Source organism: Xyrauchen texanus, chromosome 26 (assembly GCF_025860055.1).
Source record: "Xyrauchen texanus isolate HMW12.3.18 chromosome 26, RBS_HiC_50CHRs, whole genome shotgun sequence".
NCBI lineage: Eukaryota > Metazoa > Chordata > Actinopteri > Cypriniformes > Catostomidae > Xyrauchen > Xyrauchen texanus.
The window spans coordinates 35,323,417-35,384,364 of record NC_068301.1 but is presented as its reverse complement, the minus strand read 5'-3'; the positions used below and the strand labels follow the sequence as shown (position 1 = coordinate 35,384,364).

General features: G+C 38.2%; 4 protein-coding genes across 5 annotated transcripts; all 4 read left to right on the top strand.

Moving 5' to 3' along the window:
• Nucleotides 1-480: 480 nt before the first annotated feature.
• On the top strand, nucleotides 481-4,317 carry LOC127619962 (membrane progestin receptor alpha-B-like). Its single transcript, XM_052093005.1, has 2 exons — nucleotides 481-585; nucleotides 1,205-4,317. Exon 2 carries the CDS (start codon nucleotides 1,438-1,440, stop codon nucleotides 2,518-2,520), a length of 1,083 nt encoding a protein of 360 aa, XP_051948965.1. The 5' UTR covers nucleotides 481-585; nucleotides 1,205-1,437; the 3' UTR covers nucleotides 2,521-4,317.
• A 5,495-nt stretch (nucleotides 4,318-9,812) lies between these two features.
• sh3bgrl3 (SH3 domain binding glutamate-rich protein like 3) lies at nucleotides 9,813-21,315 on the top strand. The gene is made up of 3 exons (XM_052093016.1): nucleotides 9,813-9,940; nucleotides 18,604-18,771; nucleotides 19,298-21,315. The coding sequence occupies exons 1-3, from the start codon at nucleotides 9,896-9,898 to the stop codon at nucleotides 19,361-19,363; spliced, it is 279 nt and encodes a 92-aa protein (XP_051948976.1). The 5' UTR covers nucleotides 9,813-9,895; the 3' UTR covers nucleotides 19,364-21,315.
• A 2,873-nt stretch (nucleotides 21,316-24,188) lies between these two features.
• On the top strand, nucleotides 24,189-27,780 carry trnau1apa (tRNA selenocysteine 1 associated protein 1a). Its single transcript, XM_052093012.1, has 9 exons — nucleotides 24,189-24,315; nucleotides 24,456-24,553; nucleotides 24,918-25,017; nucleotides 25,143-25,195; nucleotides 26,515-26,646; nucleotides 26,731-26,850; nucleotides 27,093-27,270; nucleotides 27,383-27,416; nucleotides 27,578-27,780. The coding sequence occupies exons 1-9, from the start codon at nucleotides 24,292-24,294 to the stop codon at nucleotides 27,754-27,756; spliced, it is 918 nt and encodes a 305-aa protein (XP_051948972.1). The 5' UTR covers nucleotides 24,189-24,291; the 3' UTR covers nucleotides 27,757-27,780.
• Nucleotides 27,781-30,083: 2,303 nt separating this feature from the next.
• On the top strand, nucleotides 30,084-42,961 carry LOC127619969 (syntaxin-12-like). 2 transcript variants are annotated; one of them, XM_052093014.1, is made up of 10 exons: nucleotides 30,084-30,130; nucleotides 32,207-32,399; nucleotides 32,806-32,875; nucleotides 32,948-33,047; nucleotides 33,555-33,692; nucleotides 35,470-35,513; nucleotides 35,617-35,722; nucleotides 37,573-37,645; nucleotides 37,978-38,060; nucleotides 41,942-42,961. In XM_052093014.1, exons 2-10 carry the CDS (start codon nucleotides 32,306-32,308, stop codon nucleotides 42,032-42,034), a joined length of 801 nt encoding a protein of 266 aa, XP_051948974.1. In that variant the 5' UTR covers nucleotides 30,084-30,130; nucleotides 32,207-32,305; the 3' UTR covers nucleotides 42,035-42,961. The 2 variants fall into 2 exon arrangements, with proteins under 2 accessions (XP_051948974.1, XP_051948973.1); XM_052093013.1 differs by having other exon boundaries at nucleotides 30,094-30,232.
• Nucleotides 42,962-60,948: the final 17,987 nt, after the last annotated feature.

Below are 60,948 nucleotides of genomic sequence, written 5' to 3'. Positions count from 1 at the left end.
CGGGACGGTTGGCAACCCTGATGTGGACCAACAGAGCTGAGATATTCTTCTAAAAACCTTCGTTTGTGTTCAGCAGAAGAAAGAAAGTCTAACACATCTGGGATGGCATGAGGGTGAGTAAAATGATGAGAGAATGTTCATTTTTGGGTGAAAACTAAGTCTTCCAAATGTATACACACACACATTAAACAGACAGCTGGGTGAGGTGGGTGTGCTATCAGGGTAAGCTCTCAGATATGTACATTTCAATAAAAATAAATAGGTAGATAAAAAAGTATGACATCAAAACAAAACATATTTATGTAGCAGGCAGCGTACAAAAACGCACTTTATACTTTATACATCCTATGTAAATTAAAATGTTGTATATAAATGTATGGTCGAAACAAACGTATCAGCTTTGATTACCAAAGCATCTCGAGCCGTTGGCGCGCAATGAAGCCGACCCAAAAGGCGTGACCGAACAGACATGACTCAATCGAGAAACTCATAGGAGGAAGAAGACATTTCCCAGTCTCTTTGCATATTTAGCCGATATCCATTCGGATATTTGCAGTGCCAGATTTGCAGAAGACAATAAAAGAGGTAACGGGCCTCGCCTCTTTATACTGCTTTATGTGGCTTTTGTCATAAAGTGTTATAAGGTACTAGTCTCGATGTGTAATTATTCGCACAGTTATGAATGATTATAATCCCGCATTTACCGAACTGTGTGACTTTAGCTTCATGATATCATTTAGAACACAACAAGGGACGATTTTGCACGATTGTGAAAGTAATTGTTCGACGTCTTATTCATGCATGAATAAACTGCCGGAATCTTTCATTTTGGTGTCGTCATTCTGTTTTTCAGAACATATCATGCTTTTAAGCAGAAATGTAATATGTTTGTCTATATTGTGTAGAGATACTATTATTCAGTGACTATTTTTGTTGACCACCTGTTGCAACTATTGGAAATTGAAATGGTCAAGGAAATGAAGAAAACAGTCCTGTGTCAAGTGTTCTTCTTTCAGAGATTATTTCCTCATCTAAATTTTGACATGTTCCAAGTACAGTACAGTATGTGACCGGTTTTCTTTTACAGTTGACCGGTGTGCTACCAATTTGAAAACCCTAATTTTAGTTTTAGCACACATTTTATATATTAATTATCAAAAATAATAATATAATTAATATATATTTCATGTGTTTTTCTCTGTAGAATTCCCTGGATACATCAGTGTGTCTTCAGTTCTGACCTGGAATACCTGTAGCTGTCACTTCTTTAGGATATACTGTATATTCCAGAGAGGCAGAGAGAAGTCAGGAAAACATGTACAAGATGTTTCATTAGATGCCTTTTATAAGTGTTAAACTGTCTGGCTCTGTCTTATTTCCCGCTAATTCGATTGAAGTGCTCCAGTTAAGTGCTTAGACGGTGCTCCAGATATCACCATGGCAACAATTGTTATGGAGAAGATCGGCCGACTCTTCTTTAACCTGCAGCAGGTGAGGCGAGTTCCCCAAATGCTCACCGACACTTTGCCTTCAATGCCTGGCACCCTGCGTGACACTGAGGTGCCCTGTTTTTTCCGTGAGCGATACATCCACTCTGGCTATCGGCCACTCCACCAGAACTGGCGCTACTACTTCCTGTCTCTCTTACGCCGCCACAACGAGACCATAAATGTTTGGACGCACCTTGTCGGGGCGTTAGTGATGCTCATAATGACAGCCCAACTTAATGAGACTGTAGATTTCATCAATGACCCTCATTCCTGGGCTCTACTCATTCTTCTCTTGTCATCAACAGGCTACTTGACCTTCAGTGCCATGGCCCATTTGTTGGCGGCAAAATCTGAGCTCTGCCATTATTCCTTCTTCTACCTGGATTATGTAGGTGTGGCGATGTATCAGTATGGGAGTGCAGTGGCACACTACTACTATGCCATTGAAGAAAGCTGGCATGCATGTGTCCGGGGCTTTTTCATGCCTATTGCTGGTCTGCTATGTTGCCTTTCCTGCTTCGGCTGCTGTTATGGGAAGTATCGGAATTACAGTCTACCTCCTTGGGTTCGTAAAGTAGGTCAAGTTTTGCCTTCAGCTCTAGCTTATGGTTGGGACACAAGCCCTGTGTTTCATCGTTTGGGCCTCTGGTTTCTATCTTGGGCGAAGGGCGATTCCAGAGACATTCCTGCACTGACCTTTCACTTTGGCCAGGTGGCGTTCTTTCTTTCCAGTGTGTTTTTCTTCACCCAGCCTTTTCCAGAACGCTGGTTGCCCGGTCACTGTGACTTCCTGGGTCAGGGTCATCAATTATTCCACGTGCTGCTGGTTTTGTGTACACTGTGCCAGATCCATGCTTCAACTTTAGACTACCTGAACCGACGCCACCTCTACGTTCTACTCCATTCTGGTGGCGAGGCATTGTTCTTTGTTGTTCTGTATATTGTAACAGTGGTCACATGTGCTCTAATAGCCTTATATATGCTTGGGAAAGTAAAAAGATTGCTCGGCTGCCGGGAAAAAATTAAGTAAAAAGTAGGAGGATGTTTCTTCAACTTGGCAATTTCATGTCCTAGGGGTTAATTTTTATTAAAACAAACAGATTAAATTTTTTTCTTTTAGTTATATTGTAAGGTCTCATTAAAACTGAATTAGAAACTTTTTACTATTTCTTCAACATTTATTTTGGTACTTTTCAAATGCCTTTTATGTAGGCCTATAGTTTTGACTGTTTTAGCCTTGACTCAGACTTTCAATGATCCCATTTACAAGAACAGCAATACGCTGATTACTCAGACAAACTGCGAAGAGGCATGTGCACAACATGTGCGCACATTGGATCAACTGGTAAGAACGCCAGTAAAGGTGTTTACATGCAACGCAGAATCGGTGTAATAGACAATAATCTGCCTGTCTATCGGTTTATTCTAATGTCATTTATGAATTTACAGCAATAAAGGAAAGCCGTTTATGGTATTTACATGACCACATGTTGTCAGCTTAATCAGTGTCAGCAAGGCCGTGTTTGATGTGAAATATGAGACATGTGAAAATAATTACAATCATTTTGTGCAAATATCATCTACCAAAAAAAGAAATTTGAATGTAGAAAATTTTTTCAATGAGACTTTACTTTCTAGAAATCCAAAGGAATGTGCCTAAAGTTGAAGAAACACCCAGGAATATTTTGACAGATGCTTGAAGCAACAGTTCACACTTTCCAATGCAACTCTCAAATAGTTTTTGGGGAACTATTCCTTTTAGTGTTAAATGGTAAATTCACCCTAAAATTAACATTTTGTCATCATTTACTTTTGATCATGTCGTTCCAAACTATTTTTTCATGGAAGGCAATAGTTACCACACAATGAAGTGTCTGTTAGTGTGTTTCATTCTGCTATACATTTCCCTTTGTGTTTAGAAGAAAGTAAAATCATTTTGCAGGGAAGAAAAACAGTCATATGCTTTTGGAACGATGTGAGAATGAGAAAAATAATGACAGCATTTTCATTTTTGGGTGAACTATCCCTTTAAGAACTTATCTTTTAACAATGGGCCAAGCCACACATATTTAAATATGTGAAAATTCTCAGTGCTTAAACTTATTGTGATAGTACTCTTGAATGTATTCATGAATTTATTAAGTGCCTTTCTGAGAGTCTAGTATTTATCACACACCAGCCAGAAAGTTGACCTTATGAAGCCAGCATACAAAATTAGTACAGTACTTTATATTGAAAATGTCATTTTTATGGCTCAAATAAAACCTTATGTACTTGTCCATGGACAAATCAGAATAGGACATTAATCTGGGATCTATTGAATGTATCACTTTATGTCATTATCATTAAATACTTAACATTTAACAATAAGCCAGTATAAACAGGTAATTAATGTTGATAATCGTGATCTTATTTTTCAAATGTATTCAGTACTTTTGTGAATAAGACTCTGGTATTTAAAAAGTGAGATACTGTATTTCTGTCAGCAAGCAGTGTTGGGGAACTCCTGTTGTACTTGCTGAAATTTTAGAAGTCTTATCACAATTTAGACTATTCTGTATTTCTTATACTGCGTACTCAAAAGGTACTAATGCAAGAACACCCCCTGTTGTGCTTTTGGAATAGTTTACTTTAGAATGAAAGCAGCATAAATGACTTTTTAACTGCACATATTTTTTAGAGGATAACAAACATTTGCACTTATTGAGCTTTATTGGTAGTTTGCATTTATTAGCCATAGTCTGATTTTCACTGTACTTGCTGGTCTTTGATTTTATTGCACTGTATTTTATTCAAGTACTATGTATGCCAATTAAAAAGGATATTAAAAGCACTGATTGGATATCTTGTGATCTAGGCAAGACATAATTTTGCACCTGTGATATGGTTGTTTTGCATGTTTAATTAAATTTTACGTAAATATCTCTTAACTCTTGGCAGTCGGATGAAATAATGAGTCAAGAAAGAGATAGGTATGTTTGTAAGGAATATTAGCATACTACTTTCTGAATACAGTACAGTTTATACTGTATGTATATATATACACTCACCTAAAGGATTATTAGGAACACCTGTTCAATTTCTCATTAATGCAGTTATCTAATCAACCAATCACATGGCAGTTGCTTCAATGCATTTAGGCGGTGTGGTCCTGGTCAAGACAATCTCCTGAACTCCAAACTGAATGTCAGAATGGGAAAGAAAGGTGATTTAAGCAATTTTGAGCGTGGCATGGTTGTTGGTGCCAGGCGGGCGGTCTGAGTATTTCACAATCTGCTCAGTTACTGGGATTTTCACGCACAACCATTTCTAGGGTTTACAAAGAATGGTGTGAAAAGGGAAAAACATCCAGTATGCGGCAGTCCTGTGGGTGAAAATGCCTTGTTGATGCTAGAGGTCAGAGGAGAATGGGCCGACTGATTCAAGCTGATAGAAGAGCAACTTTGCCTGAAATAATCACTCGTTACAACCGAGGTATGCAGCAAAGCATTTGTGAAGCCACAACACGCACAACCTTGAGGCGGATGGGCTACAACAGCAGAAGACCCCACCGGGTACCACTCATCTCCACTACAAATAGGAAAAAGAGGCTACAATTTGCAAGAGCTCACCAAAATTGGACAGTTGAAGACTGGAAAAATGTTGCCTGGTTTGATGAGTCTCGATTTCTGTTGAGACATTCAGATGGTAGAGTCAGAATTTGGCGTAAACAGAATGAGAACATGGATCCATCATGCCTTGTTACCACTGTGCAGGCTGGTGGTGGTGGTGTAATGGTGTGGGGGATGTTTTCTTGGCACACTTTAGGCCCCTTAGTGCCAATTGGGCATCGTTTAAATGCCACGGCCTACCTGAGCATTGTTTCTGACCATGTCCATCCCTTTATGGCCACCATGTACCCATCCTCTGATGGCTACTTCCAGCAGGATAATGCACCATGTCACAAAGCTTGAATCATTTCAAATTGGTTTCTTGAACATGACAATGTGTTCTCTGTACAAAAATGGCCCCCACAGTCACCAGATCTCAACCCAATAGAGCATCTTTGGGATGTGGTGGAACGGGAGCTTCATGCCCTGGATGTGCATCCCACAAATCTCCATCAACTGCAAGATGCTATCCTATCAATATGGGCCAACATTTCTAAAGAATGCTTTCAGCACCTTCTTGAATCAATGCCACGTAGAATTAAGGCAGTTCTGAAGGCGAAAGGGGGTCAAACACAGTATTAGTATGGTGTTCCTAATAATACTTTAGGTGAGTATATATATATATATATATTTAAATATGTGAAAAATTAACCCCTTAAATTTTATGGATTCCAAAGAGATGTGCTATACAATTTTACAATAAACATTTTTGCATTTAAAACGTGGAAGTACCCTTAAGCTGCGTTCACACTGCCAGCGACATCACGCGAGATAGCGACACCATCCCATTCATTTTCAATGAGAGCTGGCGACACGAGCTGTCGCGACCGTTAGCGACCAGATGTGGGCGTGTCCAGCGACAAGACAAAGTTGAGACAAGTTTAACTTCATTCAAATGAAGAGCGAGTTACGGAAGCGACAGCCAATACGAGAGAAGACGGTAGAGCTCACGTGATCCTTCTCTCTCTCTCTCAGCTCCTGCAGTAATGGAAAGATCAGAGGACCCACCCTCTGCAGCAGCTCATCAAACTGGGTCCTGTCAAGCCTGAAGTACTGCTGGAACCGGACTTCATCCAGCTGCAGCTCCTGCACCAGCCGGTGATACTCATGATGCTGACTCTGAGATTGAATGGTTTTGTGGACCCAGACAGACCAGAGTTTGCATTTTCGCAGTAAATGCTGTCGCCTGGTCCTCAGCCACTCCTCCGCCCTCTGGCGGACGACAGCCACTCCTTCCCGGGCTGACGGCAGCAAGTGAGGATTCCATATCAGCGCATCCCTCCTCCTTACCGGGTTTCGGCACCAATGTAATGGGTTCAGGATGGGCACCATCATGGCCCGGCAACGCCCTCCTCCTCGTAACAGTTATATATCATCACCTCATCACAATATCATCTCAGCTTCTAGTCCACTCAGAGGCCGAGATATTCAATGAAACAGTGAGGGTGGTGCTTGAACTGAAAATTAGACTGAATGTCTATGGACGAGCACATCTGTGAGGGCAAAAAATATGTTAGAGCGCCACCTACATTTCAGATATGTATATTGTCATGGAATGTGATAGAGAAAAAACATTTCTAGTTCTTTCTGCCACCCATTGGAATAAAATGAAACATTTCAAAGTGAGATAGAGTGTACAGAACCAGAATTACATGTTTACAAATTTAAGAATTTTATTTTATTTTTTGAAAAAACTTTCTGTTAATCAAAGGATTATAAACACATGCAATATTATTAATGAATAGTCTTTTTTTATTAGATTTTTTTTTTCTGAAAAATAAGACTAATTTTTTTGCAATTAGTCCACAGTATGTGTGAATGGTGAGCTTTTAAATTTGAGTGTGAAAAATTGCTGGCGGCAGCCCAAAAATGCTCAAGAGTTTGCATTGTGCAACAATAAACATACCACAAGATTTCAGTTAGTTAGTTCAGGAAGTGGCATCTGGGAACCATCTTGCAAATAAAAATGTAATTTTGCATTTTAAATCAAGTTTTGTGTAAAGAAACAGTCATGAGAGTTTAGTGAAATAATAATGCTGATTTTACTTCCATCATTCATCACAAAAGGTCAAGTCGATTGAATTACAGGCACATAATGCAAATTAATAGCACATTTTGGCAAATGTAGGCCATTCAGGAAAATGTGCATACTGTGCACAGTACATATTGTAGAAATAGTATGAATATGTAGTATGGTATTCCGAACCAGCCTACACACATTTCTATACAGATTATGTAAGTGATATCTTCACAACCTGTTTGTTGTGCCAAACTGTGTTTTGGGAACTGACTGACTAATACATTCTTCTATTAAAGAAACACTGACTTGTTTTTAGATGGTCCTGTGGTTTGATTAAACTCAAAGTGATGCTGAACTGCCCTCTTGTGTTGTGTTTGGAAGGTTCAGCCTATGCAAATAAGAAATGTTTTATTATGTCAGGGCTTATGGCAAGATCATATAACTGACAATTTTGTAATACACAAATGTGAAGTGTTGTAATTATGTTTGGGGAAAAAAGGCATATTTAATAAAATGTGAACATCCCACGTGGCAGGTTTAACAGGAAACACACCGTTGACAGTGCAGAGGAGTGCTTGGATTGCACCGACTTCTTCACTGACAAAACATTGATAAAGCTTATGTGAATGAATGTCACCTTTTATAATTGGCTCATTATACAATTGTGGTGGTATTACCATCGAAATTTTTTAACTTTACATTTTTAAATAACTGCTGTATTAATTTATCTTTCATGATACAAACAGTAATTATTTAGTGTTTTAACCTACTAAATGAGATAAAAGATACATTTATTTGAAAAAAGAAAATTACTTTTGTTTTAAAACGTTGTTTTTTTTTAATCTTATACTCACTCTTTGTCTTTAGTGTCATGAGGTGTCACACCACTGAGGAATTTCATGAAAGCATGACATACACATAAAACACATTTTTTTAAACACAATTATTAAAAACCTTGTGACAGGTTGGAGAGCGGGCCGGGTCGCCCGGTCCCTTATCAGGCTAATTAAGCCTCTGAGAGGGATAAAGACCGACTGCAGACAGTGGTGCGTGCGCGCGCGCGCGCGAGAGAGAGAGATTGTTTCCGGGCAGCTGTCCGTCATGTGTGTTTGTGTCTTTTTGTTTGAGTTTTTCATTAAACTATTATTTATATTGTCAAGCCGGTTCTCGCCTCCTCATTTCCCTTATACTCCTTTACAAACCTATAATAAATGGCATAACTGGTTCACACCACAATTCAAAATTACACTTAAAAGACTCAGATGTTTTGCATGGATTTTTACTAAACAGGATGTTAAATGAATTGTCTGTTCACTTATTTTCCTTGTCAATTGAATGTTAAATGTTGTAGTTTAGAAGTAAGGGAACACCAGCAGCTCAACAACACCTGAAACACAATCTAATCTGAGACTGAATCTCAGTGGGATTTACTGTGTAGTATCAACTAAAGACTAAGTTAAATAGTGCTCTTTGTGAACTCAGGTCTCAGTATTAACTCACTCTGCCATTAAATGTTGAGGGAAATATAAAACATTATTTTACAGATTATTTACTAAGTCTCCAAAAATAAAAGTTATAATAAAAATAATATTCAAATGTAAATATTCATATGCTCAGTCAGGATTTTGGTTTGAGTTTCTCCTTATTGTTCAATACATTTTACAAAACAAGAAAGGGAAAAACGGTGTCATCGTCTTAACTTTACCATTTTATGTCATGGAAATGTTGGTGTAGTAAGGGATCGTTTATACTAAAAGGAAAATTCTGTCATCATCTAGGCCTCCTCACCCTCATTCCAAACCTTATTAACCAGACTTATTTTGTTCGTTGGAACACAAAAGGAGATGTTAGGCACTCTCATTCACTTTAATTGAAATGTAACAAAAGATGCAATGAAAGTGAATGGTGATATTTGACTAATATTGGACTTAAAAATGTATCTGTTTCTCTACCACACCTATCATATCACTTCAGAAGACGTGGTTTAAACCACTGGAGTCTAATGGGTTAATTTATGCTGCCTGTATGTGCTTTTTGAAGCATCAAGATGTTGGCACCCATTCACTTGCATTGTACTGACCTACAGAGCTGAACTATTCTTCTAAAAATCTTTGTATTCAGCAGAAGAAAGAAAGTTATATATATCTTAGATGGCATGAAGTTGAGTAAATGATGAGAGGATTTTCATTTTGGGGTGAGCAATCCCTTTAAGTCCAAGGAAACATTAATGTATTCATTTACAACTTTTTTGAAAATAATTATTTAAGATGTTAAGATGTGTTCACTCACAATGTAGCCTATTTTACATGTAAGGAAACATTTCTTTTTTTTACTTGATGATTATGACTTGTTACAATCATAAAATAAAATGTTTATTAAAAATGGTAGAAAGGTTTCACAAAAACATGTTAAACTAAAACGAATACAAATATTAGTACTTTCAATGGATTTTCTCTTTTTTTTATTATTATTACTGGCCCAAATACATTTTCTTTGTTCTTATATTTTGTCATTTTTATATTCATTTCTCGCAATAAAACATAAATAATGGTATATGCTGTGTTGTGCATTTAACACCTTTGAAACGAGCATCAGTATAGCAGTTCTTTATGTAAAATAAGGCGCTGTCTCTTTAAATGAGTGAATTGCGGATTCACTGTAGCAGAACAGAGATCTGCACGAGAGAACAGCCAACTGATCGCCTCCGGACACATACAAAGACATTAGACAACACTATGGGCATCAAACTGTATTACACCACCGTCACCGCATCAAGAGAGGTAAGAAAAACCAGTGAGCTGGGCGACTAACATTTTAATGCATTGTATGTTGAATAAACAAAATACTTGTGAAATGAAGCATTAGGCTCAAGACACACCCAACTGCTGTTAACATCACATCTAGACTGATTTAAACGCTTCCGCGGAATTATAACCCTCATAAATGCATTATTAAGACATGCAAAGTGTAGTAATTGATTGCAAAATGCAAATACATTGTTTATTTGTGTCGATGTTTAAAGTGATGAGGAAACTCGCAATGCACTGAGAGCGGAAGTAATATTGTCTGTCTCTGGCATCTCGCTTCATTCCTCTTCAGATGAATGCAATAACGCTCTCATTTCCTAATGGTGCTTGAAAGACCGACCTTTATGAACGGTTTGTTTTGGCACGAGCGCTCATTAGATCTGGCGCGCGAATAAAAACAGCCACCACTAAACCACGTACACGTCATGATAGCGAATGAGATTGGCAAACAATGTCCACTTGAAGGATACACTACAGTTGTATTGCCATTCGGAGTCTGTGTGCACTGTGTCAACATCAGTTAAGAATACAGATAATGCGTTTTAGTGTCAGTATTTCTTTAGTCCTGGGCCTACAAGCAAGGCATGCAATGACTGCCAGTTTTAAATGCTGAATGACATATTGCAGATATTGAATGGGTTGTTGGAAACATGTTTAATTTATGAGTCTTTGATTTCCTTAAGCTTTTATTGTTATTTTAATGTAGAGGTAATGTTTATCTGCTGACATTAGGCATGGTTTCTGCAGATATGGCTCCCAACTTCCTGAAGACAACCTTGTCAGATAGTGTTTCATTCTTAATCATCAACTCTGCATCTTATACTGAGACAACTGGCTTCTAAAGGAATAGTTAACACAAAAATGAAAATTCTGTCATTATTTACTCCTGTGTGCTGTTATTTGATGGAACACATCCCTGTGGGGACCCGGGGTAGAATAGGTTCCTAGCACCCCCTTGCTGATCGTAAGAGGCGACAAATGGGGCAACTTGTACGCCTTGAGTTGCGACTCGTGTCAGTGGAGGAAGAGATCCTGGTGCTTGAGGATTGTGGCCTGCTGCGGCCGCCATATATCCAACACATCACTTTGGCTCCTACTTCATTCAGACGAGGGGTTGGAATGGCCCATTCCAATCAATCGGCTTGTCAGGATTTGCCCTGGACTTGGTTCAGAATTACAACCAACTATTTAGTTTTCACCTCTTCCAGAAGGCACTGGCGTAGGGTCAATTGAGTAGTATAAATCTTGTATTTATATGCTCAAGTATATCATATCTGTATCCTTGGTGTACATCCGGTGGGATCCCACGGCACTTTACATCCGCTTGTAGGACTCCGAGGTGGGTGAGGAGCAGAGATGATGAATCTGTTCTTTCTAAACATGGCAAATAAACAAAACTCCAAAAAATGGATACTGGATCAAGACTTGGAAGTCAAACTAACCACTAACATTTTTTCTTCAAAAGAAGGAAATTGGCAAAGATTTATTTTACTTGAGTCTCTATCAATTGACAGCCCTCTCACTAAACTGTCTCCTTTTGCTATTCAGAAAGGAATCACAGGAATAGCAGGAACAGTCAAGGATATTAAAAAGCTGCGATCGGGACAAATTTTGGTGGAGTGCGCTCGGAAAGCAAACTCCGAGAACTTATTATGAGCAACAAATCTGTCCGGAGTCACTATGAGAGCATTCTGTCACCCTTCTCAGAATAACAGCAAAGGAGTGATCCGCAAGACATGGATGAAGCTGACATAACCTCAGAACTGAATCATCTAGGTGTGATTGATGTCAAAAGAATAAGTATCAAAAAAGATGGACAAGTAATTCCAACAGGAACATACATTCTGACCTTTAACAGACCTCTCCCGCCAGAGAGAATTCAAATAGGATACCTAAGTGTCACTGTAGATATCTACATACCAAACCCGTTGAGATGTTTTAAATGTCAGAAATTTGGTCATGGTTCTGCTGGATGCAAAAATAAGGCTGTTTGCCACAATTGTGGTAAGGATGACCATGAAACAAACTGTACTAATTCTGCTAAATGTAAAAACTGTCTTGGTGACCATGCAGCCTCATCAAAGAAATGCCCTGCTTGGATTAAAGAGAAGGAAATACAAAAAATTAAACACACAAAGAAGGTGAGAAGCCCGAAAACTTGTTGAAGGTCTCCCTGCCTTCACGCTGAATAGATCCTACTCTGCTGTGGTCAAACCAAATATTCGAGAAATTAGTACTCAGACGGAACTGACTTGGATTTCTACAGACAAACCTCAAGTTATTAGTAATATTAAGAATTCATCTTCACAAAAAAGCAAGAACGTATGTATCCAAACCAACCCGACTCAAGATACCCAGTTGGAACAAAGAGAACCCAGAGAGAAAAGGAAACCTCAAAATACATTAACTCGACTACCAAACCAAGATAAAAACAGAACTTCAAAACATGACAACCCAAAAGATGTCGAAATGTCAGAACCTACGACTAGTCGAAGTCGTAGTCTTTCCCCTAAGTGTAAGAATAAAGGATTTGTACCTATCCTTCCCACTTGAAGATGAGTAATCTTTTAATCCAGTGGAATTGTCGGGGTCTAAAAGCTAATTTTGCAGAGCTGCAACGCTTAACTTCTGTTTTGAGCCCCTTGCCTATTGTATTCAAGAGACTCACTTATCTCCAAATGATCCCCTGACTGTTAAAAATTTTAGACTGTTTAATGTCTATGGACCAAATGCACAAAGACCTTCTGGTGGATCAGCTGTCTTGGTTAAAAAGGATATTATTCACAGTCACATTGTACTGGATACCCAAATACAGGCAGTAGCAGTACGTATCACCTTTCATAGAGTCATTACATTATGCTCTATCTACATACCTCCCAGCGAAGTTATTACACTGAAAGAATTGGACAAACTCAGTAGCACAATTGCCGACTCCATTTATACTTATGGGTGATTTTAATAGCCATAATCCTTTATGGGGAGAAGATCGATGTGATGCTAAAGGAAAGAGAATGGAGGATTTTATACATAAAAATGACTTGTGTTTCCTAAATGATGGAACCAAAACCTACCTTCATCCAGGTCATGGCACATATTCTGCAATTTATTTGACTATATGCAGTGCTGAAATCTTTTTAGATTGTACATGGCGGGTCTGGGACGATTTATGTGGGAGTGACCACTTTCCACTTATTACCTCATTCCCTCAACTTAAAAAAGCAAATTGGCCTTCTTTCGAAATTATGTGTTATGAAAAATTTATTTCAGCAACTCAAGACAATCAGAACTCTATAGAAATTTTTACTGAACAGTTAATTGATATTGCAAATGAAACAATTCCTAAGACATCCTCTAAATCGCGACTGTAAAGCTAACCCCTGGTTTAACGAAGCAGTGTAAAAAGCTATCGGGGCACGGAAAAGGCGGAAAGACTTTTTAATAAACAGCCTCCAACGGCTAATTTTATATCTTTTAAAATTTGTAGAGCTCAAGCTCGCAGAATTATAAATGAAGCAAAAAAGCAAAGCTGGAGACAATTTGTATCAAGTTTAACATGCTATACTCCCATGAAGAGGATCTGGAACATGATTCGCAAAATGAAGAACATTGGAAATGGATTTAATATCCAACATATTAAAAAACTAGATATTCTCCAGACAAAGGAAATGGATATAGCAAACACATTAGCAGAATCTTTTGAAAAGAATTCGTCAATAGAAAACTGCCTCCCTGAGTTCCAGTTAATTCGAATACAGCAGGAAAGGGAAAAATTGAACTTCTGTTCTGATAACGAAGAAGTATATAATCAACCTTTCAAGATGGATGAATTAATACACTCTTTAAAATGTTCCCATGACACTGCTGTAGGGCCAGACCAAATTCATTATCAATTCTTAAAGCACTTACCCCAAAGCATATTATCTCTTCTTTTAGATAATTTTAACTCTGTCTGGTCTTCTGGACAAATACCACCCTCCTGGAAAGAAGCAACCGTAATTCCTATACCTAAACCAGGAAAAGACCATTCAGATCCAAATAACTACCGACCAATCGCTCTTACCAGTTGCCTCTGTAAAACGATGGAGAGAATGGTAAATAATCGGCTTGTTTGGACTCTGGAGTCGAAGAAACAAATAAGTGACTATCAATGTGGCTTTAGACGTGGAAAGTGCACCTTGGATCAATTAATCCGACTGGAAACTTATATTAGAGATGGTTTCATTAGAAAAGAACATGTTGTTGCCGTCTTTTTTGACTTGGAAAAAGCATATGATACAACATGGAGATATGGGATTTTGAAAGATCTTTACCACATGGGTTTTAGAGGACGATTACCCATCTTTATTTCCAATTTTTTGACCAGCAGATATTTTAAAGTCCAAGTAGGAAACACCTTGTCGGATATTCACAAACAAGAAATTGGAGTTCCTCAGGGAAGCATTCTTTCTGTCACTCTCTTCAGTATTAAAATAAACAGCATTGAGAGTATCATTGGATGTAATATATTCTGCAGCTTATATGTGGACGATCTCTGCATCTGCTATAGAGGGAAGAACATGAGTACAATTGAAAGACAACTGCAGTTATGCATTCACAAAATATATCAGTGGTCAGTTGAAAAAAGATTCAAATTCTCTAAATCTAAAACAGTCTGTACCCACTTCTGTATCCAACGATCCCTTCATCTTGACCCTGAACTCTTCATTAATAGAGAACCGATTAATGTTGTTAAAGAAATTAAGTTCTTAGGACTCCTTCTTGACAACAAAATGACTTTCATTCCTCATTTGAAAGCACTTAAAAACAGGTGTCTTAAAGCCATGAATATAATGAAAGTACTGGCAAAAACAAAATGGGGAGCAGATTACATGGTTCTTTTGAGACTCTATAGAACACTAATTCGTTCCCGGCTGGACTATGGAAGCATAATTTATGACTCTGCCAGAGAATCATATAAGCGGATGTTGGACTCAGTACATCATCAGGGCTTATGACTCGCCTTGGTAGCATTTAGAACTTCGCCGATGCAAAGCTTGTACATCGAAGCCAATGAACCTTCACTTCAAAACAGACGATTGAAGCTTTCACTCCAATATGCTATCAAAATAAAGGCAAATAAAACCAACCCCGCTTATTCTTCAATCTTCAACCCACAATTTACTCCTTTGTATGAGAGCAAACCTAAAAGTATCAGATCCTTTGGTATTCAGTATTAAACCTCATTTGGAGAACTTGAATATAAATTTGAACATTCTAACCCAAATACAATTCAATTCTATATCTCCCTGGAAACTAAAGAAGCCTAATATCAATTTGGACTTGACTCATCAGAAGAAAGGGGTGACCCATCCAAATGTATATAGACAGCAATATTTGGAAATAAGAAACCAATTCCCCTCCCATGTACCTATATTCACAGATGGCTCGAAGATGAAAAACAGTGTAACGGCAGCAATGGTGACTGGAAATCAACGCTATGGAATTCGTATTCCAAAACAGTGCTCAATTTTCTCTGCTGAGGCACGTGCTTTACTTTTAGCTTTGGAGCACATTGAAAATTCTCTGCAAAAATTTTTTATAATTTTTACTGACTCTAAATCCTGCCTTCAAGCAATGGACACTTTCAAAATTGACCATCCTTTAGTGGACTCCATCTTAACCACAGTGGATAATCTACTAAATCAGTTCTTCAGCATTATTTTTTGCTGGGTTCCAGGACATGTTGGCCTTTCAGGAAATGAACAAGCTGATGCAGCTGCTAAGGAAGCTCTTAATCAGGAAGTTAATGAATGTCAAATCCCTCCCTCAGATATCAGACCGATTATTAACCGATATATTTTAAATAAGTGGCAAGAAGAGTGGAATATGTGCAAGAACAACAAGTTGTATGTAATTCATCCGGAAATTTCAAACAGACTTTTTATCAATTTTAAAACAAGATTTGATCAAGTGGTCTACACCAGATGTCGTATAGGTCACGCAAATCTGACCCATGCCTTTTGCTTAAAGGTGAAGACCCAACCCTATGTATGTTTTGTAATATTCCCTTATCTGTCAAACATATTTTACTAGATTGTCCTGGTCTTAACACAAGTAGAATGCTCTTTTATGAAGTTACCTCGTTAAAGGACTTATTTAATGAGATTGTGCCTGAAAAGGTTTTGGATTTCCTATCATATATTAATCTTAAAAAAAATATTGTATAGCTATTTATATTTGTTTTGTTTTTATTGTATTTATATGATATTTGTTTTTTGTAATTGAATTCTTGCCATGAAAATAGCTTTGATCGCTGACATGGCATTAAATAAAACATACTACTACTGATGGAACACAAAATTCCAAATTTTTACACAACTCTTTGTAAATGCAGACAGTTTGTTTTCTGTGGAGCTCCAATAAGGACAAAAAGTATGACCATAAAAGTAGTCCATATAGAGTTAACTTGCTACACATTCACCGACCAATAGTGTTTGGTGTCAGTGAACTATGTTCGGTTTCAAAAAGTCTTGTTTCTCACACAAAGCTATCATATGGTTTCAGAAGACTTGGAATAAAGTGCACAAGTTATTTGAACTACTAGGGCCGTATTATTGGTTCCTTTTTAGTACCCTAAAGATTCTTTGAAATTTCTGCTTTGTGGTCTATGAATAAAACAACAGTTGGGTTCTAATCAACATGTGGGTGAGTAACCCTAAATGATGACAATTTAAATTTTTTTAGGTTAGCTATTCATGTTAAAGTGCACCTTTTAAAGTGAGCCACATTCAGGCAATATTTGACTTGATACGGTTCAAAAGACCAGATGAGAAGGAGTGGCTGTGTTATGTTTGAACTGTACAGTACATACATGACTGAAGCAAATTAACTTCCCCATAATGTTTTTTTCATGATCATGTGACTTTTGCGGAAGTAGTAAATGTTTAGTCACACATAACCTTTGTAATAATCACTATTAAAAGTATTACAGATCAGTGGAGAGCTTTGTAAAACTTTGATGGTTGGTTTGGGTTTTGCTGCTGTTTTGTTTTTTTTAGCTTAAAAGCAGCAATGGCCAAGGAAAAAGACAGAGGGCACGTCCACACTAATAGATTTTTGTTTGAAACTGCAATCATTTAGCTATGTTCTGGCCTTCTGTCCACGTGTTTTTGTCCAGCTAAATCTGAGTTTTTCAAAAACGCTACCACTAGTAGATAAATAAAAAAAAATGTCTTTGTGATGTCGTATGGACAAGGACAATGGAGATTGATGCCTTCAACCCAAAACGATCAAGATGGCAGGCCATTTTGTAGCAGGGTTGTTGTGCCTGCCATCCATTTTGATAGCATTGTTAAAGATAAATGCTCCCTCGCAGTAATTTTAGCGTTCCCTCACGGTAAGTTTAGCGCTCCCTCACGGTAAGTTTAGCGCTCCCTCACGGTAAGTTTAGCACTCCCTCACAGTAAGTTTAGCGTTCCCTCGCAATACATTTGCCACGATTTTACTACAGTAACCATATTTTAATATGATATTTGTAGTAATATTATAATACAGAAAAATTCAAACTATGGTAATTCTAATATTTTTTTGGTTATTATGGGTTTAACTACAAATACAATGGTAATTAAGATAAAAAAATAATAAAAATACACATATTAAAATTGTGTAAAACAATTAAGAGAATGTTTAAACATGAAAGAATGGGTTGATAGGAACAATGTATTATGTACATTATATATGTTTAAATGTAAATTTACATTTACTAAAGACATATATTTGTGTAAATGTATATGTGTCATGTAGAAATTAAGCAGTTAAAACAAACACAAAATGTTGTTACGTTTGATTCAAATAATTTATTTTAAGTTACATTTATAAATGTATAGCCATTTTGCCCTTAGTTTTTTCTATGAGTTGTGAATAGGACTGTAAATGGAAATATTTAAAGAGAGAATATAAAACTATGGAGGTAAAAAGGATCAGCATGGTAAGGTTCAGCCTGTTCCTTTTTGTACAATTAAAAAAAGGTGATGCTGGATTAATTGAACTGTTATAAACTGTATAAATGCTGAAAAAAGTCAATGAAAATAAGATAATATACGGTATACTTTAATAAAAGCATGGTTTCCACCAAAAAACAAAACAGGTTAGTCTACAAGAGTCATGTTACTGCAATAAACAAATGATTTCCGCAAAATTATTATTATATTTTTTGGTATTTGTACTGTTAAACCATATTAAACAAAACATTATGGTTTTTATCATCATAGTTTTATTTAATTTTTTTATATTACTACAGATTTACTATGAATATCAAGGTTCAAATATGGTTACTATAGAAAAGCCATTGTAAATTTTATTGCGATGGAATGCAAAACTATTGCAAGGGCACTTTCAGAGAAAAACTTGGAATAGCTATCTGGCAGCAGAACACAAGGACAATTGCATTTCAGACTGTACATAGAAATGAGGCAGGGCCACGGTCCTTACTTTTTTTTTCCTCATATGCAGTAAGGGTATTGAAGTGTTTTCAGACGTTTCGGTGTTGACAGTCAACATTTGGAAAACTTTTGAAAATGGCAGTGTGGACAAAAACAGATTTATCCAGACTAATTTAGATGGAGTCTTTACCTTTGACTTTATAACTTGTTTCTCAGGTGAAGTCTCAGCAGGCGGAGGTGATGCGGATTCTGGACAGTAAGACCATTAAGTATGAGTTGATTGACATCTCGGTGGGCGGGGAAGTCCGGGATGAGATGAGGAGTAAATCTGGCAACCCCACAGCAATCCCACCTCAGATATTCAATGAAGATCAGTACTGTGGGGTAATAAAGACGATTCTTCAGTGCATGTTGTTCCAGTGTGTTGGGGTGGGACTATCTGTTTGACCAGCCAATGGATAGCGGTACAGTTTTTTCAAAACCAGTTTAAAAACTGTTATTATTTATGAAATGTTTAGCCGAAAACATTCCTACTCCCTGAAAGATATCCCTGAAATAAGTGTTCTGAGATATCTCACTTGTCAACCTGGCAGCACTAGACTATGTAAACAGTAAACGCGGACACATTTGATCAGCCAATCAGAAGACTTTGATATGCCTGCCAATCATTTTGCACATCTTCATAGTGTAGTAGTAGTTGAAGCAGAACATTCAGGTTAATGTCATGGACCAGCTCACGGCAGGTCCATCTTTAATGGTGTATAAAATATTGTTAAAAATGTATTCGTCTATGGAAAAAAAAGATTGGGATTTTTTCTTCCGAAACCAGACAGTTGCGCTCTGTTGTTAGATGCATCGATATTCTTATTGGAACTAATACTGATTGTGGGTTTGTTTCTCTTTCTTTCAGAACTATGATTTGTTTTCAGAGGCAGTGGAGGCAGACACAGTGGATCAGTTTCTGAAGATTGCTTGAAAGCTAAACCTGGTAGCATCCAACCACCTCTTCCCTTACCGGTCCATTTCCACATTCCCAAAGGGAGGCTGGCCCATACCTGTCTCTGCTCCGCTGGCAGTGCCTGCCTTCCCATGTCGCCATGCCAAATGCCAAAAACAATCAACAGAAAAGAACACACTCACTCTATACCACCCACATTCATACGTGGTCAATCAGATTTTCTTTTGTGCTTTTGCTTTATTTCTCTCATGCTTTCTTTTATCTTGTGTCCTCTCTGGTTCTTGCGCTTCTGACACATAAATGCCACTAATTTGTCTTAATCTTGTTTGGATCAGAGTGATTGGATGGTTAGTAATTAGGTCAACTAAATCTGGGGCCACAACCCTTGTTTATTCCAGATTGAACTAATCCACAGTTCAAGAATCACAAGAATAATTTTGTGTCCAGGACCAAAGAGTTTAAATTGAATCAGTTTGCCAACATGTATGGATATGCTAATAGCCTTTTTATTTCCATGATTCCATCTAGTACTGAAATAATTTGGGCTGAGATTTATTGTATGTTGGTACTAAAAACATTGGCCTTTAATTTCCAACATGTGAACCAGCTGTATTGGATTTAATATCTGCATTGTATAGTTTCGTTTAGGAGTGTTCAAGCCACAGGTATGTTGATTTAGAGAGTTTCCACTTAACATTCCCAAATTCAGGGATGGAAAAGCATTCCGTTGCGTTAAACTGTGCCAATAAATGCGGTTAGAGACATTCTTATTTGAAAGTCTACAGCATCTAAAATTCTGTGTTTTTGATGGTTGAATGTAGTGCTCGGGTCACATATCACCCTGAAATCAAAACATAACATAAGGCCATATTTTGCATAAAGAAAGTGAATCCTAATTTAAAACCATTAAGATTTTTTTGTGTATTGTTTTCATAACAATTCAGCACATTTCCCACTAAACATTTTGGTGATTTTCATTTATTTCAATGGTGTTTCATTACTGTAATAAAGTACATTTTTAATTTACGGCTGTAAAATATTGCAGCATTATTAAAAAGAACAACAACATATCAGCATAAATGAAAGGCAGTTCAAAAAATGCAGCAGGAAGTACATAATTTAAATAACATACCTTGCATTATGGTGAAAATATTTTGTGGGAAAATGCTAAAAATCGTACTACTTCGAAAAAGCTCATGCTAAATATTACGTCTTATTTCCTTCTTTTGATATTGGGGTGAAATATGACCCAGACTTCATGAGAATCACCCATAAGTTTAATAGCAGAATATGGAGGAATATTTGAGTAACATACTCCACTCCTGTTACACCACAGAAATTAATCTCCTGTTATTCTGGTAATGCACTAAATGTTGGTGTTTCCATAATCAACCAGATCAACTTTGCCTGAGCTTTTGATTCTGCTGCAACTGCAATGTTCATCATCTCACAGTAGCGAAATCACTCCATGTAGCATAATTCACAAATACACGTTAAGTTCATTTGAGGTTGTAGCGTTGATATTTTCAGCAGCTTATCCTCTGACGTATTATGTTGGTCATAATGGTACTTAATTTATATAGTTGGCACAGTCTTACAATCTTGTGAGTCACGGTCCCACGTTTTGACTTTTCTGGCATCCCTAATGTTTGCTGCTCCCAGTTAGTCTTAAATCTTCTGTCTCAAGTGACAGTTTTACTGTGAACATTATAATGGGTTGGACCGACAGCTGGTTCATGAAATGATTGTGATCTTCCTCTGTCATTATTGTTTGTAACGATTTCTTGTGGTCTCTTTATGCTGTACTGCTTTGCTTTTGCTTTTGGACCAACACCCTTTTTTGGCCATATTAAAAGAATGATAATTAGGGAAATGAATGCTGTTGTCTTCCAAGAAGATTGTGAAATTGTGATGTGTGGGTCCAATAAAAGTACAAAAGAAAAATATGTCTCCCACAATAAATTTGCATATTGTTGTTATAGAATGTTTACATTTATTCTAGTGGTGTCCGTCGATTCATTTATTTATTTTAAAATCACGATTAAATGCAGATTTGGAAAATGCTGAAATTTGACACTATATATATATATATATATATATATATATATATATATATATATATATATATATATATATATATATATATAATACTTTTCCTGTCAAAATGGATTTATTTCCATTTTAGGGAAGAAAACAAAATATGTAACAATATAATGCTTTATTAAAATTTTCCAAACAAAACCTTCCAAAAATATAAAGACAATGCACTAAAATACCACCAGTTTAAGTAACATTAAATGTTTCCCAAAGTCTAATGGGAGTTTGATTAATTGAAAGAACTAATCCCCACATAGGTAGCATATTCATTGTAATGGGCATTAAATCTCTTAAACTCTCACCCTCCACAATGTTAATCTGCTGGTAGACTCTGGCTATCTGCTTTCCTACAGCAATCATGAAGCTGTGTTCATGTTTCACTTCAGAGTGTCAACACTAGCATCAAACGATGCTTTGAACTCCACATGAAAAGCGCTTGCAGACAAAAACGTCTCATTCTGCGTTTTGGTGATAGTTAAGACTTGATGTGTAATTAAAATTGCTCCTTACATAGCCTAAAAATACTTGATTTCTATCACAAGTTCCAACTGGGCTTGATTTGTACATCAAATAACGCTAAGAGGTCCATTCTCCATCATTTTATCACTGACAGGGAAGTGCAGTTGTGTGGTGTGTGCGTCAGTGTAATGACTCCGGGCGAACACATCGACACATTGCAAAGGTTCCGCACTTCTATCAAGTGTTTATGCTGGTTAGTGCTGTTATACGTAAATGCGTTAATCGTGATTAAGGAAAGTTTATTAATTCTGACAGCTCTAATTTATTCATTTTGACACATATAAGAAAAACAAGCAATTTTCTACAAGATCAAAATTAGGCTATGATGCTAATTAAAGGTAATTTTGTCCTCATTAAAAAAAAAAAAATAACTTCTAAAGACATGAATTGTAATTTTGCAATATATGTAGGAAATCATGAGCACTCACATAAAAATGAAGACTCCAGTCATATCAGTAATCTTCTTATTAAAGCTGTTAATTCTACATGGAGAGGGTCCACACATGGGGGCCGCCATGTTAGAATCACATGATCAGCCGAATACTACTCGCTAATCTCATTAATCATCCTGTTATTTGACACTTTCACTCAATGATTAAAATAATCATGGCTGACTGTGAATAATACATCTCTACAATGACATCTGAAACTGAAAACTATTGATTTTAAATGATGCTGCATCCAAGCCACTAGGTGTCAGTGTAAGTCCAAGTTGACACAAAGACAAATGTTACTGAGTGCACCTTTAAGATAACTTTAATTTCCCTATACTGTAACACAATTTTTCTTTGTCAGTCTCTACTGCAAATGCAATGAATGAAAATGGCTTACTTGAATGTTTCAGAGGTTCAAACAAAAAAATAATTGCATAATGATGACTTCATAGACATGGAGAGTGTCTTATGTGACAAGACATACAGCCGTGTTAATTAGTTTGACTTGTGAAGTATGTGTAGCCTTGCTGTTAAGTGCAGTAATGCACTGGCATCTAGTTGACTGCGTTAAACCTACCTCGTAGTGTTCTCGATTATCTGCTTGTATTTTGCATATAATCTTTGCACCTGAATTCAGCAGGGAGGATATTGACACATGATCAGGCAGCTTAATAATTCATTAACACTATCACATACGCACTCACTGGAGCTACATGAAGTAGGCTGCATCAAACCACAAGAATGGCTATTAAATACACATAACCTGCCATAAAAGCCTTTGTGGAGATTTTAAAGTAATTTTTTAATTAAAAATTGTTGAACGGGTTACTGAAATTAGCTGTAAATCTGAATTTTAGTCATTTCTCAACAAATGGTTTATTTGCATTCTTATTTGAATGTAATTTCACACATTCAAATAAGTTTTACAGCAATGATTTACAACTCTTTTATACAGCAGTTTAACATGGTCCTGTATTTATCAATTTAGGACATTTCCTGTTAACAATTTACAATAGTGTCATAATAAGAAAGATAGTAAAGTCACCTTCTTTAATAGCCATTTTTAAACTTATCTCCTATAGAGTAAAAATGTGTATGACTTTCTTTCTTCTGCAGATCACAAATGTAGATTTTAAGAAGAATTTTTGAGCTCTGTAGGTCCTTACAATGCAAGTGAATGGTGGCCCAAACTTTGAAGCTCCAAAAAGCACATAAAGGCAGCATAAAAGTAATCCATACAACTATAGTGGTTAAATCCATGTCTTCCAAAACGATATGAAGGTGTGGGTGAAAAACAGATCAATATGTATGTCCTTTTTCTTTTCTTCAAATTCCGGCCACCATTCACTTGCATATTATGGACCTACATAGCTACAGATTTTCTTCTAAAAATATGAATTTGTGTTCAGTAGAAAAAAAACACATCTGGGATGGCGGGATGGCATGAGGGTGAGTAAATGATGAGATAATTTTTATTTTTGGGTGAACTATCCCTTTAATGGGTTTCAGATTTAAACATTCAAGGAGAAATGGAAGGATCTCAAATCATTGAGCAGTTATTTTTAGCCAACATGTTTACATTTAAATTGGTCTGATAAATGTAATTCTTCTGCTTTACTCGTTTCAATTAGGAAGTAAAACAATACAGGACATAGAAACCATACATTTATAATTTCACTGTAAACAATGTTGATTCAATACTGATTGTCGCCTCATGGTGTCGCTGTTAGATAGCATGACTTTACTACAAACACTGACACGTGCTTTGAGTCTTTTAAAGCAGTTTTTGCATTAGTAAAGACGGGACGGTTTGGAATTCTACATACCTTCAGCATAAAATAAGTTCAGTAAAACAACAACAAACTCAAATGAATCCAGAAAACACATAAATGTAAAATGAGCAGTCTGTGGATGGGCAACGTGAGTTTTACAGATACATTTATATTGTTTTCTATAACCATATGTGTACTAGGACCATTTTGAATCCATTTTACAACGGATATGTCAGAGAACATGACAGTATAAGTATGGTGGTAAGTTTGTGGTTTGTATATTGGTAGTTGGAGCCCTACATGAATGAAGACTTCGTCTGCAGAGCTTTTGCTCTCATGGGAGAAACAGTGTTGAGAGTCAGACTGATCCGAGACAAAATAACAGGGTGAGAAATTACTGTACTGTACTGTATAGGCCTAATATCATAATTCTCTCTCTCTCAAAGTATATGGGTACAGAAACAACACCTAAATATGCAGGAATATCATTGCACAGTAAGTATCAAAACAAGATATCAAAGAAATGTCTACTGCATACATGATGCCAGAACTTCTTAGAACTAATGTTTGGCAAGAAGAAAGAATCCACATACCCTGTATGTCTTGCTTTATAATTTCTTATCTTACCTCACAAAATGCAATGATATTCAGCCATTTTAAGTGTCCAAATACTTTTGGGAACACTTTATCTATTCATCTGCATGTGTATACTCATTTCATAAAGTGTCAGGCTGATGGTCGTCTCTCTAGGGAAGCTGCAGGATATGGTTTTGTGGAGCTGATGGACGAGACGTCAGTAGAGAGATGCCTGCGCAAAGTCAATGGAAAACCTTTACCTGGTGCCACTCCTGTAATCATTCGCAACACACTATATAATCACTCACAGGGATGATCAATTCATATAGAAACATATATGAGTTACACACTACAAACATAATCTCACCCTAAATGGCAGTACATTGTGATATTTTACAGCCTAAGAGGTTCAAGTTGAGTCGTGCCACTTATGGGAAACACGGAGAAAGCCGGTGAGAAATCCATGAACCATGTTTTTTCTTTCTTAAAGGGATAGTTCACCAAAAATTACAATTCTGTCATTATTTACTCACCCTCATACCATCTCAGTTGTGTATGACTTTATATCTTTTTTAGAAGAATATTTAATCTCTGTAGTCATCTCATACAGTGCAAGTGAATGGTGGCCAGAACTTTGAAAGTCCAAAAAGCAAATAAAGGCAGCAGAAAAAGACTCCAGTGGTTAAATCTGTGTCTTCAGAATCCATATGATAGGTGTGGGTAAAAAAACAGATAAATATTTAAGTCCCTTTTTACTATAAATTCTCCTCCCTGCCCAGTAGATGGTGATATGCACAAATAATGTGAATCGCCATAAGAAATTAAGAGTGTGAAAGTGGTGATGGATCGTAAAAAGGCCTTTAAAGGTGCTTTAAACATTTTTAGCCATTCTAGATCGCTTCGTTCTAGATCGCTTTCCCCAAGATGACGTTGGATTAGCAACACCCCTTTTCCTATAACCCGCTCTCCAAAGATAACAAACAAGCTTTATTGAGACCGACACCAGCAGAAATGGTTGGTTGTCAAAAACAACAGCAGCAAAATAGCGCCCTCTACTGTGAACTGTTATGAGCAACATGGCATAAAAATGGCATGAAGCCTCAATAATTTGCTGCAACTGTAATGCGGGGGGCTCACCCCATCACCACCCTAGATGTGGCCCTGTTTTGGTGTTTGGACCCCTAATAATGCTTTACAGAGCTTTACTGATGTACATTTCTGAAATCCATAAACTAGATACTGTATGTATTGCACTAAATACATAGAGCCTCATATGAAACCTCCCTATTTTCGGGAAACCATTAGTATATAATGCTACAAGAGATGCTTCTTTTTATAATAGACTTCCCTTTAGTGTAACAAAATAAAATAATGATGCTGCCTCCTTTATAAGTTTATTTTTGTGACCTGTAGTTCTGCTTAAAAAATCATAGGCAAACATTGTTATCCCACCCTGTACAAAATAATGGATTATTCTGTAATATTCATCCATGGCATTTTTAATATCTTGGCTTTCATCATCATTTGTTTATCTTTCACCAGTAAATAAATGATTCATATTTTGAGCCAAGGCCCTCTGGTTGAGTTGACGCAGAATGACCCAAATGCAATTACAGTTAATAAAGCACTATAAATGTGATAAATTCCGATTGGATAGATTTACAGATAGATGGCTGGAAGAAAGAAAGTTTAGATTATTAAGTGATTCATTATATCCCTATTACTGTAACTGTACATGTTGGTATCATGGTCACACTGCTGTCTCCTGCAGATCTTCTTTCTCTCTCTTCGTATCGGATCTAACTCAAGACGTGGATGATGGCATGTTGTATGAGTTCTTTCATTACCATTTCTCATCCTGCTCCAGTGGGAAGATCATTCTGGACAATAGTGGATTCTCAAAGTGAGACGTTACATCTGGCTTCCTGTGTGCAGCTCTTCATTTCCGTACATTTCCCTCTGTAAATGTTGACTCTGCTGGTTGTAGGTGCTGTGGGTTTGTGACTTTTGAGAGTGAGCGAGATCAGAGACGAGCTCTGGCAGACCTACAGGGTGCATCTGGGCTTGGGAAGAAACCTCTACGCCTCAGTATGGCTACAAACAAAGTGTGAGTAGTGATGACGGTAGTAAATTGTTTGTGTGTGCGTTTGTACTTTATGTACACGCAAAGTAATGTGTCCACATAGTCCAATATTACAGTTTTTTTTCTACTTAATGTTTAGTTTTCTTGTTTTGACAATTTCAGAATGTGTGAAGGTAGGACGCAACAATGATTTGTTTGCCGTAATGGCATTAATTTTATCATAAATACTGACATATAATGTATTAAATTCACCATGTAATCTCTAGGAAGCAGAAAGAGTCGACAGAGAGCCAAGATGGGCAATTCTCTGCAGAAAACTACAATAGTCATAACTTGTATCTGAAGCAGTACGGTTACACACAATACACCAGCCATTCCACTGCATATGACTGGAACTACAACTACAATTACAACTACATGCATTATTCTCAAGACGTCCCACAGGTAGATGAGATTTTATTAGAGCACTGTTTTGCAGGTGATGTTCAAAGACGTAAACAAATAATAACAATAAATAGGAAATAATGTAATTTTTTAAATGCTTTATCTTACATAGGGCCATGAAGAGATGGAAGATGATATCCTTGAGTGTAAGTCTTTATTTGCATATTTGATTTCACAAAGCGCGGCTGTGGAATTGAACAGCTATTGTAGCCAGGCCTCATTACGTTTGCATTGTATATTGTAAATGAGCTTAAACTGCACAAAATACGTTACTGTAACACCTGTATCTTGTTTCTCTGTCTTGCAGACCCAGACTGTGAGATAAATGTGACAGAGGCCAATGAGAGGTTTATGGACCAGAGTGAAGAACTGTACAGTGCTCTGATTGGCTGCGTCTTCCAGCCTCCAGAGTCATGGGACGGGGTCACCTGTAATGTTACATGTTACTTACCAGAGCCGATTTATCAGTATGAGGAGATGGACTGAGGATGCCAAGCACCAATTATTTGAGTGTGAAGATTAATTAAAGATACTGAATGTTATTTGAGAGTCCCCCCTCAAAGTATGCAGCTAATGTAGTGTTGTATATCGGTTATTTGTCACATTGCTGAAAAAAGTGATAAATTCAGTGATTTTGTTTTCTGGCAATTCTGTTTGTCAGTATTTTGCTTGTGTTATTTTTTATGGGATGCGTACAGAAAATAATCAGTAAATTGAAATAAAAAGTTTCTGTTTAAATTATCCATTCATCCATTGCTCTATCTATCATTCTATCTATCTAACTCACAGACGATGGTACATTATGGTATTAATATGGTATTAATTATTCTACAATGGAATACAAGAAGTCTCATCGTCAATGGTCAAGAATAAAAAAAAATGGTGTCAAACTTACAGGATAAACCTAATATAATATATGTACATGAAGCATGACTAAGACCTCAGTGGGATTTTAAAATACAGGGTTATACAGCAATTGGGAATGACAGGACGACTGGGAAAGGTGGTGGGATGGCAGCATTTGTGCAAAATGGTACTAGATATAATCTGATGAATTTAAGGAAAGCCCACAAATCAATAGTAATCAAGATTGGGACAGAAATGATTAAATAACTATAAGTAATTATTATAATCCATGTAATAGAATGTGCCTCGATACATTGATTACTGTGGGTGGGCAAATACGGGGTAAAGTGATATGGTGTGGAGACTGGGGGCATAAGAGAATGGATGCAAATGGATTAATCCTAGAGGAATTTATAGAAGACAAGGGATTAGTGTGTATGAATGATGGGAGAGGTACAAGGTGTAACAGTGTTCAAAATACAGAAAGCGCAGTCGATCTAACATTGGTATCAAATGGACTTGCGGGTGTTACAACATTGGAGGTGTTTAGTAAGTCGCCAATGGGCAGCGATCATTATCCTATAAGAATCAAGTTTGGAATAGAAGTACAACAAAAAGAGGAGATAAAAATATCAATATGGAAATTAGACAAAGCCAATTCGGAAACCTTTCAAGCACAGAGTAAGGACAAATGTGAACATTTCCTTTGAGAAGATACTTTATGTCAAATGGGAATTAATTCAATAAAAAATGTTTTTTATTGAAACATTAGTGAAAATTCACAGTTCAGTGCCCAGGGGCCCTTGACTACCCGTGGGTGCCCTGGGCTTTAAGGCTGCGCAATCTGATCCCCCCCTTGAAAACCCTTTTGGGCCTTTTCGCAAAGGTAGAAATACAATGGACCCTATCCTAAGCCTAGAGTCCGAAATTAGGAAAGCCCAAACAAATAAGGAAATAGTGATAGTCTTTTTCGATGTAGAAAAAGCATACGATATGTTGTGGAAGGAAGGACTGCTAATCAAATTAAAAGTATGTTAGGTGTGGGCAGCAGGTTATATAACTGGGTGCTGGATTTCCAATTTGGCTGGACAATAGAGGTTAGGGTAGGTACAGAATACTCAAAAGTATATAAAGTAGGGAATTGAACCCCACAGGACAGTGTTTGCAGTATTTAACATCACGATTAACTATATTTTTGAGCAAGTATAAAGGGGGAAATCGCTGTATGCAGATAATGAGGCTTTATGGATAAGGGGGCGGAATCTAAAATATATAGAGAAGAAAATGCAGGCTGCAATTGAAGTGGTGGAACAGTGGGCAAATAAATGGGCTTTTAAGTTATCTATAGCAAAGACGCAAGTGATATGTTTTTCTAGATGCCATAAGGCAGTATACTTGAACAGGTCAATGTGATCAGATTTCTCGGGGTATTGTTAGAAGAAAAGGTGACCTGCAAGCACCACATTGATAAAGTAAAGGACATAAACGATAGAGGCAGACATCTCTATAATATCCAGAATCATGTTGGTTTGGGAAGGAGGCTGGGCAGGAACCGAAAGGAAGAGGCAGTCATTTCCCATCTCAGGATTGGCCATACTTGACTTAATCAGACACTTCATAAAATAGGTAAACTCCCAACTGGTAGATGTGCACACTGTGGTCACCCTGAATCTGTTCAGCATGTGCTGCTGGGAAGTAGGGGATATGAGGAGGAAAGGAAATAACTATCATTAGAACTATCAAATAATATCAGTATTAGATTAAGCTAAATTACATTATAGGAAACCTCCTGGGAGATGCATCATGAGGAATATACAGTCACCTAATTGAGTATCTGAAGGAAACAGGTCTAATAGAAAGAATTTAGGCCTTTTCTCTCTCTCTTTCTTTTCCTGCTAATCTACTGTTCCACACTTCAGTCCGGTAGGTGACGGTAATGCATCTGCAAGCTGGTTTGCCTACCGCCAATCAAAACAACAAAAGAAGAAGAAGAAGTCCCGTGCCCTGAGCTCAAGTAAGATCATTGTATTTATTTTCAAAACTGAACAACAGAAACACTGACTGAAGGATTGTGTCCTCGGAACAGACATCAAATCATCTCTAGATCTCAGACGAGGTTAGATATGCACGTTTTAATCTGAAGATATAATAATATTGTCAGTTTATCGTATGCTAATGATGTTTACGAATGTTGCTGTTTTGCGCTTTAACAGGGTTAAGTTTTAATTGTGGCCTTCGCCTTCTATTTATAATCCTTTTCGCATGTAACAGCACTTTGCAGTGGTTTGTTAGTTTTGTAATTGAGTATAATTATGAAGTTCACGAGCTTAGCGGTCACAGATCTGAGATCAGTTATGATTGACTTGACAGTTATTTACTTCTTCTTTTTTACTGTTCTGTGTTCGCGTGGAAACAAAACATAAAACAGTGCCTTTACATACCAGTGGAATTAACCGAACTTTTACAATTAACCGAACTGACTGTTAATTATTACTAAAATCTCCATCTAACTTGGGCATTCACATGATACATGGACATGGTCTTATTTAAGTGTTTAACCTTACGTAAATAATTTTAACCAGCTAAATATATCCACACTAGTGTTTTAGATTCACTGTCGTTATAAGTAAAACGAAACCAAATTTGATGGCTGTTAAAGTGTATGTTTGATTGAATGGTAACACAAACAGTCAGTCAGTATGATGTTTCTGTGTTTAATAGATGTGTAAGGGTATTATTTATATGATTTCTTATATTAGTCACCAACTGTTAGCTTGCCATAACTAAAGAATGGATAATGGATTCATATTCAGATCTAGGCTGTAACTATAAAGTGCAAACTCATACATACAGTTGAAGTCAGTTTTCATACACTTACGTTAAAGCCATTAAAACTAATTTTTTTTCACCACTCCACAGATTTCATATTAGCAAACTCTGGTTTTGGCATATTGTTTAGGACATCTACGTTGTGCATGACATGAGTACTTTTTTCCAACAATTGTTTACAGACTGTTTCACTTTTAATTGACTATAGCACAATTGCAGAGGGTAAGAAGTTCACATACATTAAGTTAACTGTGCCTTTAAGCAGCTTGTAAAATTCCAGAAAATTATGTCAAACCATTAGACAATTAGCCAATTAGCTTCTGATAGGAGGTGCACTGAATTGGAGGTGTACCTGTGGATGTATTTTAAGGCCAACCTTCAAACTCAGTGCCTCTTTGCTTGACATCATATGGAAAATCAAAAGAAATCAGCCAAGACCTCCGCATGTCTGGTTCATCATTGGGATCAATTTCCAACCGCCATGTTCATCTGTACAAACAATAGTATGCAAGAATAAACACCATGGGACCATGCAGCCATCATACCACTCATGAAGGAGATGCATTCTGTATCCTAGAGATGAATGTTGTTTGGTGCGAAAAGTGCAAATCAATCCCAGAACAGCAAAGGACCTTGTAGACAAATCTATATCCACAGTACAACGAGTCCTATATCGACATAACCTGAAAGGCTGCTGAGCAAGGATGAAGCCACTGCTCCAAAACCATCATAAAAAAGCCAGACTACAGTTTACAAGTGCACATTGGGACAAATATCTTTTTTATTATTATTAACAATTTTTATTGATTCCATTCAACAAATTAAATAAACATAACATAAAATGTGGAATCAAATTATATAATATGAAACCCTTCCCCCTTAACATTTCCCCCCTTAAAATAAAGTAGTGATCCTTATTGACTTAAGACAAGGAATGTTTTCTATGATTAATTGTCAGGAATTGTGAAAAACTGAGTATAAATGTATTTGGCTATGGTGTATGTAAACTTCTGACTTCAACTGTAGATCAGCAATGTGATTTGTGTTGTTTAAGGTCATGTCATTTTATCTGGTTATCTAATCCTCACTATGCATGCTGAAAGGTGACATTTATACTGCTCTGAGTACTTGTGTCATAGATACACGGCAGCTGAAAAGAAAAAAACGGCACTTGGAGCCTTGACATTTTATTCTGTTAGTATTGGCAGCATAAACTCAGCTGCATAATATGTATTCTGACCAAATGTTTCTCTGTCCTCAGCATTTTCTGGCACTGACACACTTCCTTCTCAAGTTTTCCCCGGCCATTTTCCAGAGAGAGAGAGGTACCCGTCCAGGGCCAGCGTAGTATCCAGCAGTCATGTCGTACGGAAGAACAGAGCGCGTCCCACCAAAGGACTTCGGCAGTCTCATCCAAACGTGCAGCTCCAACATTCAAAAGATCACACAGAACAGTGAGTTTCTGCACATCAGTGGATTGGTGCTCTTTAGTTCTGTTAAAGGAATCTGAAAGTGCTAGTCAGCTGCCATTAATTATTAGTGCTTATTGATAAGGCACTAAAGGCAAGCATAACTGTTATGATAGCTCATACCCAAACTCTAAAGGTTTAACATAGGTGTGTAATGCGTTGTGCATGTTGTGCTATGGGCATGAACGCTACCGGAAAACCTGTGTCTAGAAAACATTCTATCGACAAACAGATATTGTTTATACTGTAAAATATTAATACATCATGGTTGAATTTTTTTATTACATTTTATTTACGCTAATGTTATTAAAAAAAGACCACTGTGTCCAGACAGGATGATTTTCTTTACTGTATTACAATGATGGAAATTCATTAGCATTTTCTTCCTTAGCGGCTCAAATCAAGAGCATGGTAAACCAACTTGGAACAAAACAAGACACCAATGACCTGCGGGAAAGACTGTGAGTGTGTTTTGCTCTTCATTTATTTCCAGTGTTTGCTCTTGTATTATAAATAATGTGATTTGTTTACAGTCAGCAGGTGCAACACTACACAAATCAGCTGGCCAAGGAGACCAACAAACACCTGAAAGACCTCGGCTCACTCTCTCTACCCGTCGCCCTGTCTGAACAGGTGCGTTTTTTGTGCAAGCTCAGCACGTTAACAGAATATTTCACCCAAAAATGATAATTCTCTCCACATTTACTCACCCTTATGCCATCTCAAACTAGTATGTCATTCTTTTTGCTGCGGAACACAAACAAGGATATTTTGAAGAATGCACGAGGTGTACATTCAATGGTTTAATCCATGTTATCTGAAGCGATACGACTGGTTTTAAGTGAGAAAAAGAACAAAATTCAAGTCCTTATTTGATATAATTTGACATGATGATGAGAGAATTATAATTTTTGGGTGAACTATTCAGCGTGTGTGCACAAGCGTATATAAGAACTTCTGAATATCTTTGTCCATATTTGCAGAATGGCCAGTCCTCTGGTCTCGCTTTGTAACCCTCCAAGAAATTTGTTGAGGATGAGGAACTGAAATCGAGAAATGAGAAAATAGTTTTATACTAGTTTTACAAATTGTACTGTCACAACTGTCTTGTCTAAATCTTTGATTTTCTTTTCTGCATAGAGACAGCAGAAGATCCAGAAGGACCGGCTGATGAACGATTTCTCCGCTGCTCTCAACAACTTCCAGGCGGTGCAGCGTCGAGCCGCAGAGAAAGAGAAAGAGTCTGTGGCCAGAGCTCGAGCAGGGTCTCGCCTCTCGGTAAGATACACTTATGGATCCCTTGTCAATAACTTATTACACTATTAGGGGGTAAATGGGGATTGATTCCGATTCACAAGCTTTCAATTCAATTATGATTTCGATTAAATGTTGATTCTTTTGTTACATGTTTAATGCTTGCATGCATAATTTGAACTATTTACAAGTATTTTCATTAGGGATGCATCAGCTGCCAACATTTTCCAATTACTGACCAAATTAAAATCTTCGGCATATCGGTAAATAGCATGAAAAACCGATGGATTATACACTTTGTAAAATCTCTGTGAATTTAAATGCACAATCCAGAAATATGAATAACCACTATATGTTGAAGGGTTGGCACTAAATTTTTAAAGCATAATTCCTAAACGGTGATCTGATGACAAAATAAGGTCAATAATATCGGTATCAGCTAAAAATGTCATATGCATCCCTAATTTTTCATTGATTTGTTGAACAAGTGATAAATACCAGTACTGTCTCTTTAAGAAAACTGGCTTTTCTGTAAAGAGCATCAGTAAATGAGCACATACTTCATCCATGCTATGCGTGATTAGAATTAAATGATTATTTGGTTTTGTTTTTCAATGCAGTTGTTCAGTTTACTAAAGAACAGAAAGGATATTAAAAGAGGCATTATTTAATGACATATGGATCGCATGATCTCGTCAATAGACACTTTACAAAAAAACTAGTCAAACCAAACTTTTACTCTTGAACACACAGTGAACTTCTATACTACTCAATCACTGGAGAGTGAAATCTGAACATTTATCAGCCAGTGTCAAATCACAGACATTTTTAGTCACATAGTGTGAAATTTGGTTGCTAATGCGAGTGATTTCCCATCATTGAGTTAGAGGGTTGTGCATAGAGTAAAAGATCGATCTTAAGATTTTTGAATCGAGATCGTTCAAATAAAGATTGCGATGTATCGGATAATTAATATTTGTTAATCAATCTTCTGCAGTTGTTCTCCACACACACACACACAGGATGTAAAGATACATTTATACCTAAGCTTCACTTCTCTTTTCTTTGAGAATCAACCATGTATAAGTTCTCTGAGACACTTTCAGTATGTTCTAGTTAAATGCTCACAGCAGTAGTTACAACTAGTTAAGATCTGAAGATATGGTTAATGCAAAACACAGATGTTTACCGAAATCAGCATGAAAAGAGAACTTTTTTTTTTAAGAAAACGAGTCTTAAAAACACATGCATCAGAACATGTTAGGCATCTAAAAATATCAGGAAACTTTAAAGGTGCATTCAGTAATGTTGTGTCATCTTTGACTTAACACTGACACCTAGCGGCTTGGATGCTGCATCGTTTAAAATCAATAGTTATCAAAATTACAATTCATGTCTTTAGGAGTTAAACTGTTTTAATGAGTACATAACTAATAACGCATGCAAACACAACATTCACTAAAAGTTTGCATAGCATGCAGACATGATTTTAGTAATAAGATTTTGCAGAATGGGCGCCATTTGACTCAATGAGTCTGTATAATTATATTTTGACAATTATTTTCTTTCTCGTGGGCCTGAACTTAAAGGGTTAATCACTAAAATCATAGTTTTATATCCACAGTCAAATCAAATACTGATCACTAATATAAACCCTACTTTATTTCCCACCAAATCCCACTATACTGTTTCCCTTGGGAATGTGTGGCGTTACGGAAACGTTGTGTAAAAATGTGCACCTGTATTGAATTTAATGTTAAGAATCCTTGTGTAGTGGATTTTGATTTGTGATTTACTGCAGGCTGAAGATGGAGGTCATGATGAGCAGCTGGTGTCCCTTGATAAGTGAGTAAAGTTTTAGATTTCATATTTTTAAGAGTTTGAATTCATTCAGTGCTGCGAGATCATAATTGAGCACAGGGTAAACAGATTTGTGTGTGTTTTTCAGTTATGATGATTGGGGGAAGATGACCACACAGACAGAAGATATGGCCATAACAGAAGAAGATCTGGAGCTCATTAAAGAAAGAGAAACTGCCATTCAACAACTTGAGGTTTGATTCCACTACACTTCCTGTTGCACATGCCCACACACAAATTAACTGTCCATTCTTTCAAAAAAATATATATATTTTTGTCTAATTTGTGTTTCATAACTGCTTTGTTTGAGGTTAAAATGAATGCGTCACATACAGTGGCAAAAAGAAGTATGTCAACCCTTTGGAATTAGCTGTTTTTGTTTATTAAATGTGATCTCAACGTGCTTAAGCTAACAACACACAAACAACTATAATCTTTCATATCTTTATTGAACACATCCCATCAGACATTCACCGTGCTATTGTAAAAATAAGTGGATTTAAGAACTGGCCAATCCTCCTTTGACAGCAACAACTTTAACTAAGTGTTTCCGGTAGCAGCGGATTAGACCTGCTCAACGTTTAGAAGGAAATTTGGACCATTCTTCCTTAAAGAACTGTTTCAACTCAGCCATATACTTAAGATGTCTGGTGTGAATGTCTCTCTTGAGGTCATTCCACAGCATCTCTATTGGGTTAAGGTCTGAGCTCCGACTGGGCCAATTCAAAAGATGGATTTTCTTTATTTGAAGTAATTCTGTAGTGGATTTACTTCAATGTTTATGGTCATTGTCCTGCTGCATCATCACCCAACTTCTACAGAGCTTCAGCTGGCACACAGCAACCCTGACATTATCCTGTAGGATATCTTGATAATATTGGGAATTTATTTTCCCCTTCAGTGATGGCAAGTTGTCCAGGCCCCAAAGCAGCCCCAAATCATGATGCTCCCTCCACTGAACTTCACGGTTGGGATGATGTTTTCATGTTGGTATGCAGTACCCTTTATACGCCATACGTAGTTCTGCATGTTCTTCCCAAACACTTCAACCTTAGTTTCATCAGTCCACAAACCATTTTCCCAGCAGCATTGTGGAGTGTCAATGTGGTCTTTGGCAAATTTCAGGCAGGCAGCAATGTTTTTGTTGGAAAGCAGCAGCTTCTTTTATGGTATCCTGCCATCAACACCATGCATGTTTAATGTTTTCTGTATAGTAGACTCGTGAACCGAGATGTTAACCAGTTCCAATGATTCCTTCAAGTCTTTAGCTGTCACTGTATGCTTCTTTTAACCTGATTGAGTATTCTGCAGTGTGCCATTTTGAGTCATCTTGGCTGGACGGCCACTTCTAGGGAGAGTAACCACAGTACTAAATCTTCTCCATTTATAGAAAATTTGTCTAATTGTGGACAGATGAATATTCAAGCTGTTCCAGATAACTTTAACATTTTCAAAACTTTATGCAAAGAAACAATTCTTGATCATAGGTATCCTGAGATATATTTCTTCGGAGGCATGATCCATGTTAGCAGTGAATAGCACATTTACAATATTTGAGTGCTTTTAAACCCTCAAAGTAGCTCTAACCCACACCTCCAATCTCTTTTAATTAATTGAATGCCAGATTTGCCAACTCCTGACTCTTAATTAGCTTTTTTTTGTTGTCTTTAGCGTAGGGATTCACTTACTTTCCACAGCACGGTTACTGTTTAATGGGATATGTTCAATATAGACATGTAAGATTATAATTGTTTGTGTGTTGTTAGATTAAGCACATTGTGCTTTGTCTATACTTGTGACTTTAATGAAATCAGCTAATTCCAAAGGGTTCACATACTTTTTTTTTCCCACTGTATATGCAAACTAACTCCTTACTGGAAGTCCTGAAAGGCAGTTAAATATGTTTTGTATTTCACCACTTGTAGGATTGTAAAAAACACTGTTCTGATTGTGGTTACTAGCTGTTACATTTAGTGCAGTTTTTAAATGTTTTTGTGCAGTCATGAGTGCTTTTGCTAAATCTTTCTGCGGTTTGTGGTTGCAGTCAGACATTTTGGATGTGAATCTGATTTTCAAGGATCTTGCTGTGATGATCCACGATCAGGGTGAAATGATTGGTAAGTACAGTCTGATTATAAACTAACAGTATATAGAAATATAACTGTTTGGGATTTCCACACCACTGTAATTTCCAATACATTTTCCAGGTTCAAAACAACTGAAGTTCTTTTAACGGCATCTGTGATGTGCTTTAACTTTAACTTAACTAAGCTAATATTTTAAAACAAGTAATGCCTTGACAGTTGAAGTGCAATTGCACCAAAGGGTTTAAATATACAAAAAGGAAGCTTGTAAACGATGTGTGTTATTTGATTTGTAAACGTGTCTAAATTGTCCTTTTAGCATGAGGAATGAACCTCTGTTACTGATGTAATTTATGTGATTACAGACAGCATAGAGGCTAATGTGGAGAGTGCAGAGGTGCATGTGGAGAGAGGAGCAGAGCAGCTCCAGAGAGCAGCTCAGTATCAGGTGAGAGCTTCAGCATTACACACACACACACTAGAGCATGTACATTAGGAGGTCAAAGCAGCAATTAATTGTTTCAAAGCCTAGAGTGCTGGTATCGCAAAATATGTAATGATCCATTATGTCGCAATGAATCAGGATATCATAATCGGATCATGATTGAAACTACCACGACTGTGCCAGATCAGTTTCAGTCCCTTTTGCACTGATTGTGTCACATGTCTAGTACTGCATGTGTCACATGTCTAGTACTTTCTATGAGGTACTGTAATATAGTACCTCATAGAAATGGCTTTTCATGATGACCAGCTTCATTCATTGAATGGTAAGAAATGATATGACTGCACAAATAAAACAATATATTAATACAAGTATTTAAAGTAAATACTTGTATTAAAGTAATGCATTTTTGCATTTATTATTCCTAAAATGTGGTCTGCTCATCCTAATATTAGATAAACACAATCTGTTTTAAGTAATGACAAACAAATAATCTGACTTGTTTTTCACATTTACATTGTCAGTCTAGGGTTAAAAAAAGGATGTGAACTTCTAGGCTAATGACTGCCATAAAGCTAATTGGAGGCAGGTGTTTCAGTCAATGAGCTGAGGTTGTAGGTGTGCCTTGCCTTATAAAAACAGTACAGTCTTGGTACTGAGTCTGAACTTCTAAAGAAGCATGTGAACCATGTCCCAACCAAAACACATGACAGAGGATCTTTGAATAAGAATTGTAGAAATGCATGAAGCTGGAAAAGGCTACAAAACAATTTCTAAAGACCTGGATGTGCAACAATCCACAGTATGATAAATGGAGGAAATTCAGCACTGTTGCTAGTTTGCCTGGGAGTGGGTGCCCTGCAAAAATTTAGCTTTTTGGCAGAAAACAAGAACACTATATTTGGAGGAAAAGGTGCTCTGCAACACCAAAACCTTGTCCCAACTGTGAAGCATGGTGGAGGAAGCATCATGCTTGGGACTGCTTTGCTGCATCAGGGCCTGGACAGCTTGGAATCACAGAGGGAACGATAAATTCAAAATTGTAGTAAGAGATTGTACAGGAGAATGTCTGGGTAGTGGCATGTCATCTGAAACTTAAAAGAGTTTGGGTAATGCAACAACACAATAACCCAAAACACACAAGCAAATCAACAACAGAATGGCTAAAGAGGAAGAACATTTGTGTCTCGGAATGGCCAAGTCAGAGTCCAGATCTTAACCCTATTGAGATGTGGCATGACCTGAAAAGGGCTGTTCATGCAAGAAATGTACAGTCATCCAGTTATTATCTGGTCCCAGACATGGAATAACAATACCCAGACTCACTTATTATTATTTTTACAAAGCCAACCTCACCTATGAACTGCCAATATATAGACTGCATATGATCCAGAGACAGAAATACAGGTGAAACTCGAAAAATTTGAATATCGTGCAAAAGTTCATTAATTTCAGTAATTCAACTTAAAAGGTGAAACTAATATATTATATAGACTCATTACAAGCAAAGTAAGATATTTCAAGCCTTTATTTGATATAATTTTGATGATTATGGCTTACAGCTTATGAAAACCCCAAATTCAGAATCTCAGAAAATTAGAATATTACATGAAATCAATAAAAAAAAGGATTTTAAATACAGAAATGTCGGCCCTCTGAAAAGTATAATCATGCATATGTACTCAGTACTTGGTTTGGGCCCCTTTTGCATTAATTACTGCCTCAATGCGGCGTGGCATGGATGCTATCAGCCTGTGGCACTGCTGAGGTGTTATGGAAGACCAAGATGCTTCAATAGCGGCCTTCAGCTCTTCTGCATTGTTTGGTCTCATGTCTCTCATCTTTCTCTTGGCAATGCCCCATAGATTCTCTATGGGGTTCAGGTCAGGCGAGTTTGCTGGCCAATCAAGCACAGTAATACCATGGTCATTGAACCAGGTTTTGGTACTTTTGGCAGTGTGGGCAGGTGCCAAGTCCTGCTGGAAAATGAAGTCAGCATCTCCATAAAGCTTGTCTGCTGAAGGAAGCATGAAGTGCTCTAAAATGTCCCGGTAGACGGCTGCGTTGACTCTGGACTTAATAAAGCACAGTGGACCAACACCAGCCGATGACATGGCTCCCCAAACCAACACAGACTGTGGAAACTTCACACTGGACTTCAAGCATCTTGGATTGTGTGCCTCTCCATTCTTCCTCCAGACTCTGGGACCTTGGTTTCCAAATGAGATGCAAAATTTGCTCTCATCAGAAAAGAGGACTTTGGACCACTGAGCAACAGACCAGTTCTTTTTTCTTTAGCCCAGGTCAGGCGTTTGACATTTGAAGCCCATGTCCAGGACCCGTCTGTGTGTGGTGGCTCTTGATGCAGTAACTCCAGCCTCAGTCCACTCCTTGTGAAGCTCCCCACACATTTGAATGGCCTTTTCCTGACAATCCTCTCCAGGCTACGGTCATCCCTGCTGCTTGTGCACCTTTTTCTTCCACACTTTTCCCTTCCATTTAACTTTCTATTAATGTGCTTTGATACAGCACTTTGAGAACATCCAACTTCTTTTGCAATTACCTTTTGAGGCTTTCCCTCCTTGTGGAGGGTGTCAATGATGGTTTTCTGCACAACTGTCAGGTCAGCAGTCTTCCCCATGATTGTGAATTCAACTGAACCAGACTGAGAGACCATTTAAAGGCTCAGGAACCCTTTGCAGGTGTTTAGCTGATTAGAGTGTGACACTTTGAGCCTACAATACTGAACCTTTTCACAATATTCTAATTTTCTGAGATTCTGAATTTGGGGTTTTCATAAGCTGTAAGCCATAATCATCAAAATTATATCAAATAAAGGCTTGAAATATCTTACTTTGCTTGTAATGAGTCTATATAATATATTAGTTTCACCTTTTAAGTTGAATTACTGAAATTAATGAACTTTTGCACGATATTCTAATTTTTCGAGTTTCACCTGTATACTGGATCACTGCTACACAACATTAAAGGATGCATATCGCTCTGCCCCTAGAGCAGTTTTGGGACTGTCTGATCACTGTATGGTTTATCTTCTTCCAAACTACAGGCAGAAACTAAAATCTGCTAAACCTGTAGTAAAGACTATTGACTCCACTTGAAAAATGCCCTGCAGAGGTTGTACTTCCTTCACCAGTTGAGGAAGTGCAACCTGCCCCAGGCGCTGCTAATCCAGTTCTACTCCGCAGTCATTGAGTCTGTCCTCTGCACTTCAGTAACGGTATGGTTTGTTTCATCTACAATATGAGAAGACCACAAACGGACTGCTGAGCGGATTATTGGTTGCCCCCTGACCTTCCTTGAAGAACTATACACTTCCAGAGTGAAGAAAAGGCCAGGAAAAATCACTCTGGACCCCACTCACCCTGCCGACTACCTTTTTGAACTGTTGCCTTCAGGCCAGTGCTATAGAGCTCTGAGCATCAGACCCATCAGGCACAGGAACAGCTTTTTCCCTCAGGCTATCCATCTCATGAACAGTTTAAACTGTCCCATTGAGCAATAATTATGTGCAATACACAGCTTAGTCTATTTATATTTATCCAACATACCCTTCCTCATCTGCCATACATTCCCTTGCATCTGTATATGACACATTCGTATTTTTATGTGCGCGTGCGTATTTTATGTGAGAAGAGACCTTGGATTGATAAGAGAGACATAAATGTAGGAAATTGGTCGACTGGGTCAGTGTTCAATAATACAGAAGTATTTGACCACAAAATGCATTGATTGGCTGATCAGAATTAAGTATTCCATAGATCCACTGAATAATGTGTAGGAAGATGGCAGATACAAAAATATTTTTGGCAATCATATGACTGTTTTATAATGCTCAATATTCTGTGCCCTTCACTCTACTGCAGCAAAAGTCCCGTAAGAAGATGTGCATCCTGGCACTGGGCCTCTCCGTATTGCTTGTCGTCATCAGCATCATCATCTGGCAAGCCTCCAAGTGAAGAACCTTCCTCAAAACGCCCTTCTTTCACTTTATTTAATTTATTTTCTCGCTTACAAACCCAGTGCCATCCACTTGGGGAGGAAGATCAGATGCTCTCGCAGCACCTGTAGATCCGTCAGTGTAAGTTTGCAGGGGTAGATGCTATATGATGTGGCTAAACAGAATGTAATGTTCCTCAGTCCTGCCCCCTATGACCTTTAATTCAGAATGAAAGAGGATGAGCTTGTGAATGGGACGGGAAATATAATTAAGTAATCTCAGATTTGATTTTGATTCTTGTGGTGTATTTGTGGCATTAACACTACATTTCTAAGTAAAAACAGGTTATTTCAGTTTGATAAGTTCATTGTACTGACATAAGGTGTAAAAATGGCACTTTGATGGGTGGAACTTATTGTAATATAATTTGGGCTTTGGGGAGATGTCTTGTGAACTGTATATTTCAACTCCTGTAAAGTTTTCAATTTTGCCACACTCCAATAAGTTAAAGATAAAATGCTTAGATGAGCTGCAAAATCAGTTGCACATTTTCAACTTGACAACATTTGTTGTTGATTCCATATAACAGCAGAGCAGTGGTAACATTTCAAATATGAAGCAGCAATGATACCTAATGCACAAGCTCAATTTTAAACATCTCTAAACAGATTCATTACTGTTTGCTTATCCCTTACTTGTTGTTAACTCCAATGTTTATTATATAGGTCTATTATATGGTGATCATATTGCTGTAAATGTGTTGTATAAGAACTTGTAATCAATATGACTGAAACACATTTGTATATTACAACATGAAAAGTCTGCACAATGCATTAAAATGATGTAAAAAAAATGGCACCTGTACTTTTAAAACATGCAAAAACTATTGTCTTCTTTTTTTATTAATTTATATGACTTCTATTGAGTACATGAGTAAAAAAAACTTGTCAACTATTTCTGCATATACTGGATTCTCTCTTTAGCAGCGGTGAAAGAAGCACTTAATGAGATCAATCAGAATATTGGAGCATTGGTTTTAGAACCTTGTGTGTTTTCTCCCTTAGTTCAGGTTGTTTAGGCATAACTGAATTCAGCAATCAGCTCTTTCTGGTTTCTATTTATATATTGTATATACACCGACCCCCTTGTGCTGCCAAAATCTGCACCAACCGCATCTTGGAATGGCATTCTAAGATGCTATACTTCTCACCACAATTGCACAGAGTGATTATCTGATTTACTGTATACTTTGTCAGTTCGAACCAGTCTGCCCATTCTCTGTTGACCCCTCTCATCAACAAGACATTTCTGTTCACATCACTGCCCCTCACTGGATGTTTTTTTTTTTTTCTCCATTCTGAGAAAATTCTAAAGACTTGTGTGGCCTTGTTAGGAGATGATCAACATTATTTGCTTCACCTGTGAGTGGTCATAATGTTTTGACTAATCTGTGTGTGTTTAAGTATTTAAGCAATATCACATGAACAAGAGTGCGATAAGGCCCAAGTGCTGTAGGTAATCACAGCTGTGCTGATTTGGGGCTGATTGAGAGTGTGATATTGCTTATATACAACATTTCAATGAATAAGTACATTTTTAAAAATAAGGAAAAACCGAGTACGGTCATAAAAACGTATTTGTGCATGGAACTGCTTTCTTACACGACAGATCAGAATCTGCCGTTGCTGGTTCAAAACAAGTGATGCATCCAAGCCTCCATTAGTAATTAAAAAATGTCACTTCAGAAATAGTATCGCGACTTGTGCTGTTTCTAACAAATATTGGATAAACAAGGATGTGTGTGTGTGTGTGTGTGTGTGTGTGTGTGTATTAGAGAGAGAGAGATGGAGTGTGTGTGATCACCTGTTGCCACACAAGCAGAGATGCTGTCAGCTTTCTGAAGATCAGCTTTCTCAGTGGAAAAATAGCATCCAAACGGGGGTAATTCTCCCTATTTCACGATAACTGGTGCGCAAGAGTCGATCACTATAGAAACTGCAATGTCCTCCGCCATTTTAAACAGCACCCATTCTGCAAATAATCAGTTTGTTGTGTCTCTCAGTTGTGATGAGCTGTAATGCTGAAGTTGTTTGTTTAAAGCTATTTTCTAGCTTTTGTAATCCAAGCGATCAGGAAGAAATATTTATGTAAACACTGGCTGACGCAAATTCACTTCACATCACCAAACTGGTTCATATTACACACAAAAATTATGTTTGCCACAACCTGCTGGCTAACATATTTAAAAATAACAAAGACAATCAGAAGCTCTTAATACATCTGCACTGCTCCTACACTTTAGTGTGCCATTTGGATAAACACACAGTGAACCATCGAAGTACTGATGGTGTCACACCATAAGTGCTCATGGAACATCATTCAATGACTGGAACTGTTGTGTGTGTATGTGTATATATAATATATATACACTCACCTAAAGGATTATTAGGAACACCTGTTCAATTTCTCATTAATGCAATTATCTAATCAACCAATCACATGGCAGTTGCTTCAATGCATTTAGGGGTGTGGTCCTGGTCAAGACAATCTCCTGAACTCCAAACTGAATGTCAGAATGGGAAAGAAAGGTGATTTAAGCAATTTTGAGCGTGGCATGGTTGTTGGTGCCAGACGGGCCGGTCTGAGTATTTCACAATCTGCTCAGTTACTGGGATTTTCACACACAACCATTTCTAGGGTTTACAAAGAATGGTGTGAAAAGGGAAAAACACCCAGTATGCGGCAGTCCTGTGGGCGAAAATGCCTTGTTGATGCTAGAGGTCAGAGGAGAATGGGCCGACTGATTCAAGCTGATAGAAGAGCAACTTTGCCTGAAATAAGCACTCGTTACAACCGGGTATGCAGCAAAGCATTTGTGAAGCCACAACACGCACAACCTTGAGGTGGATGGGCTACAACAGCAGAAGACCCCACCGGGTACCACTCATCTCCACTACAAATAGGAAAAAGAGGCTACAATTTGCAAGAGCTCACCAAAACTGGACAGTTGAAGACTGGAAAAATGTTGCCTGGTCTGATGAATCTCGATTTCTGTTGAGACATTCAGATGGTAGAGTCAGAATTTGGCGTAAACAGAATGAGAACATGGATCCATCATGCCTTGTTACCACTGTGCAGGCTGGTGGTTGTGGTGTAATGGTGTGGGGGATTTTTTTCTTGGCACACTTTAGGCCCCTTAGTGCCAATTGGGCATCGTTTAAATGCCACGGCCTACCTGAGCATTGTTTCTGACCATGTCCATCCCTTTATGGCCACCATGCACCCATCCTCTGATGGCTACTTCCAGCAGGATAATGCACCATGTCACAAAGCTTGAATCATTTCAAATTGGTTTCTTGAACATGACAATGAGTTCACTGTACTAAAATGGCCCCCACAGTCACCAGATCTCAACCCAATAGAGCATCTTTGGGATGTGGTGGAACGGGAGCTTCGTGCCCTGGATGTGCATCCCACAAATCTCCATCAACTGCAAGATGCTATCCTATCAATATGGGCCAACATTTCTAAAGAATGCTTTCAGCACCTTGTTGAATCAATGCCATGTAGAATTAAGGCAGTTCTGAAGGCGAAAGGGGGTCAAACACAGTATTAGTATGGTGTTCCTAATAATCCTTTAGGTGAGTGTATGTGTGTGTGTGTGTGTGAGAGAGAGAGAGAGAGAGGGAGGGAGAGAGAAAACGCTCAATGACCATGAGAAAATTCACTTTTTAATGTGGAAATAATGCAAATATAACTTAATAAATTAACCATATTTCACAATTTGTCTCCGTCTGAGTGCTGGATAGTATTTATTTGTAGCTCTGATTGAAATGCGCATACGGTTCCCTGTGATGATGTTTTGCAAAACCACGATATAAACAATAGGCCTACTCGAGAATTTGTATAGATTTACGAAGTTTTTTACCGGTATATCGTCTTAACCGATATATACTGCATATGAGCTAAACCGCAGAACAGCGCACAATATTATGTGTAATGAGTGGTCAGTTTGCTAACATGAGTTAACAAAAGTTTGGTCTGTTTTGAAATGTTGCCTTGCAAAAGCAAAGAGAAACAAGGAAAGAATGCAACATTGTTGCAATTTAAACCCCCATTTTGGAACAAATCAAAGAACTACAGGTGTGAAAACTCAAACTGTCTTGGGGGTGGGATCTTTTGACCCCTTTGAAACCACATAGGAAAGGACTAAAGAAGACCCTGAAAACCAGCAACAGCATAGCAACCTTGTTTTTAACCCATAACACCCTGGAATCATTGTTTTGCATGGGCAAGCACATCTCACATTCTCTTCAGAAAATTTTTAAAATCTAACCATATGCACTTTTATACTGTCAGAATAGAAATAATACAGACTCAGCAGCAGATGTCAGTGTAACACAGGTCTTTATGGAAAAAAAGTTATTTATACATTGCCTATAATAAAGGTCTAACTATAATAAAGGTCTAACCAGCATTTCTTATTACGCATGTCTCTCAGTACTTAATGCGTTTTACTTTTACTTAAGATGGTAAACTCCTACTAATGTGATGGATGGGGAATCCGACACCTTCTAACCAAGTTTAGACTACATTTGGGCCTGAAAAAGTAGTGTTTAAATGCTTTTGCCTCTTAAAATGAAAAGCAGTTGCATAAACCTAAATAACATGGTGCCATTTAAAAAAAATGACTGTCACCATATTATTGTGACTGAGCCAATGATCTGGGCCTCTGAGTGAACCCAGAGATCATGATAGATGTGCTGCTCACATTCTGTGGTGGAGCAGCGATGTTTAATGCCAGGAGCAGCTTGCCCTTTGCTGTCTGATGACTGATGTTATGAAAACACCCTCAGCCTTATTACATAAATGCAAGTGATATCCTGCCCTTAGTTATTTGTCAGTGACTAATGATGTTCGAGAAAAATAGTCATTATTCTATTATAAACTATGCATGTCCAATGTGTTAATGGTGGAAGAAAACAATTACAGATTGAAAAGTATTTCCAAATGTCTAATATCGACAAAGTCCTTATTTAGTATTCCTGGTCTTGTCTTGTAGCAATTAACACTTGTGAACAACATGGTAAAGCTTTCAGATTAACAAAAATACAGGGTCTGTGAAAAGTTGGTGTGGCAGGGGAATTTTCTGGCTTGGTTACACTGTGCTGTGTGCCACAGGGGAGACCTTATTCAACTTTGTCCCAGATTTCCCATCAGTGTTGCTCATGTCATGCTCCCCATAGCTGGGCAGGGTCCTCAAACGAATCCTGGAAATGGTGTGGGATCTATCAGGCTGGATAATGGGTATGGATCCGGTTCAAGACTTTGATAGTCGGTTCTCCTCATGTGCGTCTGTTGCTTAATCTGCCTCCAAACTTCCAGCTGAGCTGTCGCCATGGGCCCCGAGTGCTCACTTGTTAGATCTCCTTCCCTGTGTGCACCAAGAACATCAAACTCATCTTTCTGGACGTTCAGGATTCTTAAGGACAGACATGCCATACTGGGTATTTACTGCAAAACTGTATTCTCCTTCCAATAGGCCAGTCTAGCAATTATACCAAACTTGCTCAAATTCTACCTGTGACAAAAGCAGTCATTCCCCCTGGGCAAAGGTTTAAGATACTTAGGAGTCTATTTTAACAAAGAAAAAGTTTACAATATTGGGTTATGAAAGTCATCTAAAATTGTCATCTTGGTCTCTTAAGATTCTCTGTTCTCTTGGACCCTGTCCAAAATGGTACCCTTGATATGGACTTGAAGTCCTCTGGCCTTTGCCTGCATGCATCTGTAAAGTCCATGAAAGTGCAGGGTGTCCTGTTTGTCATTTTAGTCATGGAACGGTGCTGATGAGCACCCCATTACAGGCCCTGTTCCAAATGGTACCCTAAACCCTTGCGGTTCTCCTTCGAGTCTGCGTGCGCAATGTGGGTGCATAACGGCTGCAAAGGGGGCACCATGGCACCCTAAAGTATTATGAACTTCAGGGACATGAAGATCCTGCAGTCAATGCAAATCCACAAGACCGCAAGTACACATTAGATGTGCCCTCTGGGACAGGGCCACAGTTTCTAAATGCCATTGATGCAAACTTTGTGAAGCCCTTACTGGTGCACACTACATCGAACTACTGCTGGACAGTTTAAGCAGCAATGTCCCCAAAGTTTGGACTTTGAGGTGGATCGCAAGGGCTGAGGGTGGCATTTAGGACAGGCCCTTTGAGTGGCAACTGGCATATTCATCCTAATGCATCAGAAGGCCATATTGGTCAGCAGATAAGATTCTATACAGAAAAATAAACATCTGATTTTACTGTGATCAAAAAGTTATTCAACCCCACTTCTTTGTGGCAGTCTTTCCATATTCTCATTCCTGGCATTCTCATTTTATCATTGTATTTCATGGCTCAGCACCTCTATATCACGAATGACTAGTGTTGATTGTACTGGAATCCAGGTCTGACCTACTTTCTCCTCACTTTTGGTGAGGAGAAAGTTAAAAAAAAGTTGAAAATTAACCTTTGTTGATTTAGTGCAGCTTTGAGGTCCTTCAATTGTGGTTTGCATGTTGAAGCCCTTCCTGTCTGTTCATGGTCAGAGGCACAATTCTTGCTTGATTCTCTTTTATTAGGGGAGGTATTGTGTTACCTCTCTTTGATGAAGAATATACATAAATATCTGTTACAGGGATCCAGCATGGGTGTGACTTTATAGGAGGATGGCGTTACAGCATTACATCACTTCCTAAACTTACTGCTCTTGAGGTGTCAGGTGATAAGCATATTCCACCTTTAAGAAAAACGGCACATTTATTGCAATAGAAATTTCACATTTCAATGAACCTTAAATGACAAACTACTTGTGGAAACTCTGCTTTCAAAAATTCACTTATAAATTTTTTGCAGATTCAATGCTAAATAATTTTTTTTGTTGTTGTTTGGTATCGGCTACAATTAAATCATTATAATAGTGACATTGCACATTTTCTTCCATCTGTACCTTGGCCAGCAATGTGTTCTCTGTTTCATCTTGGCGTTTCTCTCGCTTTAATTGAGGTAAGAACAAAGACTCACACCCGAGCTACACACACCTCCTGCTGCAATGTTACATAACCAAGCCACAAGTGACTGTCTGAAGTTTGGTTTGTTGTCCAGACCCTTTCATTATAACACTCATGTCTCGTTTCCCCCTTCGCTTTTCTCTGGCACACACAAATATTGGCTAACAGCATGCATTTTTTTCCAGCTCTGACACATCTAATTACGGTCCCTTAGGAGGGATGCGTGAGAGGAGAGATGAAAGACTGCTACTGGACTCTGTTATCCACAGGGAGCTCACACATCTTGCCCGGGACTCACCCACATTTCTTCTGTCTAGGATTTTCTTTTGTTAGGCCAGTAAGGCCATCAGGATTCCCTAAAGTGTTAGCACTTGGGAGTATTAAACCAGAACTCAAAAACTCTTTTGAAGTTAATTTCAGGTACACACCCACTGACTCCCACATCACACCTAAAAAACTGGAACTAAACCACTTTATACAGATAAATGTAACATACACAACATAATACAAAATGAATTTGGATGCGGGCAACTACAGGTAGCCAGTGGAGCAAAACTAAGAGGAGTATGACTATGCACCTCCACAAGCATAATCAAACTAGGTGTAATGCCAGCTAACCAGGCTTTGTCCTGTCTTGAGATGTAAATATCCTCAAGACAAGTGAGGTCTGATTTTCCTGATGTTGTAAAACACTAATCTGTATGACTGGGTGGCTTTTGATATGTGGTCAGTTAAGTTAAGTTGTTTGTCAAACATTACATTTAGGCTCCTGGGTGACCTGGCTGGTGTTAGTGTTGTTGAGCCCAGTTGTTCAGTGATGATGTGGTCAATTGATAGACAGGATAACAGGGAGTTCGGTCTTCGCAAGACTGAGATGAAGGTGGCAATCCTTCCTCTATTCTGAGATTTGATCTGAGACTTTGGTGTTATCAGGCTGGAACAATGAGTAGAGCTGCATATTTTCTGTGAAGCAGTGAGTCCTTTTGCCTTTTTAATCAGTCCCAGTGAAACTGTGTATATTGAGAAAAGGAGCGGGCCCAGCACTGTACCCTGAGGCACGCCTGTGTTTAGTAATGCAAAACTCTTGTGATTTTGTGAGCATCACATTAAGAAGTTGATTAAATATTGTGAAACACTTCATTTAACATATTTTTTACTATACATTGTCTATGTATTGACTGACTGTCATTATATCAGATAAGAATAAGATAAGAATTTAACTGTACTGTTAAATACAAGAGCAAGCCTACAGCATATTAATTTAAATGTACACACTGAAATGGGTGCAGTAGTTACAGTATATTGGCCTGTTTCATTTGACATCACTGTATGACCGAGCCACCATTTTTGTGACCACAAACCACATATACATTCACTGTGGTATGTGGCAAAACGTTGGCAAAAGACCGCAAAACTTTTGATTCTATTCATAAAGTTCAATAAAGATAAAGATCGTTTACTAACCAGAGCCAAAATTTTATTTTTCTTTCAATAAAATATCTTTCAAGTGAAATGTCTTAAATATGCAAAGTCAATGAATGGGGAGAGCAGGTATCACTTGCTGGTTTTTGCTAATTTATTCATAAAATGTTTAGTCTGAAACATTGAATTTGTACCTCAAACATCTTTGACATGTCATTTGTCATTACACGTGTCAAATACATTTTTAACATAATCAAGTTAGATGCAATTAAACTGGAAATGCAAATAGGATTATGTAATATAACATTTTAATATATTAGTCATATTTACACAGCAAGTTGATATGGAAAATAGTGTCATTTGATTAATTAATGCTTAATTAACACTTAACTACACTCATAAGGACATTTTTAAATACATGGCAACATTAGTAAAACATAATTGTAGGTCAACTCCTGGTGTACTTGCATAAGCATCTTGGTTGCTTTCCGTGTACATATTATATGAGCTGATGCCATTTCGGCTGCTCTAAAAGCAGTTCTTACATTCCTGACAGGATCATCATTGACATTTTAAAGTATTGTGGCCAAATCAGATAAGAAAACAACTCAGAATTACTTGTACCTTCTAAATGATATGTACTTGTAGGTGGCTGTACTCCTGGTCACACCTGTGTTAATTGCTAATGCATTAATCATGTACGTTAATGGTCTTTCAGCATCTGTTTTCTGAATTCTCTTCTTAATTACTATGCTTTAATTCGTTTGTGGTATCCCTCTAAATACTAATTATTTTCATCATTACTTTTTGATTCTATCAATGATCTTTTATTTAAGTGCAATGTATTTAAACTAAGGCTGTCGATTTAACACATTAATTCAGTGCGATTAAATACAGTGGCAAGACAAAGTATGTGAACCCTCTGGAATTAGCTGTTTTTCTGCATTAATTGGTCATAAAATTTAATCTCATCTTCATTAAAGTCACAAGTATAGACATACACATTGTGCTTAAACTAACGACACTCAAACAATTATAATATTTCATGTCTTTATCAAACACATACAATTTACAATGCTGTGGAAAAGAACTCTTGGATTTAATTACTGGTCAATCCTTCTTTTGGCATCAATAACCTCAACCAAGCATTTCCGGTAGCTGCGGATTAGACCTGTGCAATGTTCAGAAGGAATTTTGGACCGTTCCTCCTTACAGAACTGTTTCAACTCAGCCATAAACTTAGGATGTCTAGTGTGAATGGCTCTCTTGAGGTCATTCCACAGCATCTCTATTTGATTTAAGGTCTGAGCTCTGACTGAGCCACTCCAAAAGATGGATTTTCTTTATTTGAAGCCATACTTTAGTGGATTTAATTTGACGTTCATTGTCCTGCTGTATTACTTAACTTCTACTGAGCATCAGCAACCACTCAGGCACCCTGATATTATCCTGTAAAATATCTTAAAAATGGCAGATGGTCCCGGCCCCGAAGCAGCACCAAATCATGATGCTCCCTTCACCATACTTCACCGTTGGGATGATATTTTCATGTTGTATGCGGTGCCCTTTTTACACCATACGTACTTGTGTGTGTTCTTCCCAAAAAATTCTACCTTAGTTTCAACAGTTCACAAAACATTTTCCCAGTAGCATTGTTGAGTGTCAAGGTGGCCCTTGTCAAACTTCAGGCATGCAGCAATGTTTTTGTTGGAAAGCAGCAACTTCCTTCAAAGTGTCCTGCCATGGAAACCATGCCTTCCATATAGTAGGCTTATAAACAGAGATGTAAACCAGTTCCAATTATTCCTTCAAGTCTTTAGCAGTCACTATGGTTCTTTTTTTTACCTCACTGAGTATTCTGCAGTGTGCCCTTTTGAGTCATCTTGGCTGGATGGCCACTTCTAGGGAGAGTAACCACAGTACTAAATCTTCTCCATTTATAAACTATTTGTCTAACTGTGGACAGATGAATATCTAAACTCTTCCAGATAACTTTGTAACCCTTCTTGATCGTAGGTCTTCTGAGATCTCTTTTTTTTTCTCCTGAGTTCTGAGAAAATCCTTAATGCGTCCTAGATAAACTTGTGCAGCTAAGTTTTTTTTTACTGAGAAGAAAGATGTATGTTATGAGTCGCAACAAATGTTTAGTTGATAGTTTATATGTCATTTTATTTGCACACAGCTCTTATATTGTCAGTGAGAATCAGAATCATTCTAACAATACAAATTTAACCATGTAATATTTGGAGTTCTTAAATTGATTCCTGAAACTCCAGAATTGTTTCTTTCTCGATATACCATGTCCACAGAGGTAGAACATTTTTACAAATTAACAGAGGCAGAGATAAATGCAGAGTATTCACGAGTACAAAGAACACGTTTTGAGTGCTCACACACACACACTCTGAGCAAGCGATGGGAGATTTCATAAGAGAGTAGCATGTATTTGAGAGCGTGCATCCAGTTTTGTGTGAAACTGAAGGAAATCAGCAGAGGTATTCTTGCTCGCACAACCAGTAATTAAATGCGTGCTCGCATGACATGCACGTGCATAACAGTATTATAACGCCATAGAGCTATGGTATATTAAGATGGACTATGGTATTTTTATGTCATTATGCTTGCAATCAAACCTGACCATGGTATTGCAAAGACACAGAATAAGCATTTATCTACCAATAATTTATTTCAAACATTTTATAACTTTAAATGCATAATAATGTCAAGAAAATTAACATCAAGAAACAGAAATGAACTGCAAAATTCAATTAGAGTATAAAACAGAAAAATCAGAGTAAACATTTTGCAATTTCAAACTTTCTATATTAAAAATGTATTTTGCAAACATGTTTGTGTGTGTGTGTGTGTGCATGTGTGTGTGTGTGTATAAGATTGCTATCATCAGCTGGAAAACAACAGATGACAACAATGACCAAACGATGGCTGTAGAGCTGATGGAGTGGTGGTGGTGTAGTGGGCTAAACCACATAACTGTCAATCAGAAGGTTGCTGGTTCAATCCCCACAGCCACCACCATTGTGTCCATGAGCAAGACACTTAACTCCAGGTTGCTCTGGGGGATTGTCCTTGTAATAAGTGCACTGTAAGTCGCTTTGGATAAAAGCATCTGCAAAATGCATAAATGTAAATGTAGAGCTCCACTTATTGATGCCCTGGTTCTGTGTGTGTTCTGCATTGTGAGTGTGTTATCATCTCACCCCTTCATTTCTGAGTCTGTGTGTTTAGCATTGTGACTCATTTTTTTTTTAATAATAATAAAAAAAAGCTCTGTGTTATAGTCTCACCAGTTTATTTTTGTAACTTTTTTTTTTTTTATGTTCAGATGGCAAATGGAGGAAATGTCACCAAGTCTTGCACTGCTCAGATAAAAGAAACAATTTTTATTAAATGAGGGAAATTTATTTCAGTCAAAAATAACCAAATACCATAGGAGGGTTAAGCTATTAATTTTCATTTGTCTTCAACATTTATTTATCTTTTGATTTTTACTTGGTGAATTTAGCATCATTCTCCGCACCACCACTGACATGATCTGGTGCCCCCAGTTTGAAAACCGTGAGTCTAATCAAACTGAACTGGTTGACGATGCTGTTTCACACCCTGTCAACACACCATAATTGCTTCAGCATTTGGAATTGTTGGGATATTCACAATCCGGTATTGAGGTTTGTTTGGATTGCTGGGATAAATGTGCCAGTGTCTGTGAGATCTTTAGGTCTTAAAAAGCAAGACCATCATCGAAGACAGGTGGCCTGCAGACCGTGGTGTTGACTCCAATATCAAAACAAACACAGGTTCACTGCTGTGGAGAGTTTCGATATTGTAGAGTCAATGTACCTTGAAGATTAAGGAATGGCAACTAAAACTGAAAAAACTGTGTGCTAAGTATCCAACAGTTCCTTGAAAGAGGGGAGAGAGTGAATCAGGTAACACCTGCTAAACAATGGAGCAATTCTATATATGGATAATTGCAATGGGATATGTGCAAATGAAAGGGAACTGTGATGTCTATCTACTTTAAAACTAGAACAGCCGACAGCAAAACGAGGAAGGAAGAAAAACAGAAGAAAATAGAGTTTTGCTCACGCAAGAGAGCAAATAAATGGGAGTTCCCATTGGGTTGTGTTTACATTCCAGCTGCTTGTGTCGCATTTTCCATGAGGTTCACCCGAGGATAATTGGGTTTGCAATGGGTTGCAGATGTTGGTTACACCTTGGTTTGTGTAAGGATCCTATAGGCCCATGGGTGCCCACTCCAATTTTATCACTGACTTCACTAAGCTCCACATTTCAGAGGATTTAACAGATTACCCCTGACCTGTCTTTCCACTCCGTCCTCTAGTGACGCCCATACTTTAGCGTAATGACATACAGTATAAGACATTATCCAGTACATTATTATATTAATGTGTAACAACTCAAAACACAGAAAGCCACTGCAGCATGGAATAGAGTGCAACATTTTGGTTCTGGAAGTAAAAATCCCATTTTTTCCATAGACCAATTGATTTTCAACGATATATCTTTAAAGACAGAAATACCTTAAGCTCCAAGGTTGTTCACTGATGGTATATGGTATATGAGCTCCCGTACCCACTCCTCCGGAGAGAGAGCAGCCGTCTTTAGAAGAGAGCAGCAAGTCAGAGAGCGAGGAAGACGTTGTAAATCCAGATGACAATTTCAGAGGTGGAGCTGAGGAGAGAAACCCATACTACCCTGTAAAGGGATTAATGGAAAGGAGGAGGCGAGAACCGGCTTGACAATATAAATCATATTTGATTAAATAAAAAGACACAAATAATCACACACGAGGCAGCTGCCCGTAAACGCTCTCTCTCTGTCGCACCACCGTCCGCAGTCAGCCTTTATCCCTCCCGGAGGCTCGATTAGCCTGATAAGGGACCGGGTGTGTAAAATCATGACCCGGCCCCGCCCTCTTCCCTGTCACATACCCCAATCAAAAAGACTTTAACGACTTGATTAGAGATCTTGATCTCATCAAGTTCAATGCCGAGGTTTTGAGGTAAAGGCTCAAGCAGTGGAACTTGATGGATGAAAATGTGCATGTCGCAGATCAGAGGAAGCATCACCAACCTTTTTCCATCGAGATGGGCTCTGCTTCTGCCACAATGTGACCAGTCTATTCGAGGCAATCGGAATCACCTGTAACCAAAATGATTGACGGCTCTTCATTGACAACTCATCCAGGAGCCTCAAAGCCGCTCTGCTCCATAATGGTAACAAGTACCCATCTCTTCCCCTGGCTCACTCAAAGAGGATTACAACAGCATCAAGACCTTACTGGACCACTCGAAGTATGATGAGTATATTTGGGGGCTGATTTGTGATTTACAGTATAATCATAAATCTCGAAAAATAACATTGGATTCATACATTTGGATTCATATGTTGTTTTGTCTGACTTGATGTGAATGAAAAGACACAAATTTGCCCTTTTTCTCATTGGAAATAGGTCAGTTTCAAAATATCACTGTCCTGGTCAAGTTTGTGGGGAATAATAACCATTTATATACTTTAGAGTTTGTGATATTGTGATGAACTCTGAGCTGACTGGTTTGATCTATGCCTTATGAAGGATTTTACGAAAAGTCAATGGAAGAAATGAATAGGGACAATACTTCCAGAACCCAGATGGCTGAAAAAGTGTCCGGGCAATGTTGCATTCTATAGTCTGCCCATGGTGAAATGTTTTTATACATACTATATGCAAGTACGTAAACGCAGATGCGATCACTTTGCCACTGCATTACCAATGTGCGGTCCAGTTGAACATGCTTAATGTGCATTCTTGCATTACAGTGGTGGGACCCAACCTCAGTACTCAAGGGGCGATAGAGTTACCTTCAAACATCTGTGCCTTTAAACAGTATGTTATTATTAGAGCTGTCAAAATGAACGTGTTAACACGTGATTAATTAAAAAAGTTGAATGCATTAATTTTGCAATTAATTGCAATTAATTCATTTACCATTAATACAGCACAAACCAGTGGTTGGAAGGGCGTAATCTTTGCGATGTGTTCACCTGGAATCATTACACTGACACACACACACACCACAAATACACACAGTAGTGATTCAGTGTCTGTGTGTTATGATGTTAGGAAGAGGCAGATGGGAAGTGTGGATCCAAACGCGGTTCTTTTATTGACAACAAATGAGCAAACACAAAACAAGCAGGAACAAATGAAAACATCCACGGGAGGACAAAACTGAAATGAAACACGAACACAATGGAGGAACACGGAACTAGGAAACACGGCAAGACGGGCAACGGCGCAAACATAGGAGCATCAACATTGAAAACAGTGGGAACATAAACCTTCAACAACATTCATGTGCAGTGCACACAACGACCGACAAGGGAATGGAGGAACAAACAGGGTTTAAATACACAAGGACACAATAAAGACTAAACGAGACACAGGTGAGAACAATGATGAGTGCAGGCAGTGAGGGAGGCCGGGAATTGTGGGAATTGTAGTTTTCTACAAGGACAGTGAGACTCGGGGCGGACAACAAGGAAAACGTGACATGGAATGTGATCAGTGAAGGGTGAAACGGAAAACACGGGGCAGACAACAAGGAATCGTGACACTGTGATACACTGATGGAGAAAGGAGCTCTTAACACTATTTGTTGTAGAAACATGCCTAGATGGAACTTGTGACATAAATCAAGTATTTTTCAGCCTATGTATGGTGTATTTTAATTACCACAGAAGCACACCAAGTCTTAACTATCACCAAAACACAGAATGAGACGTTTTTGTCTGCAAGTGCTTTTCATGTGGATATCTAAGCTGTGCTTGATGCTGGTGTTGACACCCAGACGTGAATAGTGAATGCGGCTTCCTCTTGGTGGCTTCACAATTGCTGTAGCAAAGCGGATAGCCACAGTCTGCCAGCTGATTAATATTGTGGATGAGGGTTAGAGTTTAAGAGACTGAATGCCCATTGCAATAAATAATAATCAAACCTATGGGACCTAATTCTTTCAATTATTACCTCCCACTTAGACTTTGGGAAATGTTTAATGTTACTTAAATTAGTGCTATTTTAGTGCATTTCTCCTTTTTTTGGAAAATTTTAATAAAGCATTACATTGTTACACATTGTTTTGTTTTCTTTACTAAAAAGGAAATAAATGCATTTTGACTGGAAAAGAAGTATCTATAGATTCAATTCTAAACAATGAATGCCCCAAAAGTTGTTGACCAGGGATATTGATCATAGAAATATAGTAGGCTTTTACAATTTATATTGAACATACACCACTGTTCAAATACAAATTAAAATTATTCATAATAATAATAATCACAATTCAAAATTATTCCACCAAGTTATATGGTAGTACAGCCTAATTGTAGGTGACTATTGTAGATGTATATACTTGCCACATGGATATAGAATTTATTTGATGTGTGTTCACCACAGTGTGTACAGTATATCCGCTGTTTTACAACAGTTTAATCGTGGTTAATCCAATCAGTTTTTAACATTGTTTAGAGGATACCAAATTTTCTAAGTTGGGTATTATTATCACATATTCGACTTAGTGCTGGTCTTGGTGTAAATGGTAAAAAGCACATAATACTTAGGGACCTGCATTTATAAAAGACACATGTGAAACATGCTTTAGGGATTATTCAGGGCAATGGTTGTACATACGTCACTATCATTATTAAAGTACTACAGATGTGCTCTTTGGAAAAAAGAAATGATTTTGTACTGAAACAAAGCAACAGTCACAGTATATATAGGTGCTGGTGTGTAATATGTCTGCATTTTATTTAGGACTATAACTGTTCAAAGATTGCTGACACTTAAAGTAGTGCAACCACAAAAATGGTACTTGTCCAAAGTACTGTCATCAGCCACTCCCTACACACACTCCCTCTCTCTCTCTGTCTGTCATGAACATAAGCCAAAGAACTTGATTAATTGCTGGGTGGTAAAAAGTAAAGCGAGTTGATCATTTATATCCCTAAATGCATTGCTACATCAGCTGTCATGATATTACTCTATGCCATGTGTGAGGTTCAGTTTTTGACCTGCTTTCGCCCATACCCTTACAAAAAAGTACCGTATTGGCAGGGCCGCATTAAGGCTTATTGTTTTGCTGGGCCCTTGTCAGTCTTGCACAATTGTCATTATTGTAATTGATTAAATTATTTATTCAGGACCAGCTTGTGCTCCGTCTTTTATTGTCATGTGTTAAACAGAAGCAAGTGCTCCACAAGATGCCCTTTCTTTTTGCAGATAATTTTGCAATTATTTTGTAATACTTAAAATACTAAAACTAGATTGTGCTAGCGGTGTGCCGGCCTAGTCTGAGGCCAATGTGGAGCTGACCGCCATGCTTGTCCGGTCCGCCACGAGTGTCAGGCTGGAGTGGAACCCTCCATCCGCCCCAGAGCACTCGTAGCTTGACGATTGGTCCTGGGGGTTGGGGCACCGCACACAGCCATGCCCCCCTGGTCCCTTTCTTCCTGGAGGTGCACGACAAGCTGACGAGAGGACACCTTTTACTGTCCTAACCCGATCACTAGGCTTGTCAGTTCTCTCTACCCTCGACCGAGGGTTATGGTGTGATTCCTTAGGTGGATAAGGCAGTTACTGTGCACATGTGCCAGCAAAGCGCCGCCACCTGGCGGAGTCACCCGGCACTCCCTTCCAGGGCCTGTAGGACAGCATCGTTGCTCTGGCAGCCAAAGCCTACAGCGAAGCTGGAAAGGCCGCCTCCACCATGGCCCTCCTTTAAGTCCACCAGGATGAGGGTAGTTCTGATCCTGATGTGTTGCAGGATCTGCGCATGATGACCGACCTCGCCCTCTAGGTGGCGAAGGTCACTGCACGGGCACTCGGGCAGACGTTGTCCACTCTTGTGGTCCAGGAATGCCACCTATGGCTGAATCTGGTCGAGATGAGGGACGCAGACAGGGCACGCTTCTTGAACGTGCCCATCTCCCAGGTTGGTCTTTTCGGCGACACCATCGCAGACTTCGCCCAGCAGTTCTCGCCGGTGAAGAAACAGACCGAGGTGATACAGCACATCTTGTCCTATCGTGGCACAAGAGTTTCCTTTCTCCTTGGGTCACACAGCTGGTGCCCATGTCCGCTGTTATTACGGCAACCGGACACCAAGCACTTGCAGCCAGGGCTTGGATGCGTGGCTAGCGCTTTCCTACCTGTCAGACTTGGCAACTCGATTCAGTTTGCCAGGCACCCGCCCCGGTTCAGCAGCATCCACTTCTCTTCGGTGAAGGGTGAGGACACCATCGTCCTGCGCGCAGAGTTCACTGTCCTTCTACAGAAGGAAGCGATAGAGCCTGTGCTTCCTGCCAAGATGAAGAAAGGGTTCTAAAGCGCTTACTTCATCGTACCAAAGAAAGGTGGTGGGTTGCGGCCAATCTTGGACCTGCAAGTTCTGAACCGAGCCTTACACAGACTTACACGGAGGACAGCGGTTCCATTGAAACACTTTCAGAGACTCCTGGGGCATATGGAATCCTCGGCGGTGGTCATGCCGTTCGGGTTGATGCATATGAAACCGCTTCAGCACTGGCTTCAGACATGAGTCCCGAGGTGGGCATGGCGCCACGGTTACGACAGATGCCTCCAAGTTAGGCTGAGGTGCTATGAATGTGAGCAACGTCTTATCCTAATTTTGTGAGAGCGCTAATTCTAAGCACAATTTTTGTGCCAGCGCAAATGGCTCTGGTTGGGAGTGCTTGTGCTACTATGGGTATATGCACACAAACTGTGGGTGCATTGTATGTAAATGAAGTGGCGCAGAGCACAATTTGCTATTTTCCTCAGAAATTGATCGTTGCGCTAAGACGTTTCAATACCACATCTCAGCGCAAAGTCCAAATTCAGTTCTTGCATTTGCAGTTTGGATATTTCACCAGCAGGTAATAATAAAGTTCATGTCCAGAACATCAAATTATGTCCCTTCAATCGCTGTTGAAGAGAAAAAAAAAATATATAAACAAAAATTGTGTCAAATAGGTCATGTTTTTTTTTTCCAATTATTATTATTATTATTATTATTATTTTTATTGTTATGTTTATATGTATTTTTATTCTTGTATATTTACAATTTTATTCATGATTTCATTTTGACTAGTAATTTTACACCTGTCTGTAAAGGAGTTCAATGGGAAGGAGGAGGTGAGAACCGGCTTGACAATACAAATAATATTTTTAATGATAAACTTAAAAGACAAACACACACACGACGGACATGTCTGTAAACTATCTCTCTCTCCCGCACAATCCTCCGCAGTCGGCCTTTATCCCTCTGGGAGGCTTAATTCGCTCTCCGCCCTTTCACATTGTCATAAAGTGATTTTTAAGTCACTCCAAAAGGGGCCGCTGGAAGATGGAGAGAGTAACGTGTTTAGATT

Excerpts from the sequence above, each read along its gene's own strand:
- LOC127619962 (XM_052093005.1), top strand. The coding sequence starts at position 1,438 with ATGGCAACAATTGTTATGGAGAAGATCGGCCGACTCTTCTTTAACCTG.
- sh3bgrl3 (XM_052093016.1), top strand. The coding sequence starts at position 9,896 with ATGGGCATCAAACTGTATTACACCACCGTCACCGCATCAAGAGAG. Across the intron at positions 9,941-18,603 it reads CCGTCACCGCATCAAGAGAG|GTGAAGTCTCAGCAGGCGGA; the intron begins GTAAGAAAAACC and ends CTTGTTTCTCAG. Across the intron at positions 18,772-19,297 it reads ATGAAGATCAGTACTGTGGG|AACTATGATTTGTTTTCAGA; the intron begins GTAATAAAGACG and ends TCTTTCTTTCAG.
- trnau1apa (XM_052093012.1), top strand. The coding sequence starts at position 24,292 with ATGAGCAGTCTGTGGATGGGCAAC. Across the intron at positions 25,018-25,142 it reads CTTTACCTGGTGCCACTCCT|CCTAAGAGGTTCAAGTTGAG; the intron begins GTAATCATTCGC and ends GATATTTTACAG. Across the intron at positions 27,271-27,382 it reads ATTCTCAAGACGTCCCACAG|GGCCATGAAGAGATGGAAGA; the intron begins GTAGATGAGATT and ends TATCTTACATAG.
- LOC127619969 (XM_052093014.1), top strand. The coding sequence starts at position 32,306 with ATGTCGTACGGAAGAACAGAGCGCGTCCCACCAAAGGACTTCGGCAGT. Across the intron at positions 32,876-32,947 it reads AATGACCTGCGGGAAAGACT|TCAGCAGGTGCAACACTACA; the intron begins GTGAGTGTGTTT and ends ATTTGTTTACAG. Across the intron at positions 37,646-37,977 it reads CGATCAGGGTGAAATGATTG|ACAGCATAGAGGCTAATGTG; the intron begins GTAAGTACAGTC and ends ATGTGATTACAG.